At 59.9% G+C, this 62,644-nt stretch overlaps 3 protein-coding genes and 1 long non-coding RNA gene across 5 annotated transcripts; 3 read left to right on the top strand and 1 right to left on the bottom strand.

Annotated features, from left to right (window-relative positions):
* Window positions 1-4,573: 4,573 nt before the first annotated feature.
* LOC122496110 (cytochrome P450 11B1, mitochondrial-like) lies at window positions 4,574-11,040 on the top strand. 2 transcript variants are annotated; one of them, XM_043602253.1, is made up of 9 exons: window positions 4,574-4,812; window positions 5,207-5,362; window positions 6,405-6,604; window positions 6,734-6,937; window positions 7,358-7,512; window positions 8,534-8,700; window positions 9,131-9,209; window positions 9,307-9,504; window positions 9,734-11,040. In XM_043602253.1, the coding sequence occupies exons 1-9, from the start codon at window positions 4,574-4,576 to the stop codon at window positions 9,845-9,847; spliced, it is 1,512 nt and encodes a 503-aa protein (XP_043458188.1). In that variant the 3' UTR covers window positions 9,848-11,040. The 2 variants fall into 2 exon arrangements, with proteins under 2 accessions (XP_043458188.1, XP_043458189.1); XM_043602254.1 differs by lacking the exon at window positions 9,307-9,504.
* Window positions 11,041-13,833: 2,793 nt separating this feature from the next.
* LOC122495876 lies at window positions 13,834-22,920 on the bottom strand. The gene is made up of 3 exons (XR_006300636.1): window positions 22,759-22,920; window positions 22,106-22,213; window positions 13,834-14,303 (listed from the first exon to the last, which is right to left on the bottom strand). It is a non-coding gene; the product is annotated as an uncharacterized LOC122495876 (long non-coding RNA).
* Window positions 22,921-25,000: 2,080 nt separating this feature from the next.
* LY6K (lymphocyte antigen 6 family member K) lies at window positions 25,001-34,445 on the top strand. The gene is made up of 4 exons (XM_043601935.1): window positions 25,001-25,145; window positions 31,987-32,082; window positions 32,831-32,935; window positions 34,089-34,445. The coding sequence occupies exons 2-4, from the start codon at window positions 32,007-32,009 to the stop codon at window positions 34,346-34,348; spliced, it is 441 nt and encodes a 146-aa protein (XP_043457870.1). The 5' UTR covers window positions 25,001-25,145; window positions 31,987-32,006; the 3' UTR covers window positions 34,349-34,445.
* Window positions 34,446-54,467: 20,022 nt separating this feature from the next.
* LOC122495873 (lymphocyte antigen 6E-like) lies at window positions 54,468-59,946 on the top strand. The gene is made up of 3 exons (XM_043601934.1): window positions 54,468-54,582; window positions 56,505-56,603; window positions 58,983-59,946. The coding sequence occupies exons 1-3, from the start codon at window positions 54,531-54,533 to the stop codon at window positions 59,192-59,194; spliced, it is 363 nt and encodes a 120-aa protein (XP_043457869.1). The 5' UTR covers window positions 54,468-54,530; the 3' UTR covers window positions 59,195-59,946.
* The last annotated feature ends 2,698 nt before the right edge of the window (window positions 59,947-62,644 follow it).

Raw genomic sequence — 62,644 nt, 5'->3', positions numbered from 1 at the left:
GAAATAGAAAATTTGAACAGACCAATTACTACCAATGAAATTGAACCAGTAATCAAAGAACTCTCAGCAAACGAAAGTCCAGGACCAGATGGCTTCACAGGCAAATTTTACCAAATATTTATTTATTTATTTATTTATTTATTTAATATTTTTAAAGTTTATTTATTTGTTTTGAGAAACAGAGAGAGAGTGCACGAGCAGGGGAGGGGCAGAGAGAGGGGGAGAGAGAGAATCCCAAGCAGGCTCTGCACTGTCAGTGCAGAGCCCAATGTGGGGCTTGAACCCACGAACCGTGAAATCATGACCTGAGCCCAAGTCGGATGCCACTGAGGTGCCCCTCCACCAAATATTTAAAGCAGAGTTAATATTATTCTTCTCAAACTATTCCAAAAAATAGAAGAGAAAGAAAATCTACCAAACTCATTCTATGAGGGCAGCATTACCCTGATTCCCAAACCAGATAAACACACCACTAAAAAATAAAACTACAGGCCAATAGCTCAGGCGAGCATAGACGTAAAAATCCTTAACAAAATATTAGCAAAGTGAATCCAACAGTACGTTAAAAAAAATCATTCGTCACAATCAAGTGGGATTTATTCCAGGGTGCAAATGTGGTTCGATATTCGCAAATCAATGAATGTGATACATCATATCAACACGAGAAAGAATAAAAACCATATGATCATTTCAGTAGATGCAGGAAAGGCATTTGACAGAAGTACAACATTGATTTATGACAAAAAACCCTCAACAAAGTAGGTTTACAAAAGGGAACATACCTCGACATAATAAAGGTCATATATGAAAAAACCCACAGCTAACATCACACTCAGTGAGGAAAACCTGAGGGCTTTCCCCCTAAGGTCGGGAACAGCCAAGGATGTCCACTCTCACCACTGTTATTCGACATAGTCCTGGAAGTCCTAGCCATGGGATTCAGACAAGAAAAAGAAATAAAGGCTATCAATTGGTAAGGGAGAAGTAAAACTTTCCCTATTTCCAGATAACACAATACTATAAACAGAAAGCCACAGAAAGCCACAGAAAGCTGGAGAAAACAAGACACACTGGCGCTCCAGGGAGGAACGTCTCAGACACAAGTCACTGAAAGGTTTAAAGTCACAGGATGGAAATTTACATCCCAGGCGACTATCGACCAAAAGGAAACAGCTGCACCCAGGATCCTGGGATGGGAGGTGCACTAGTGTCTTCAGTGGCCAGAGGAGGGCCCCTTGGGACCAAGAGCCAGCATGGGTCCCTTTTGCAACCTGCTCAGTAGGCACCTAGAAGGACGGAGGCCCCGGAGCCACAGGTGCAGACGAATGCACTGCATGAGCCCTTGGGCTTTCAGAGGCTTCTCCAGCGACCACCCAGAATAGAGATGCATTGGGCTACGTCAAGGGCACTGCAAGAGACAGCTGCATAGGAGAAGCACCCGCCACAGAAGGTGTCAGGTCTAAACACCTGCCCGCCTTAGAGAGTGTGAGGACAGCTTAGGATGGCAAGATTCAGTGACACCCTTCTTTCTGTCTTCCACTCTGTTCCATCTCAAGCTGGCTGGCATGTTGGGTGGCAGAGGGAGAGAATTAGGAGGAGGGCAACATGCACACACGTGAACACACACCCTCCTACTGCTGGCTGCAGACTCATGCAGACCCAAGTTCGAAGCAGTGAGCTCTGTGTTTTTAAAAGTGTAGGACAGGGAAGCAGAATATGAATGATACAGACTCAGACTCAGGGGCCAGAGTTGATCCTGGGGAGGCAGCAGGAGGCACAAAGGTGTGGAGCTTGGAGAAGCCCTGATCCCTACAAAGCCATTTGTGTTCTCCACGGCATCGGAGAACCCAGGGGCGAAGGGGACACCGCGCGCCGGGCAGCGGCTGGTGTGTGCACACGAGGGCTGTATGTGCTCAGGCGTTTGTTCATTCAAGAAACACAGACTGAATCTTAAGCCATGGCACCCCTGCAGGCCATGAGGCCGGGCTGGGAAGATCAAGCTAGAAGGCCGGCATGCTGCGCGTGGACTCCCTTGACCTCTCAGAGCTGCCCACAAGACCGCGGAGTCCTGACAGGATGCATAAGGTGCAAGACGCTGTGGGATCCATTCTCTGGTTTTCGGATTGCTGGTTTGTTTCCAGCCGGTTATTACACCGGAATGGGAGCTCCGAGCATCAGTCAGCTCGGAGCCCGGGGGCACCTCCCCTCCCTAGGATGGCTGTGGGAGCACTCCCTGTGTTCACAGCTCTAGACCAGGTGGCTGGGGCCCTGCCCCCTACTGTCCTCAGCAGGCAGCAGGCTAGGGCCGCTGTTGCCTTTGACCCTCAGCAACCTGGGGACTGTGTCCCACCCCCACTCCGGCCGAAGCAGCCTCTATGCACTGGTAGCCGGGGACCACCTGCAGAGGACCAGGGGCCTCGAGACCTATTGCCTTTTCCCAGACCCGCTCTTTGGGGGTGGAACGAGCACCGGACCCAACCCAAGTCCTAGAAGACAAGCGGCATCGCACTTCTAGCTGCACATCCCCAGGGAACCCGCCTTCCAGTCCCCCAACACCAGGCCTCATCACTCAGTCCCTGTCTCTCCCAGGCCTTGGGGCCTGGTGGTAAACGGCCGTTATTTGGCGCACTGCGTTGTCTGCACTTCAGCCGTGCTGGAAACCAGGCAGAGTGTGTCGTGCTGTCGTGAGCTTCCGAGACGTGTCTCTTGTCCCTCAGTGCCGTCCTGTCACCTGACCCTCCACGGTCGCGCGTCCTTCCCACGTGGGCCCTGGGACAGCGCTCCCCACTCGCGTTGGGAAGCCCGCTGTGTGCCCGGACACGATGACGCGCTTGTCCTGCGCCACGTCCCGTGGCGGCTCCTGCTCACTACAGCGCGGAAGGACGGGTGCACGCACTCCTTTCCAACCCCGCAAATTCAGCGGTGGGAACGCACCGCCGCAGAGACCCTGCTCCCCGACTGGGCCTTGGCCGGTGGTCCCCACTTCGGCCGGCTCTTCCTATCGCCCACACTCTTGTTGGCAGCGCAATGCAGTGGAAATACGTGCGTGGAAGCCGCTGGGTCCCAGGGCCCCTTAAGAGCCGCGCTTCCAGAAGAGGGGCCGCCTGGACCCGCGGTGGGCAGACGACGGGGGGCGGGGACAGTCCCCGCTGGGGGCGGGGCCCGAGGCGCGGTTGCAGTTGGCTCGCGGGCCTCCAGAGGGCGCCCACGACTCCCGCCGCCCGGGCCGCCGCTGGGGGTGGAGGGTGGGCAGCAGGCGGGGCCGGCTTGGCCTGGGCCGCTGTGGCTTCAGCCTGCTCCTCTGCCGAAGCAAGGCGTGCCCACCGTTCGGGGCTGAGGCACGCGCACGTGGCAGCTTGCTGAAGGGGCCTGGGCAGTCGTGACTCCTCGCCCCGCCGAAGACTCCCCGGGGCAACGACTGGAGCAGGGACAGGATCCCACTGAAGTAACGTTGAAGAACGCAGATCTTGGCCCTTCCCACCGACACCCGCACGCAGCCTCCGTGCTGCCTCCAGAGCCCCAGCTGCGGCTACCCCATCGCCCCCTCCCCTCCCCAAATCACGGTCAGGGCTGGGGGCCCAGAGGAGCCAGGGCCGCGGGGCCCCTGTGACACGTTGGGGGCCCTGGGGGTGGCAGGAACCCAGGGCTTGTGTCCCCTCATCTGAAAATGGGAACGACGATGGCCAGAGCCACCTCGGGGGAACCCCGCCTGACGTGGGTGAGGTGCCCTGGGACCCCAAACCCGGGATCCACCCTCCAGAGGGTGGGAGCCCCCGCCCACAGCCCCCATTGTGGACTTGATCCTCCCGCCACTGGCCTGAGCTCTGGGTCCGCACCCCTGAGCGCAGGCTTCCGGGTGAGAAAGGAGGGCCTGGGCACGGAGCGCCGCCCCTGCGGGGGGCCACACGGGGGGGGGGGGGGGGCAGGCAAGCGGTGCCTCATTTCCCCGCCTGAGGAGTGGCTTGCTCGTGTCCTGGGCATTCGCTGCCCCAGAGCTGAGGCAGCAGAGCCAGCGAGACGGGGTGCCGGCCACATCGGTGCCACCCACGGTTGGGTCGCCGGAGTCCCCTAAGTGCCCTGAAAGCCCTCCCGGCGGGGACCCTTGTCGGCTCACGTGGGCGTTCCCTGCACCCAGCCTGTGATCTGGGAAGAGCGGGCAGAAGGCACGGCGGTTTGTGGGACTCACGGCTGCCCACTGCTTCCTGCTCTGGTCCTCGTAGAAAGGAGAGGAGAACAGCGCAGGCCCCTGCGTCTCTCGATTAGATAAGGGGCCCCATCCATCTTGCTCCCTTCCCCCACCGGGGAGGAGGGAAGTGCTCACGACCCCGCCAGCCCCACTCAGCCCCCGATCCAGACCCTACCCTGCTCTCCACATCCAGCAGCCAGCAGGCCTTGCGAAATCGTGGCACAAGGTGCCCATCCGTCTCTTCTGGAGGCCTCCAGCCCTGACCCCCGCCGCGGGTTTCCTGGCCTGGTCCAGGGACGACTTCTCCCATGACGCCATCAGGCCGCAGGCCCAGGCCTCCAGCGAGATAAAAGAATTGGGCCGACGGGGGGCGGAGGGAGCAGCACGATGGCATTCGGGGCAAAGGCACGAGTGTGGCTGGCAGGGCCCTGGCCGTCCCCGGGCAGGGCACGGGCACCGGGCGCCGGAGCCGCTCCGGCCCCCAAGGCGGTGCTGCCCTTCGAAGCCATACCGCGCTGTCCCGGCAACAAGTGGATGAGATTGCTGCAGATCTGGAAGGAGCGGCGCCTGGAGAACCTTCACCTGGAGATGCACCAGCTCTTCCAGGAGCTGGGGCCCATTTTCAGGTAAAGGCCTCCCCGCCCACCTCAGCCACAGCACCTGTGCGGCTCTCCCTAGCGGCTGCCGAGTCCGGGCCAGGCGCACTGCCGCCTGTGCTCTGCGTCCCCGTCCCCGGGGAGGCGGGGTGGGTGCCGAGCAGCGGGGGTTCTGGGCCTGGCACCTGGAGACTGCGGCTCTTGGGGAGGAGGGAGCACTCCCTGGCCGCGGCTGAGAGGGCAGAGCGCGGACAGCAGAGCAGGAGAGGCTTGGGTCAGACCGCGGCAGGGACTGCCCGCTCCGGGAGAGCCCCAGTCCGGGAGCAGGGACGGGCCCACGGGAGACGGGCCGCCTCGGTCCTGCACAGTGAGGCCTGGGGGAGGGCACGGGTCCCCCAGCAGGGCTCTGAGCTTCGTCCCACAGGTATGACGTGGGAGGGACACAGATGGTGCTCCTGATGCTGCCCGAGGATGTGCAGAGGCTACAGCAAGTGGACGGCCATCAACCGTGGCGGCCGCCCGTGGACCCCTGGCTGGCCTACCGACAGCATCGCGGGCACAAATGTGGCGTGTTCTTGCTGTGAGAGGGAGTCTGGGCGGGCAGGGGCGGGGAGGGGCGGGGCAGGGCTGATGGCAAGCGGGCCTGCCCAAGGCCCGTCCAGGTTGGGGCGGGAGAGCGGCCGCCGGCTCCCGCTGGGTGCCCACCCCTTGGGGATCATATGTGTCCTGGGGCTGAGGAGGGGCGGCGGGGCCACGGCCTCAGAGAGGAGGACGGATGATCGCTGCCATCAGGGAGCCCCCAGGCTGCACAGGCCTCCGCGGACTCCCCGTGCGGGGTGGGCTTCTCCCTTCCTACAGGTCAGGGCGGGAAGCCCAGGGCAGCGGGAGGAGAGTCGGGGCTAGGGGCTCGGGAACGTGTCAGCATGTGCTGTGCTGGGGCCTGAGGACCCACTGGCATTGACTAGAGCCCAGGTGGCTGAGGAGGAGAGAGGCCGGGGCTGGGGAGGGGGGGTTGGGGAGACGGGGGACGGGGGAAGAAGGCACCTTTGCCCGGGAGCTAAGCTGTAGGTGGGTGGGTGTGTGAGCACGTGTGTGTGTGTGTGTGCGCGCGTGTGTGTGTGTGTGCGCACGAGTGTGTGTGTGTGTGCATGTGTGCGTGTGTGTCCTCTTGGGTGGACAGGGGACGTGGGACCGGCCCAGAAGCATCATTCTCAGAGCAGGGGGGGTTGGAGGGAGAAGGTTGCCGGGGGCCCCTCACTCTGGAGCTGGCTGGCCCACCTCTCCCCTGCCTTCAGGGACAGGGAGAGCCCGGACAGCTGCTGACGTGCCAGCCAAGGGGCCTGCAGGTGTGCGTGAGCAAACTCCACGAACCCAGGCGGCACTGCCAGGCAGAAGTTCTGGGCTCAGCCCCACCTTCGACGGGGGCACCCTGGGCCCAGCACACGAGGCCTCCTTGAGGGAAAGGGCTGGTGCTCACGCCCCCAGGCAGGCAGCCTGCCCCCTGGGACCAGCGGGCCGCTCCCTGCCTCGCCCCTTCCCCTTGGAGACGAGGAGGATGGGTCCAGGGCTGGCCCCAGGCTGCTGACTCGGGCTCCCCTGAAGCGCCTCTCTCTGCTCTACAGAAACGGGCCCGAATGGCGCATGAACCGACTGAAGCTGAACCCAGACGTGCTGTCGCCTCAGGCCGTCCAGAAGTACCTGCCCATGGTGGACTGGGTGGCCAGGGATTTCTCGAAGGCCCTGAAGTCGAGAGTGCTGCAGAATGCCCGGGGGAGTCTGACCGTGGACATCCAGCCCAGCATCCTCTACTACACCATAGAAGGTCCGCGGGGTCAGGGTGGGAGGGAAGGGGGGTCAGGGCTCGGGGAAGCCGGGACCGGCCGGGAACGGGGCCGAGGCCCCCGTGACGCTGCCGGCCACCCTGGGCTCAGCAACCGTTCCCTGTCCACAGCCAGCAATCTAGCCCTTTTTGGAGAGCGGCTGGGCCTCCTTGGCCCCAGCCCAAGTCCTGCCAGCCTGAACTTTCTCCGGGCTTTGAAGGTCATGTTAAAGTCTACTACGCAGCTCATGTTCGTGCCCAGGGTCCTATCGCGCTGGACAAGCACCCAGCTGTGGAAGGAGCACTTTGAGTCCTGGGACTACATCTTCCAGTATGGTGAGGGCCAGAGACTGGGCAAGCACTGAATGCCAGGGACACCAGGGTCCCTGGTTTCCTGTCACCACAGGCTGGGGGAGGGCTGAGGCCGCCTCGGGGGCCTTTGTGGCCCCGAGACGCTTGGCGGGGAGTCTGGGCCGGGCCGGTGCTGAGCACTTTGAGTCCTGGGATTACATCTTCCAGTATGGTGAGGGCCAGAGACCGGGCAAGCGCTGAATGCCAGGGACACCAGGGTCCCCGGTTTCCTGTCACCACAGGCTGGGGGAGGGCTGAGGCCGCCTCGGGGGCCTTTGTGGCCCCGAGACGCTTGGCGGGGAGTCTGGGCCGGGCCGGTGCTGAGCACGTGGCACGGGGCAGGCGGGCTGATGGGCAGGGGCATGAGGAGAAGTGCCCCGGCCCCTGTCTCTCCGTGCCCCACAGCCAACAATGCCATCCAGAAAACCTACCAGGAGGTGGCCCTCAGCCGCCCGGAGCACTACAGCGGCATCGTGGGGGAGCTGCTGACGCACGCGGACCTGAGCCTCGAGGCCATCCGGGCCAACTCCATCGAGCTCACCACCGGGAGCGTGGACACGGTCAGGACAGCAACCAGCCCTGCCCTAGGCCATGGAGCCTCCTGACCCCAGGCTGCCTGCCCCCCGTGCCCGTGTCTCCTTCAGGCTCCTGTTCTGAGCTGACGGAAGGCTCTGCCCTGGGGCGGGGGGCCCGGGAACTGACCCTCAAGGGAAGGGGTCTGCAGTTCCCCGAGTGGGATGCCACACTCTAGGCCCAGTGCAGGGTGGACGAGCCCAGAGACGTGAGCAGCACAGACACCATTCAGTCGCCTGGGTCCTGGGAAGAGGGGAAGGGCCGCGATGCAGCTGGAGGGCTGCCTGCACCAGGAACCCTTCCCAGGCACAGAGTCCATTTGGCCCCAGGTCAGAGATGCTTTGGAGGTGACGGGCGGATGACAGAAAGGGGCGCACAGGGCTCCAGCTTGTGCGAGAGAGAACAGATGGCATGCAGCCTGCGGGTGGGGGCAGGCCGCAGGGTGTGGAGTGCAGCCAGAGCCTCCTGGCCCTCCACCCCAGGTTCACGCACCAGCATCTGTGATGTGCTCTGGGCCGGGCACCCGGGGCTCCGAGGAGAGGCACAGGCCTGCGGTGGAGAAACTCCCCAAATTTCCAGCCGACTCAGGGGCCGGGGCGGGCCGTCCGTGTTCCGACCACAAGGTCTGGGCTGACCTGCCTGCGGGTGTCCGGGCGACAATCCTACTGGGTGCCAACGGTTTGGGGCAGTAGAACACCCCCCCCCATACACACCCGTGAGAGGAAGGACCCCAGAGGAGGGTGAGAACCAGGCCTCGAAGGGGCTGGAGAAGGCCTGGATCTTTACTGAGCCTGGGGACACCTTCCCTGAGGGAGTCAGGTGTTAGGTTTTAGATCCTGAGGTCCCAGATCCCTGGGAGGAGTCCTTCTCCGGGCGTCCACGTCACCGCGGATCTGAGGCGACCCCCCCCCCCCCAAGGGAGGACCGTCTTCCGGGGTGGAGAGGCCCCGGGAGCTGAGGTGCGTGGCCTGGGCCAAGGTCTGAGCCCTGCACCCGTGGCTCCTGCAGACGGTCTACCCCCTGTTGATGACTCTCTTTGAGCTGGCTCGAAACCCTGAAGTGCAGCAGGCCCTACGCCAGGAGAGCCTGGGGGCCGAGGCCAGGATCTCGCAGGATCCCCAGAGCGCAACCTCGGAGCTGCCCCTGCTGCGGGCGGCCCTCAAGGAGACCTTGAGGTGGGTGTGGCAGGCCCCGGCTGCCGCCTCTGTCCTGGCCCCACTGTCTGGACGGCAGTGCTCAGGGAGCCTGTGGCCAGGTCCTGGGGCTGAGAAGCGGCTTCGCCCAAGATGCAACCCTGTACCTCGTCCCGTTCTCCCGAAAGGGTTAGGAGCTCTTCTCCCCCTGGGATCCCACTTCAATGCCCCGGGCCCCATCCTCGGCCGTGTCCGCCGTGTCCGGGGGCTGCTCAGGCTCAGGGAACTTTGTCTGACTCAGGAGGTGCAAGGAAGCAGCTCCTCGTGATCTAGGCTTCCCGCTGCCAGAGGCGACCCGGGAGGGTGGCCGGCAGCTCCCCCAGGCCGGCGCATCCTGGGATAGGAAGGTGGCCGAAGGGAAGCGAGGGTCCCAGGGACAGCTGAGGACCCTGTCGGGTGCCCCCATCCACAGGCTGTACCCCGTGGGGATGTCTGTGGACCGAAAGGTGACCTCGGACGTGGTGCTGCAGAACTACCACATCCCGGCAGGGGTGAGTGAGGCCCCACAGCCCCTCCAGCAGACGCCAAGCCCGCGTGACCTTCTCACTCCTGGGGCCACCGACCCCGCCCCTCCCCACCTCTCCGCAGACAGTGGTCAAGGTGCAACTCTACTCCCTGGGTCGAAACCCCTCTGTGTTTGAGAGGCCCGAGTGCTACCATCCCCAGCGCTGGCTGGACAACAGGGGCTCTGGCACCAGATACCCACACCTGGCCTTCGGCTTTGGTCTGCGCCAGTGCCTGGGGCGGCGCCTGGCAGAGGCAGAGATGCTGCTGTTGCTGCACCACGTGAGCGGGCCTGGGTGGCCCCGGGGCGGGACGGGATGCCACCGGGGAGGGCGTGGCCTGCGGGTGGGCGGGGCCTGGGGGTGCCGGGTGGCCTGCTTGGGGACCACCGGCCTCTCCTTCTCCTCCGCTGCGCCTGACCCGAAAGGTAGGGTTCAGAAAGGCGAGGGAAGGTGGACCAGGACATCGGGGTTGACCATTTGGCCAGGTGGAACCCGTGCCTCTGTCCTAGGTGCTGAAAAGCTTCCTGGTGGAGACGCTCAGGCAGGAGGATGTAAAGATGACCTACCAGTTCGTGTTCGTGCCCTCCACCCCCCTCCTCCTCACCTTCCGGGCCATCAACTAGTCACGTCACCGCGCCGTCGGGCCAGCGGTGCTGCCAGCCCCCTTCTGCCTGCCCCCGGCCACCCTTGTTTTCTCCCACGGACCCTGCTTCTGGAGCCACAGCACTGTCCAGCCGGCGCCTCGCACCGAGGGGCAGGGGGATGAATCTGGCCGCGGGTCCTGCCTGTGAGCCCAGTGCCACCTGTGCCTTCTCCAGCGAGGAGCACCATCGGAGGGCCTTGGCCCCCGTAGCCCCCAACACTAGCTCCAGGGGCTTCAGATCCGCCCCCACCCCCACCTGCCTGTCCAATCTCATATCCCCTCTGTACTCAACCCGCCCCCACGCACAACAGACAGGTTGGCGCCCCTGTCCTGCTCACCGCCACTCCAAAGGCCAGACTCTTTGTCTGCATTGGTCTTGCCAGCCTAGACCTTGAAGCTGGGCCGTGAGTCGTCCCCCTCCCTGCTCTGCTCAGTCCACTTGGGCTCCTCCTGGCCCTGCCAGTGCTCTGGGACTGTGACTGAAGCACCCAGCCGAGGGCCTGGGTAAGCAGGTCAGGAGTATTGTTTCTTACAAGAGCCACCGAGGAGCTGAGGTGGACATCTGGGCCCATGAGACTCCTCTGAAAGCAGGGAGGATGGTGATCTCCTCTGGCGGGCTGCAGGGTGACCACAGAGAAGCCACCTCGGCCAGGCACAGCCACTCACTCCCTTTAACGAAGCCGTCTGCGTGCCGTGCCCGGCTGGCCTCCCACGGTGGCCCTCAGGACAGGGGCCACCCCTGACCTCGTGGGAGGAAGGGGTTTTGGACAGCTGTGAGGCGGCTGGGATCTCCTAGATGGCAGGAGCGAGCAGCCTGTCCCACGCTGCCTGCGGCCAGGTGACACCCCCGGCGTGGAAAGGGGCCGGGAGGCAAGGGTGAGTGGTGGGGTGGCTCTGCTCCCCCTCCTTCCCCACCCCCACCTCACTGGGGGAGAACTGGGCACTCAGCTCACAGCAAAGCAATGACGGAGGGGCCACACATGTGCCTGGGCCAGCCCCGGGCGCCCGCCCAGTGGCCCGCTGGCGTGTGTTCCCTGTGCGGACTCCCTGGAGGAGGAAAGACTGTGCGCCCTCCTTGCTGGGCCCGGTGCAGGAGGGCTGCTGCCGGGAGGAGGTCTTCTCCGTGCCCCAGCCAGGCGCAGCTGAAGGGCACGTGGAGGCAGGAAGAGAGGGCCCTGGGGATCCTGGGGACACACGGGCACAAGCTGGAGCCTGGGCTTGCCACGCTGGCCCAGCTCTTCTCCCGCCGAGCTGTGAGGTCTTCCCATGGGCACTCTATGCAGCCATTCCCCTTTCGCAGGCCCCAGGGAGGCAGGTGGGCCTTGGGAAAGCGCAGCTGCTTCAATAGGTGCTCAGCAGGGGGATTGTGGCTCCTGCCACTGCCAAGCCTCCTTCCCTGAGGCCCTGCCCTGTGGGGACACCTGCTGGCTGCTGGCGGGCAGGCCCGGAATCCAAACTGCTGCCCCGGAGGCAGTGTGTGTGAGTCCCTCTGTGCAGCGGGGCACAGGCTCTCCTGATCTTCATGGCAGCCCTGGCAGTTGAGCACCGGGACTGTCCCCGTGTCGCCCGCGGCAAAGCCGAGGCTCAGAGAATTCGTGCAGCCACACGGCCTCGCAGCTCATCCCTGGCAGAGATGCCAGCGGAACCCCCGCCGCCGGGCCCTCCTCTCGAGGCCTTGGTGCCTCCTCCACCTCGAAGGACCTTGGATCGAGAGTGGCGTCACACATCTTGCAAACATCCTGCAGTGAAAGCGTCTCCGGGTCGTTTCCTGCTTCTCTGTGCTCCTCCAGCCGTGCTGTATGAGGGCTTCGTGGGGGTCCCTGTTCGTGTAACCTGCGTGCCATCTCCTGAGGCTTGGCTGTGGGTGTCCGTTGGGCTCTTTCTAAAAATCCTTCCTCTTACCTGGAGACACCGTGCTTAAGAATCATCGTCTTATGCCTTGTCATTCTTTCCATACACAAATAGCCTTGCCTTTAAAATCCGTGACCTCCGAGCGCGGCTGGGTGGCTCAGTCGGTTGTACATCCGACTTCAGCCCAGGTCATGATCTCATGGTTTGTGGGTTCGAGCCCCACACGGGGCTTTGCACTGACAGGGTGCAGCCTGCTTTGGATTCTCTGTCTCCCTCTCTGCCTGCCTCCCTCCCTCTCTCTGTCTCTCTCTCAAAAATAAACGTTAGAAAAATCCTCAAAAATAAAGTAAAATTCAAATGAAATAAAATGAAATAAAATAACAAACAAACCTGACGTCCACTCCCGGGACATCTGGTCTCCCGGCAGGTGGGGCCTGGGCCCAGGCTGTGCTCCACCTGAGCCTTTAGGTGGCCTCTTCCTGTTACCCGAGCACGGTCCCTTGCCCAGGGCCACGTTTGTGTGAATTACTCAGCCTGGGGGGGCCCCCGAAGGCTCCACCGGAGCGAGAAGGATCCTCAGCCAACCTGAGGGCATTCATCCGCGTTCTCGGGCGGGAACATAGTCCTCCTCAGCCCCAGCCTCGTGGAGCTCAGCTTCCTTCTCTTTTCCCGATGCTGCTGGACCGAGTTTCTGCACCACGTTGTCCATTCTCCACAGTCCTGCCTTCCCGTGGGCTTCTGGTCCCATCTTCTGATCCTGCCTGGGCCTCTGCCTCGCATCCTTTCCCTCACGGAACTGGACCCACACCCGTCCCCGGGGTCTGCTGTGCGGGCTGCTCCCTAGTCTGTGATTCTTCTCATTTCGGGAATTAGGAGCCCTCTCTTTTTTTCTCACGCAAGTTTTCTTGTACGAGTTTGTGATTATTTACAGTTGCTGGAAGGGGAGAGACTTTCAGAGCATCAGCCTCATGATTTCGCCAGAGTTTGCACACCCTTGCTGGGGCACAGATGGAGGGTTGGCGTCGGACGCTCTCGTGGCTGCCCCGGGGGAAGGACCGGGCTGACCGTGCGTGTGGCACCGCCTCACCGCTGCTGACCTGAAGTCTCACTTTCTTTGCAAATGTTTTTTCGCTTTCCTGCAGAAATAACTGCCTACTTTGCAAGAGAGGTCCTACGCTTCCTGGCTGTTGGCGGAAGCCCGTTTCTCTTTGGGGTATAAAATGTTCTGTAATTAAATAGTAGTGACACCTCAATATTGTGAATCTAGTAAAAACACTGGAATCTTGGATTTTATATTATGGTAGTTTTATCTAATTGAAGCTCTGGTTTGATTTAAAGGAGAAGTAAGGACGAGGGTAAAGAAGGTGACACTTTTCTGTTCCCCTCACACCTCTTTTCTGAAACCACCACATGTGCAAGAATGACAACCTCAGCACAGAAGTCTCCATGCCATTTCAAGGTGGTCACCAGCAGACTCCCAGCCTCTCCCCCTGCTCAAATGTCAGCACCTGGGAGACCTTCTAGCCCTGGTGGGAGGATAGGCCCAACTTTGAGGGAGGACTGCGGCTCGTGCACAACTTGTCTGATTGGCCCACACTGGGCACCGGGCACAGTCTCTAACGTCAGGCCATGATATCCACGTGCCACCTCTTGCCCAGCTCCCTCTCGGCTTCCATCATCCCCACCTGAGAACTAAAGCACAGAGTCTCAGGTGGCCTCGGGTGCCTGTGGTCCGAGCATAGCTGGGACCTCTCTTTGAGCGAACTCATACACTCTCCCCCATAACTGTTTGCCTTTAATTAAAATACTTAGTCTCTTGGGGTACCTGAGTGGCTCAGTTGGTTGAGCAGTTGGGCGTCTGATTTAGGCTCAGGTCGTGATCTCACGGTTCCTGAGTTTGAGCCCAGCATGGGGCTCTGTCTCCCTCTCTCTGCCCCTCCCTGCTCACATTCCCATGCATGTTCTCTCTCTCTCTCCCTCTCTCTCTGAAAAATAAACTTAAAAAAATACTCCATCTCTGCATGCTAAAGCAACACGATGTTTTGGTCTATTTGCAAGATGATGTCTAAAGAGGAAGAAACAGATCAAATGCTAAAACCACAAACAAATCTCTAGGTAAGCAGTACCCAAGCAATAATGTTCTTTATTTCTCTCTTGAAATAAGCTGGGAAAGGGTAACTGGTCCACCTGGGGCCCTGTGGGTCAGTATCCCTGGCTCACAAGGGAGGAAAGGAGAGTGAACTTGCTCTGAGGAATGAGAGAAGAGACCAGACCCTCCCAGAGGGCTTCTCATGTCAGTGTATGGCTGACCAGGATGGAGGCAATGCTCAGGGAAAATGGTGACTCCCCCATGTGTGCCATTGCTACTACACGCTCCTCAATTATATCCTCATGTACAATATCCTTTTCAAGAGAAATAGGACCTCCTTCATTGCAATTAATACTACCACAACAACGAACAAAATAGAAACTATTAGTTTTAAAAAATTTTGATCTTGGGGCTTCATCAGGCACTTCGCTTGGATACACAAATGTGCAGTTGCTCGTACAGTTCTTGTAAACAAGTAGCTCCCGACTGTTCAAACCTTAAAAAGTAGAGATGAAAGTCATTGATTTCAGGTTTTCTGCTTGCAAACAACAAAGCACAGTTCACCCAGTAACTAGTGTTTTACATCCCCAGATGTGACTACGTGGCCTAGAATTTTCACGGATAAAGAACGCCCAAGAAAGGCCACCAGAGGGTCTGTTTCCTCCATGGACAACTTCTCCTGGAGATGGTTTTCTGTCTACACGGCCATCTCATCTCTGCCTCTGGCTGTCTCTAAATAGTATCAAGGTGCCTTGGCACATGGCTGCACAGATGAAATGTCCTGTTCATTATTTGTCCTAAGAATCTCAGGGCTCTAGAAAGAGAACGGAGGCCAAAGAAATGTTTCCCTCATGTCTCACAGGATCACACAGACCCTGAAGTGGAGTGCCCCGTCCATGTGGCCCTCACCTGATTTTCTGAGACTCAGTGTGGCCCCTCTAGGACGAGCTCCCGCCTGGGACCCTCGGCCAGGTGTTCCCAGCTCCTGGCCCAACATATAAACCTCGATGCACGCTTAATGCCAACCTGCGCCCCAGCACAGACAGGGTGCTCCACCGCAAGCAGAGTCCCACAACTACTGTGATTACCTTGACTGGTGGGCTCACCCAACAGCCTTGGCCAACCACCAAGGCTGAGTCCTTAAGATGCACAAGCATGTGTAACTTGGCCATGTGAGCAAGGCGCCATCTGAGGCCTCCTTAGAGAGTCCTTGAGTTAAATTCTTCGGCGCTCACTCACCACTTCTGCTCCCTTGTGACCCCAGTCTTTACCCAATACTTTCTCCCTGGAACTTGCCACCGTTGACGTTTCCACTCATGGCTCTGAGGTCAAAGGAAGGAACTCCCAGCTAAGCTCCCGTCACTTGCTTGTCTCTATTTGCCACATGAAGGGTTTCTGGAAGTCCAACGTTCTACGGAAGAGTGCACACTCATAAGCCAGCTGACAGCTGACTGGATTTCAGGAAGTGCTCATAACTATGGAACCGGCACGAGCTCCAGAAACAGAACTGGATAAAAACTACCGAATTCCCGCCTCTGTTCCTCCATCAGGCACTAAAAGCAGCCAAGGCTAAAGATAAGAAATGTCTGGATTTCCAAGCCTATGTGTTAGTTTTGTCTGTTTTTGCACTTGGTGAATATGAACTCCTGTACTGTCTGTTTTGGGGTCTGGCTTCTTTTCTCTGCTTTGTGTTTGGGAAACCCATCCCTGATGTGGCCCAGCGCTGTATATGGTTTACACTCCCCTTTGTACACTTTTCCACTGATGAACATTCCATCGTTGACTGCTGATGGGCGTTAGCATTGTTTCTGGCTGTTACCTCCCCCAAAGAGCGCTGCAGTGAATATTCTCATCCTCGTCTTGAGGTGAGCATGTGTGAGTTCTTGACATGGTGGTAAATGCTGAGTCCTTAAGATGCATACATATGGCTTTAGCAGATGCTGCTGAAGAGGTTTCCAGAGCGGGTGAACCTATTTATACTCCAAAGGATCGTGTCCACCTCAACATCTTGCCACCACACAAGTAGCTGTTTGTGAATGTTTAATCATTCCTTTTGGTGTTACCATACCATAGTTCTGAGGTTCATTTCCACCAGAAACGTTCACGTTGGATGACTTTTCTTATATTTAGTAGCCACTTGGATATCATTTTCTGGTAAACAGCCTCCAAGCCTTTGGCTCCAATTTCTATTGGATGATCTGCTTGTTCAAGTAGTGATTCGTAGAAGAAGTTCACTCCATATACGGAATATAAGCCCTTGGGCAGACAGTGTTTTAAAGGGCCTTCTCTTCATCTGTGGCATCTTTACACTTACCAGTATCCTCTCGGGGGCAGAAGTTATGAATTTTTATGTAATCCCAGTTACCGATTTTCCTCATCAGTGATCAGCACTATATTGTTCAGGTGTCTTAAATTCTTAATTATCTCAGGGATACATTCTTCTACATTTCCCTTCCAAAAAAAATAAAGCCCACGTTTTGTTCTTTTACTATTTACATGGAGATCTAGAAAGCATCTGAAAGTGCTTCTGTTGTGTAAATCATGTGTATAAGATTTCCTGCATCCACTACTGGTGAGTGCCGACGAGTGTCTTTCCCTACAACCTTCTGGGTCAACGTTGTCAGAAAGCATGTGGCTTTTTCTGAGACCTCTTTTCTCCACTGTCGGTCTATTTTTCAATCCCAACACCAACACTAGACCATGTGCATTGACGAGACGAAAGAATATTGTGTAAGAGTGCAGGTTCTCTGTTCCTCTCTTCTTCCACGAGATTGCCTTGGACATTCCTAGCCCCCAAAGTTCCATAAACATTTGAATATTTTGAATCAACTTGCCCCCACCCCCACCCCAACACACACACACACACACACACACACACACACACTAACCTGGTGAGACTCTGACTGGGATTTCATGGAATCTGAGGATGAACTTGAGGAGAACAGCTGTCCTACCTCTACTGGGTTGCTCCATCCAGAAGCCTGGCTCACCCGTTGGTTTAAGTCCTTCCATTTCACCTGTTGCACAGCTTCGATATGGAAGTCTTGCAGAAATCTGCTTGCGTTTGTTTCCAGGTATGTGGTGGTTTTCAAATGCTATGTGTGTTTTTGCACATTTCATTTTCCACATATTCATTGTTGTTGTATAAATACACCATGGGTTTTTTAATTTGATTTTTGAGTACTGACCTTGTATTTCGGGCCATTGCCCAAGGTACTGCTTATGTCCAAACTTCATCATCTTTGGTGAATAGTAGCTGCTTGCTTCCTATTTCCCAGCCACTGTGTGTTTCATTTCTTCCAGTGACCTAGTAATTCCTGTGCCATCCATAATTCTGCCTCATGGAGGTGGAGGTCGTGACAAGACGCATCTGACCCCACTTTCACCTCAAGGGAAAAGTGTTCCAGTATTTTCCTTGGGACAGAAAATGTCCTCTTGTCTTCCATTTCCTCAATTTTTTTGTTTAATTCGGAAAGGTTGTTGGATTTCATCAGTTTTCAGCATCTGTGGCTGTGATGTTTCCCATTTTCTTTGCTAAGATGGTGAACTGGTGGGTTTCAATTGTAAGCCACACTGCAGTGTGTGTATGTGTCTGTGTGTGTGTGTCTGTGTGTTCTAAACACCTACACCCAGGCCCCTCTTGTCTCTCATCATTTGCCATCCTATGGCACATTTTCCCACACTTTATTCAGATTTCATTCTTTTCCCCTTAATGTTCTTTTCCTATTCCAGGATGCCATGCAGGATACAACATTCCGTTGGGTGTGGTATAGCTTATCCACAGTAGGATTCTATTGGTTCAGATCTGGCTAGTACCGCTGCAGCTCTAGTCACAGGAGAGGTTCATCTGTGGTTTCCATCCTTCCAATGTCCTTCCTAGGCTTTGTGTTAGTGTCAGACTGTCATCATGAATGTGTTGGGGAGCAATCCTCTTTATTGTCTGGAAGAGTTTGTGTATGGTAGGGTGATTTCTCCTACGAAGCTAGTGGGCTTTGCCAGAGACACTATCTCTAGTTGGTTTTCAGAAAGGATTTCCAGGTTTTCCATTTCTAGGTTTTCCAGAAAGGATTCAGGGCACTTCAGCTTTACAATCTCATTGTGGGTCAGAGCCAATTCAACTGTGTTTTTCAAGGTGTGATTCATTTCATCACGATTCTCCAATGTGTCACAGGAAGGCTATCATAGAGGCTTCTTGTTTTCTTTACAAGGGAAAGAAAAAAGTGGCCTCTGATGGATGCCCCCCCTTTGCATTTATGATAACAAAAGTGTGAATTTTACGTTTCTGCCTTTGAGCTCCCCTGCCCCATTTTACCCATACTATGAATCCTTTCAAAAACCAACTGTTGGCTTTGTGGGGATTCTTTCTGGGTTTTCATATTCCCATTACAAGGATTTCTGCTGTCTTCCTGACATTCCCTACCTCATTTCTCTGGGTGGATCTCCTATTCTTCTGTCTTCCTGAGTGGAAGCTTGGGGCCTTGGCACACGTTCTCTCTTCTACGAGAGGCCGAGAGTGTCTATTTGCGCTCTCGACTCGGCTTTCGCTGCACTCCACTCATTTTCCCCACGTCCTAGCTTTAGAATCATGGAATCCTTCTTCTTTACTAACTTCCATGTGGCTTCTCTTTGGGTCTTTGGTTATTCAGAACTGCTCTGTGTGATTATAAGGAGTGGAGGTTTTCCCAGTTCTCTTTGGAGTCACGATTTCTAGCTTAAGTCCACCGTAACAGAGAAGGAACTCTGCAGAAATGCCTTCCTTTGACACGTGTAGATGCTTGCATTAGGTCCTGGCATGAACTCAGTATCACAAACGTCATTAGCGACCTTGTAAAAAAATGTGTATTGGGTCATGGGTAGCTCTGCTGTCACACATCATGAGTATTCCTCCTTCGTAACCAGCGTCCTTCAGACCTTCTGTAGCAGAGGGTGGCAAACAAGAGCCCGCGGGGCAGCCCCAGTCCACCAGCTGCGTCTATGGGTAAAGATCTGTTGGGACATAGGAACGATCACTCTGTTTACCAACACTCCGTGGCTTCTCCTACCCCCTCACAGGCAGTGCGGGGCACTTGCCACGAGTCTAGGTGGCTTACTAAGCTTAGTGAGGTTTCTTCTGCTCCTTTAAAGAAAGACTTGGTCTACCCCAGCTGTATAACTCTGGTAAATTTGGGGTCCTTGCTCTAGCTACCTGGCAGCCATTGGCAGAGGTATGTTAATGACTGTGCCCCTACCTACATTTCCTAAGCTCTGGGGCCATTTTTCGGTGGGGCCCTTCCTACTGCATTATCGGGCGTGTGTGCACTTCGATGCTGGTGTCTTCCCGGTTGTCTCACCCTTTCATCTCCAACCAGTGCTGTTCTGCTCTTCACACAAGCAACGCCCTTGAGTTCACGTTAGCTTTGCCACAGTGCGTGCTTAAGAGCTTGGGGTCGGTATTTACGTTGTATACCATGTTCTGTATTTTATTCTCAGAGTTTTTATATTCTCATTTGAAAGCATGCCTCTATGAAGCAAAACATATGCATTTAGTTTGTTCTGAAAGTCATGGGTTCCTACTTGTATCCATTTTAATATTAGTGTCATTAGCAATCCGTTAGATCTTAAATTGCTTTTCTGATGTTCCGTGTCTTACTTCTGATATTTGTACCTTCAAAACGTTTTCAGGAAATACGAAAGCCCCCGTGCACTTGGACTCAGTCACTTCCAACGGTACCTCATGGCCAGACAGCAGTGCAGCAGCGTGACTAGGGCACCGGCTCTCAAAGCGGTGACGGGGAACACCAGGCTTACACCACAGTCATCCCTCATATGGACACACCCACCCTTTTCCCACACAAATGCCCGGCCATTGATTCCCACAAAACGATTCCAGGGTCCGCTTCTAGAAGTTGGTCATTTCTAGGATGTCTATAAGAGGAAACATGGACAGTTACCTCTGGAGCTGGCCCTTTCTCATTCCCCGTGTTTCCCAGGACACTCATTCAGGATAACGGAGCAGTAGCTGCCCTGCTTTACTGCCGAGTAATGCCCAAGGTGGACTCACCACGGTGTCTTTACCGTTTAGGTGCTCCAGGATGTCTGGGTTGCTTCGGGGATCGAGGTGCTACAAACCACTCTGGGACAAACATCCACGCATGGTTTCGCACAGGTGAAGTTTCAACTCTTCTGGGAAAAGCCCCAGAAATGCAATTCGGGGATCGACGGTAGCTGCATGTTGTGTTTTCAAGAAACCGGACCGCATTCCCCATAATTTGTGGTCCCATTTTTCACTGTCACTGGCCACATACGAAAATCTGGTTTCTTTACCATCCCGGCCAGCCTTTGGTGTGGCCACTGTTTTTGACTTTGGTCACTCTGATTAGAGACACCTAATTGTGTTTTCAATTTTAATTTCCCTAATGACCAAAGATGTGGACCATCTCTTAGAGGCTTATCTGCTTATCGGTGCCGGCAGTCTAAAACCAGGTCTATCTGACGCTGAGGCGGGGCGGGGCCGGGGGGACGAGAACAGTTGGGAGGAAAATATGGACGCCATGCTTCTCTGCCCCCGCCCCCCGTCTCGGCCCACACACAGGAGACTCTCGTGAAGATGTCTGAGGTGTTCACCCACACACCTGTCGCCTGTGCAGGCCAGCGGCCACGCAAGTGCTACCGTCTCAGGAACAGTTCGTGGACAACGGGGCTGATGGGGTGGACGTGAAGCAGGATGAAGTGTGGAGATGCTGGATGGGGTCCCCTGGCGTCCATCACCACAGAACCATCACGACCTTCGAGACCAACCGTCTGCTTCACCTCAGCCCTGCAGACCTCATGCGGGCTCTCCCTGGGCCAAGTATAGCCCAGAGCCACACAGGGCGAGAGGCTGGGAAACAGAGCCCAAGGCCCCCTTCAGAAGCAGCCTTCCCAGAGCGGCAACTCCCCAACCACCGGGGTCTCCCAGAGGGGCAGCAGCGGAGCTCTGAAGGTGGCTCTGTTCCTCCTGTGGTGCAAGTGCCTGAGGAGCTTTGACTGCCAAGGCACCCACCTCAAGGACGGCTCTCTGGGGGAAACACCACCAGCCGCTGGACTAGATACAGAGCCCACATCACCGCACCGCTACCGCCCGAGGCTCCTTCGTTCCAGGGCTCTTGGTGGGGCTCCAGAACTGATCACGGGTCTCTGATTTCTCTTCTTCTCGCGTTTAGAGTCCTGCCCTCGTGTTGTAAACTCACCAATGAACATGGGCCCGGGAAACCCCAGATGTCCCCCTTGAGCCCAGAAAAGGCACACTCCCAGCCCGTGCATCTCTCGTCCCACCACGACTTGGCCGTGTGCCTTGGAAGCTCCAGGACTCGTGAGCCACAGCCCTGTGGGTTCCCAGTTCCTGACGGCCACGCCGAGGGCGTCCTCAGTCGTCACAAGAACCACGAGGGCCAGTCCCACCATATCGTTGCACGTCGATAGGCCGAGACCTGCACACAACAGGTGCCCACTGCAGGAACCCGGGACAGATTCCAGCTCCTTCCTGAGTTCCAAAGCCCCAGATGCCCACAGGGTAGGCCAGCTGGTACCACCGAGAGGAGGCAGAAAGAAGACCGTGTTGCAGGGGGCTTGGAACACAGAATGGCACGTTAAGGTGCAAAGAGACACTGGGGAAGGCCAGGGGCCAGAGGACAGGCCGCCGCCAGGGCCCCACACGGGGCCACTGCCTCCCTGCCAGGCCCTGCACTGGCTGCAGCCTCCCAGGCTCATCGAATGGTCACTGGCCTCTGGCCGACCCTGTGCTTCAGCTTAGGGCCCTGGCGAGCGGGACGCCTTTCTCAGGGCACCTGAGCCTCTGAGTAAGAGCCAAGAGCACCCTGAAAAATCACGCTTTGCCCTGAGCCCACACTTGGCCTTGCCCACCGTGTGCAGTAGTCCTTGCCCTGAGAAGTCCGCAGGATGCCCGCTTTTCGGGCCTACTTAGCTGGAAGCCCTCCCCCCACCAGCCTGAATCAAATGGGCAACGAGGGACCGCCCGGGCCACTCGGGGGCACCAGCACCGCCACCAAGGATGGACACGGAGCAGAGGCCTAGGGTCTGGCAACCCCCCATGGTGCACGTGGACCCTGACAGCCCCACCTTGCGGGGTGCCTGGCTCTCCAGGATGGTGCACACCGGCCTCTCCTGGGGCTGAGCCTAGAGGCTGGGGTGCCTCTAGGCAAAGAGCAGGCCAAGGGCCACGGGGCTGGGTCCAAGACAGAGCAGATCAGACAGCTCCCTGAAAGTGCTCAGGTGGGGTGCCTAATTCACAACGCGCAAGGAAGACAAACAGGTACTTACGAACAGAGATGATCATACAGCGCCTGAAGTCTGTTGGACACAACGTAATTTGTGGACACTTAAAATTGTTGATGGTCCAACAATCGTAGCATTTCAGATTATAGGTCCCTGAGGAAACAGTAAGCAGCATCTGGCTCCAGCGCCCCGGGCACCGTCCACCGTTATACTTGGCTGTGCCCTCCCCCTGCCTTGAAGGACTTCTGGAGGCCTCCACCGCCCGGCCCTCGACGGGCTCCGCTCTGGCCAGGGTAGCTTCCGGGCAGAGTGGGTACACGCGGGAGTTGTTCCTGTTCCCAGAGACAGACGCCGGCGAGCACCGCCAGGGAGCCAGCTGAGGGGACCCTCTGCCCCGCAGATGACGGTCCCTGTGCCCAAGAGAGCCTGGCAGTCAGAAAAGGCCAGCGCCCTCCCAGACTTCCCTGGACTCTCCAACGCTGTCCTGCCCAGGTGAGGGAGGGCCGAGCTAGAAACGCCCTCCCGACCCTCACCTAGCTCGGGGACCCTTCCAAACCCACCCTGTGCCCACCAACTGCACTGACATCGGGGGTCCCGGCTGCCTAAGGTGACGGAATCCCACCCAGACCCTTTCTCTGACCCTGGATAACAGTAAAGTCTTATCGCCGGGAAGACAGGGAGAGGAATCGATACTTAACAAGCTTTAGCCAGGGTGACCTGAGGCAACCAGATGACAAGGAGAAAGGCCCAGAGGAGCATCATCTCCTGCAGGAACTTGAACCTATAGGTGAGGAGACCAGGGCACACGTCAGCAGCCTGCACGTCACAGAGGCCACCTCACAGGATGCGTGTCTGCAGGACCCACGTGAGCAGGGTGTGGGGATCCCGGAGGGAGGCTTTGGGGTCCACCAGCCCCTCCCAGCTCCTATCCCCACCCCAACGTCCCCTGCACCTCCCCTCGCTCCTCTCCCCTCCTGCACTTCCCCTCACCTCCCCTCCTGGCTCCTCTCCCCACCCGCACCTCCCCTGCACTTCCCCTATACCTCCCCTCACAGTTCCTCTCCCCACCCACACCTCCCCTGCACCTCCCCTCCTGGCTCCTCTCTCCACCCACACCTCCCCTGCACCTCCCCTCCTGGCTCCTCTCCCCACCCACACCTCCCCTGCACCTCCCCTCCTGGCTCCTCTCCCCACCCACACCTCCCCTGCACCTCCCCTACACCTCCCCTCACAGTTCCTCTCCCCACCCACACCTCCCCTGCATCTCCCCTCCTGGCTCCTCTCCCCACCCACACGTCCCCTGCACCTCCCCTCTTGGCTCCTCTCCCCACCCGCACCTCCCCTGCACCTCCCCTCCTGGCTCCTCTCCCCACCCACACCTCCCCTGCACCTCCCCTCTTGGCTCCTCTCCCCACCCACACCTCCCCTGCACCTCCCCTCCTGGCTCCTCTCCCCACCCGCACCTCCCCTGCATCTCCCCTCCTGGCTCCTCTCCCCACCCACTCCTCCCTTGCACCTCCCCTCCTGGCTCCTCTCCCCACCCACTCCTCCCTTGCACCTCCCCTCCTGGCTCCTCTCCCCACCCGCACCTCCCCTGCACCTCCCCTCCTGGCTCCTCTCCCCACCCGCTCCTCCCCTGCACCTCCCTTCCAGGCTCCTCTCCCCACCCGCTCCTCCCCTGCACCTCCCCTCCTGGCTCCTCTCCCCACCCACTCCTCCCTTGCACCTCCCCTCCTGGCTCCTCTCCCCACCCGCTCCTCCCCTGCACCTCCCTTCCAGGCTCCTCTCCCCACACGCTCCTCCCCTGCACCTCCCCTCCTGGCTCCTCTCCCCACCCGCACCTCCCTGCCCAGCAGGTCCCAGGCTCCCCCACCGGGCTCTACAGGCAGCAGGCAGGCCTTTCCACACACCCCTCAGGCCTCCTCTTGCACGACGTCACCTGGGCCTGCCTCCGCTGGGAGCTCAGCCGAGGTCCCTATGCCCCCCCCCAACAATGCTTGTCCTGACATACTCACTGACCCCGACCTCAAGAGCAGCTGGGGAAAAGTGCCGGGACACCATCCACGCAGATGTTTCCCGCTCCTACAGGTGATGGACAAATGCGGGGCGGCACGCGGTGACCACCCTGCTCCCTTGGAGGCCGGCAGCCTGACTTGCGCGGTGGCCACAGTGTGCGCCAGAACGTTCCGCTGCCCCCCACCCCGCACCCCACCACTCCCGCGGAATCGGGTGGCCCTGAAGCGCAGGCGGGGGAGGGCCCGGGGGTCCCCACACCTGAGCCCTGACCCTGGCCCATACTCCAGGATCCCCCCCGGCACCTGGCAGTGCCCGCTTCCGCCCAGCGTTCCCGCGGGGACCCATCTGCACCCCCAAGTCTGCGAGCCCGGGATCCTGACGGAAAACTGCTTCCCACCCCCCCACCCCCCCCCCCCACACACCTGGGCGGGAGCACCTGCCGGAACAGGACGCCTGTCTGGGGAGCACCTGCCTGGGGGAGGGGGTTCACCTCTCTGGGGGAGTCCCTGCCTGAGGGGGGACGCCTGTCTGGGGGAGCGCCTGACTGGGGCTTGGGGTGGCGCCCGTGTGGGCGGGGCCGCCTCACCCGCCGTGTCCCCACCCCGCGAGGACCCGGGCAGCCCAGCCGCCCCCCGCTGAGGGCCCGGGACAGGCGCCCACGGTGCCCCCCGCCCCCCACCGCCCTTTCGAACGCCGCCCCGCAGGCCCCCTGCGCCCTCCGTCCCCACGCGTCCCCACGCGTCCCCACGCGTCCCCACGGCGACCGCAGAGAACCTTCTGGAACCCTGGACGGCGAGGCCTCCAAGCGGCGGGCACAGCAGGGTGAGCGCGAAGACTCTCCGGGCCGCAGCCCACAGCCCGGGCGCGTCCGCAAGGGAGGGGTCTCCGTCGCTGCGCGCGCGACTCCCGGCAGGCCCCGCGCCCACGCATGCGCACGCGCACACTCGGGTTCCACAAGGTTCCACGAGCCTTGAAGGCCCCCCTCTCAGAGAGTCCGGCGGCGCCAGAGGTTCCGGAAGGTTCGGGGCTCACCTCACAGGCGGGCAGCGTGGAAATTAATCGGCAGAAGGTTGGACGCCTGGGGGGGGGGGGGGCCTGGAAGGTTCCAGAAGGCCTGGCTAGTCTCAGTAGGGTGAAGGGGGGGGGGGCGACATAGGGTCCAGGAGGTTCGGGGCGTGGCCCAGGGCTGGCGTGGGGGGTGCTTGCAAAGGCGCTGCCCCTGCCGCTGGCGCTGCCCGGGGGTCCCTGGGCCCCCGGAGTCCCCGCCCCGCCCGCCCCGCCTGGACCTCTTCTCCGCGCAGTTTCTGCGCTTTCCTCCTCCAGGCCCTTTGTGCGGGGCCCAGTTTGACGTCGTGTGTTCAGTTTCCAGAAGGAAAAGCGGGTCCTTGACTGCGACCCTCAGCCTCCTGGAACCTTCTCTGACCTCCGCCCGCAGAGCGTGCGCTTCCTTGCCGGCGCCGGGGCCGGTCCCGTCGGGCTTCGCTTGGTCCCTCGTCCCTCGCGTGGCTGTCCCTCGCGTGGCTTTTCCGCGGGGACCGGTGGGGGCGGGGACCCGGTCGGAAGAGCCTTCTTACTCCGCAAGGCCACCGTTTCCTGCCTGTCCTTCTGGGCCTCCCTGCTGGTGCCGCTGTGCTCTGGAAAGGTCTCTGGCTGGGTCCGGCCGGTTCCAGGGACGGAAATCTCCCCGCCTCCCCGCCAGACCCTGCAGCTGGAGCGGGCCCTGCCAGGTGCCTGGGGGGCCAGCCTGGAGGAGAGGGCCGGGGTCTGCGTTCAGGGCCGCCGAGGGGGCGGGGTGGCGGAGGGGCACGTTTGCCCATCACCTGTAGGAGCAGGAAACGTCCCAGCACTTTTCCCAAGCTGCTCTTGAGGTCGGGGTCAGCGAGTACATCAGGACAAGCATTGTCCTGCGGGGGTGGGGGGATGGGGGGGGGGAGGGGGTTCGACGAGGGGAACTCCGCTGAGCTCCAGGTGGATGACTTCCTGCAAGAGGAGGGCTGAGGGGTGTGTGCAAAGGCCTGCCTGCTGCTGGCAGTGCCCTGTGGGGGAGCCTGGTAGCTGCTGTGCGGGGGAGGTGCGGGTGGGGAGAGGAGCCAGGAGGGGAGGTGCAGGGGAGGTGCGGGTGGGGAGAGGAGCCAGGAGGGGAGGTGCAGGGGAGGTGCGGGTGGGGAGAGGAGCCAGGAGGGGAGGTGCAGGGGAGGAGCCAGGAGGGGAGGTGCAGGGGAGGTGCGGGTGGGGAGAGGAGCCAGGAGGGGAGATGGAGGGGAGGTGTGGGTGGGGAGAGGAGCCAGGAGGGGAGGTGCAGGGGAGGAGCCAGGAGGGGAGGTGCAGGGGAGGTGCGGGTGGGGAGAGAGCCAGGAGGGGAGGTGCAGGGGAGGTGCGGGTGGGGAGAGGAGCCAGGAGGGGAGGTGCAGGGGAGGTGCGGGTGGGGAGAGGAGCCAGGAGGGGAGGTACAGGGGAGGTGCGGGTGGGTGAGGAGCCAGGAGGGGAGGTGCAGGGGAGGTGCAGGTGGGGAGAGGAGCCAGGAGGGGAAATGCAGGGGAGGTGCGGGTGGGGAGAGGAGCCAGGAGGGGAGGTGCAGGGGAGGTGTGGGTGGGGAGAGGAGCCAGGAGGGGAGGTGCAGGGGAGGAGCCAGGAGGGGAGGTGCAGGGGAGGTGCGGGTGGGGAGAGAGCCAGGAGGGGAGGTGCAGGGGAGGTGCGGGTGGGGAGAGGAGCCAGGAGGGGAGGTGCAGGGGAGGTGCGGGTGGGGAGAGGAGCCAGGAGGAGAGGTGCAGGGGAGGTGCGGGTGGGTGAGGAGCCAGGAGGGGAGGTGCAGGGGAGGTGCAGGTGGGGAGAGGAGCCAGGAGGGGAAATGCAGGGGAGGTGCGGGTGGGGAGAGGAGCCAGGAGGGGAGATGCAGGGGAGGAGCGGGTGGGGAGAGGAGCCAGGAGGGGAGGTGCAAGGGAGGAGTGGGTGGGGAGAGAGCCAGGAGGGGAGGTACAAGGGAGGAGTGGGTGGGGAGAGAGCCTGGAGGGGAGGTGCAGGGGAGGTGCGGGTGGGTGAGGAGCCAGGAGGGGAGGTGCAGGGGAGGTGCAGGTGGGGAGAGGAGCCAGGAGGGGAAATGCAGGGGAGGTGCGGGTGGGGAGAGGAGCCAGGAGGGGAAATGCAGGGGAGGTGCGGGTGGGGAGAGGAGCCAGGAGGGGAGGTGCAGGGGAGGTGCGGGTGGGGAGAGGAGCCAGGACGGGAGGTGCAGGGGAGGTGCGGGTGGGGAGAGGAGCCAGGAGGGGAGGTGCAGGGGAGGTGCGGGTGGGGAGAGGAGCCAGGAGGGGAGGTGCAGGGGAGGTGCGGGTGGGGAGAGGAGCCAGGAAGGGAGGTGCAGGGGAGGTGCGGGTGGGGAGAGGAGCCAGGAGGGGAGGTGCAGGGGAGGTGCGGGTGGGGAGAGGAGCCAGGAGGGGAGGTGCAGGGGAGGTGCGGGTGGGGAGAGGAGCCAGGAGGGGAGGTGCAGGGGAGGTGCGGGTGGGTGAGGAGCCAGGAGGGGAGGTGCAGGGGAGGTGCAGGTGGGGAGAGGAGCCAGGAGGGGAAATGCAGGGGAGGTGCGGGTGGGGAGAGGAGCCAGGAGGGGAGATGCAGGGGAGGAGCGGGTGGGGAGAGGAGCCAGGAGGGGAGGTGCAGGGGAGGTGTGGGTGGGGAGAGGAGCCAGGAGGGGAGGTGCAGGGGAGGAGCCAGGAGGGGAGGTGCAGGGGAGGTGCGGGTGGGGAGAGAGCCAGGAGGGGAGGTGCAGGGGAGGTGCGGGTGGGGAGAGGAGCCAGGAGGGGAGGTGCAGGGGAGGTGCGGGTGGGGAGAGGAGCCAGGAGGAGAGGTGCAGGGGAGGTGCGGGTGGGTGAGGAGCCAGGAGGGGAGGTGCAGGGGAGGTGTGGGTGGGGAGAGGAGCCAGGAGGGGAAATGCAGGGGAGGTGCGGGTGGGGAGAGGAGCCAGGAGGGGAGATGCAGGGGAGGAGCGGGTGGGGAGAGGAGCCAGGAGGGGAGGTGCAAGGGAGGAGTGGGTGGGGAGAGAGCCAGGAGGGGAGGTACAAGGGAGGAGTGGGTGGGGAGAGAGCCTGGAGGGGAGGTGCAGGGGAGGTGCGGGTGGGTGAGGAGCCAGGAGGGGAGGTGCAGGGGAGGTGCAGGTGGGGAGAGGAGCCAGGAGGGGAAATGCAGGGGAGGTGCGGGTGGGGAGAGGAGCCAGGAGGGGAAATGCAGGGGAGGTGCGGGTGGGGAGAGGAGCCAGGAGGGGAGGTGCAGGGGAGGTGCGGGTGGGGAGAGGAGCCAGGACGGGAGGTGCAGGGGAGGTGCGGGTGGGGAGAGGAGCCAGGAGGGGAGGTGCAGGGGAGGTGCGGGTGGGGAGAGGAGCCAGGAGGGGAGGTGCAGGGGAGGTGCGGGTGGGGAGAGGAGCCAGGAGGGGAGGTGCAGGGGAGGTGCGGGTGGGGAGAGGAGCCAGGAGGGGAGGTGCAGGGGAGGTGCGGGTGGGGAGAGGAGCCAGGAGGGGAGGTGCAGGGGAGGTGCGGGTGGGGAGAGGAGCCAGGAGGGGAGGTGCAGGGGAGGTGCGGGTGGGGAGAGGAGCCAGGAGGGGAGGTGCAGGGGAGGTGCGGGTGGGGAGAGGAGCCAGGAGGGGAGGTGCAGGGGAGGTGCGGGTGGGGAGAGGAGCCAGGAGGGGAGGTGCAGGGGAGGAGCCAGGAGGGGAGGTGCAGGGGAGGTGCGGGTGGGGAGAGGTGCCTGGAGGGGCGGTGCAGGTGGGGAGGGGGGCGGTGGGGCCTGTGCAGGGGGCTGCTGGATGCTGACCCTCGGGGAGCTGCCTTGCACTCTGCTGATGTGCACCGAGCCTCTGTGCTCAGTGCATGTGGCGGAAATCGCAGGTAAATGTGTCAAGAGAGCTTCCTCGCAGTTTGTTTTTTTTTTAGCGTGTGTTTTAGTTTTTATTTACTGCGATGTTTGAAAGGTGATGGGATTTCCTCTCCAAACATATTGCTATATTTTATCGTGGACTCAACACCGGAAGAGAGATGAAGTGAGCAGTGGACACACTGTGTGGTGGGTGTCGCGGGCGTTAAGAAACTACAGTCTGCTGTGCTTCGAAGGGGAGCTCCTCTAGCTACCGGGTTCTAGGTTGGCAGACGTCGTCTTCCGCCACCTGAAATGCTTTTTACGGGCTTTTGCTTGGGTGGTTCGATGTGAAGTGCACGGAAGGCCCTCTTCTTGTTTCTTGGCACGTCACGTGTGTTGTTTCTTCCTCCGGGTTCCGGACAGCTTTCTCTGTGATTTTCTGTGCTTTGAACACGCCTCGGTAGACGTGGTTTTGTGTGTGTGTATTTGTTTGTTTCGGGGGTTGTGCCCGTCCTGTTCTCTAAGCTTCCCGAGTCTCCACAGCGATGTCTGTCGGGACCGCTGGAAAGCCCTTAGCCAGTATGGTTTCAGGGATGCTTCCGTGCCATCCCTCCTCCTCCTTTTGGTCTTTCGGGGAGCTGGGTGTTACCGAAAAGAAGCTCGTGCCACGGTTCTTGGACGTTCTGTTCTGTTTGCTTGTTGTGTTTGTCTTGGCGTTTCAGGCAAGGAGAGTTCTACCGACCCGTCTTCAAGCTCGCGGAGTCTTTCTGCGGCTGTGTCGAGGGCAGTGGTGACCCACCCGACACATTCCTCATTTTCATCAAAAAAGACGTGGTTTTTGAGTTTGAGCCCCGCGTCGGGCTCTGTGCTGACGCCTCAGAGCCTGGAGCCTGTTTCGGATTCTGCGTCTCCCTCTCTCTCTGCCCCTCCCCCGTTCATGCTCTGTCTCTCTCTGTCTCAAAAATAAATAAATGTTAAAAAAAAAATTTTTTTTAAAAGACGTGGTTTTGCTTCCTAGCATTCCCATGTGACTCTCAGAGTTTTCCTTCCTAAGCTCACGTTGCGTATCTGTTCTCACGTGTGGTCTGCCTTCTCCACCGGCGCTCTTAGTGTCCTGGTCCTGTCATTTCACATCCCCTCTCTGACGAAGGTGACTTGTCCGTCACCTGTGTCACATCCTCGTGCTGGCTTTTCCTCTGCGGACGGTTTATCTTGGCTCCGGGCATGCCTTGTGTGTCCGGCTGCCAGTTGGTCGTGTATTGTGGGTTGAGAGGAAGCGCGGTAAGTAGGCCCTGAGCGCGAGCACTCACGTTACGGGGCCCCGGGGCCTGGACTCTGTGCCCAGTTTGCCGTAGCTGTCGTCGCCTTAGGTCGTACACTCTCGGTGTCCTTGTTTTCGTCTCCCGCTTTAGCTTTGAATCTTTCTCACGCGTTGCTCCTTGGAGGGAGGGCGTGTTGTGTGGCACTGTCGGCTGTTACCCACTCAGAGAAAGAAAGGGCTCGGAGACGAAGTGCCGGGGGCTGGATGGAGACCCTTGTGCGCTCGGGAGACCGCCCCCCCCCCCCCCAGCCCGGGGACGGCTCTTCCTGCTCTGGCACTCAGCCTCTAGCCCTCTGTCAAAATCACAGTGAAGGGCTCCCACCGGCTCGTGGTTCCCGCAGCTTCTGCTCCAGGTGAGCATATTTAGGGTTGCCTCGCGGGGCACCCCTGGCTCGCCAGGCTTGGGAGCGCCAGTTCTGTGACCTCAGTGCTCTGACGGGCGCAAGACGTGTTGTTGATTTTCGGTGTGGCCAGTGTTTGCTTTGGGGAATGATGGTTCTTTATCTATAGGACTGGATACTTCTGCTCTCCTCTGTCTGATCTGATGAGGCAGAAATGATGCAACTAAAACTGGGCCATGAAGGGAGAGGACAGGAGCACGGGCTCACTGCGTCGGAAGCGGTCCGTTGTGAAGCAGGGTGATGGGTGGGAAGGATAGGGTGCCGTTGAAAAGTGACAACCCGGGGAGCAAATCTTACACGACAAAACTTGGAGAAAGAAAGTTGTTTCAAGAGATGTAAGTATAGGGGCGCCAGGGTGGCTCAGTGGGTTAAGCATCCGACTTCGGCTCGGGTCGTGATCTCACGGTTTGTGAGTTCGGGCCCCACGTCAGACTCTGTGCTGTCAGCCCGGAGCCTGGAGCCTGCTTCGCAATCTGCGTCTCCCTCTCTCTCTGCTCTTCCCCGCTCGTGCCCTGTCTCGCTCTCTCTCCATCAAAGATAAATAAACGTTAAAGAAAAGAGAGAGATGTAAGGATGAAGGTAAAACTCAAACAAACATACAAAGTGGGGCTACCGGGGCACCTGGGTTGCGCAGTCGGTTGAGCGTCCAACTTCAGCCAGGTCACGATCTCGCGGTCCGTGAGTTCGAGCCCCGCGTCGGGCTCTGGGCTGATGGCTCAGAGCCTGGAGCCTGTTTCCGATTCTGTGTCTCCCTCTCTCTCTGCCCCTCCCCCGTTCATGCTCTGTCTCTCTCTCTGTCCCAAAAATAAAAAAAAATAAAAATAAAAAAAACGTTGAAAAAAAAATTAAAAAAAAACGGGGCTACCGAGAGAAACCTTAAAAAGAAGCGCGGACGCGTCACGTAAAGAAACGACCAACTGCGTGTATAACGATCGACATACCTAATAATCGTCGCGCAGAGAGCGTCTCGGAGGGCGTTGAAGCCGAACACACCAGTCCCTTCAGTGAGCGTCCATGGCTGCAGTTACTTCTCATCTGCTGGGAAGGCCTAGAGGGCCACCCCTGGCCTGTTTTGCTGTCAAGGGTGGGGTGGGGCCCGCGCAGGGTGGGTTCAGGAGACCGTCCTGGAGGGCTGGGGTGGGAGCAAAGGGTGACGGTGCCAGAACGGGATCTGGTGGGCGTGTATGCTTGGGCCTCAAACTGGGCCACAGGACTAGGCAATGGCCAGTAGGCGTCCACACTCTTCAAGGGAGCGCCCCGCCTTCCCTGGGCCCACGGGGTGGCCTCCCAGGCGGCCAGGTCTGACCCCGGAGCCACAGAGCTGACCGCGTGGCCTCACTCCCCGTGTCCAGGGCCAGGCACCACGGAAACGATGATTCTCTTTGCTTTGCTCCTGGTCACGGGCCTGCCGCGGGTGGAGACAAACGTCACCGTGTCTGGAAAACAAGGTAAGTCTGGGCCCCTCAACCCCCTGGGCTGGGAGAAGGAAGCGGGCCAGAATGCCTCTGCAGACACGGCGTGGCCACCCATGTCTGGACCCCGCGGGGGCCCCAGGGCGGTGGCAGGCACGGGGGTCAGGGAGCGAGAGAGCGTCAGGAGGGCAGCCTGTGGATTTGGACACCCGATGGGGGAGCCTCTTGATTTGGGGCTCCCCTGTCGAGGGCCGGCAGGAGTGGCCGGAATCCTGGCTTACTCCCCAGCACCGTGCTGTCCCCTCGGTGTCCCTGCCTTCCTGGGAGACATCAGGCTGGGCGCCACGCGTGGCCCGGCCCTCACAGGACCATCCAGGGCTGTGTCAGAGAACTGGAGCAGCCGCAGAAGGGTGACCGGCTTGTCCCCAGGGAGCGGGGAGCGAGTCCTGCCCTAATGCAGACCAGGCAGCGGGCCACACCCAGGGGAGGGGATGCAGGGCCTGGGGCCGGGGAGGGAGGAGTGGGGAAGGTGAGTGGGAAGGGCCCTGGAAGGCAGATTGCAAATCTTTTGAGCCATTGAACTTGAGGTGCCGTGTGTGTGTGTGTGTGTGGGTGCGTGTGTGTGTGTGAGAGGTAGGGTGAGGGCAGCCCAGGGGAGAATACAAGGACTCGGGACCCGTGGCTTTGTGCTCCCTGGAGGAGGGAGAGATGGGGGAAGGGGCGGTGCTCCTCCGATAGGCCTGGAGAGCGGTGGTATTTCACTCTGGTTTTCTTCCCGTTTCAGCTGCAACCCTGAAGTGTCACGTCTGCGAGATAGAGAATAGTTTCGGTTGCACAAATCCATCAAACTGTCCTAGGGATTTTCACTTTTGTACCTCCGTTGCCGTGAGTGAGTATCTCCGTGCATCCCGGGTTCACAGGAAAGTCGGTCAATCCTTTCAGCAGTTGGGGTCTGTCTGGGTTTTCTCAACAGAGTAACTAAGGTAATCACGTTCGTTCAAGAGAAACGGAGGAAAGTCCCGAGACGTCAGAACACAGGCAGGTGACAGGCCAGCTTGTGTGAGAGCGGTGCCGACGGAGGGCGGGGCGCCAGGACTGGGCGCGATGGAATATCGGGGTGCGGGAAGAAAAGACTAGGCTTATCTGTGTTCGTTTTAAATGAACGACGAAAGCCTTCATTTCAACCGCCCCACGGAGAAGTGCTGTTACAAGAGGTGTACGTAATGAGGGGCGGGGCTTACGCTACGTTCTGGAAGGAGTGTTGTGTGCTTTAAGAAGGGTGGAGACCACCTCTCTGTCTGGCGTCTGTCACCCGGGAGCTCCAGGCCGCATGAAGCCCCCGAAGGGGAGTGCGGAGGCCCAGCAGCGCCCAGCGCTGGGAGGCAGAGTGTCAGCCCCTACCGGCGGGTCCGCGTTCCCGGAAACACGCGGGGTGCCGAGGGGGTGCTTGGGACTCGCGCCAGCCCCGCGTGAACGTCATCACCTCGTAGGGAAAAGCGATTGTCACCGTGAACCACAGATGAGGCGAAGCCAGCAGCGTGACCCCGCGGCCGGGGCGGAGCCGGGCCGTGTACAGCAGGCTCACGGTGACAGCGCCGGCCCAAGGAGAGGCCGGCGCTGAGCCCCAGGCAGCGGCCAGGATGGGCAAGAGCCCCTTGCTCCCCTGCCTGTCCCGTGGTTACAAAGTCCAGAGCGACCTGGTGGTGAGCGGTGAGGCCCGGGAGCCTGTACATCCCCGGACGGAGAGCCCCAGACCCGGGCTCCCCCTGCACGTGGACAGGCCAGCCGGGGAGGGGCGGGCAGCATCTCGTGGTCACACTGCACGCAAGCCACCCCCGCCCCCAGAGGCAGCCGTGAACACAAAGGCCGGACCCCGTCCTGGGCGGTGGCTCCCGACCGCCCTGTAGACGAGGGGCCGCTTCAACCGTGGCCTCTGAGCGGGGGCACCGGAAGGTCGGGATGGGACGGGCACAGGCCCGAAGCGCTTTGGTGTCGCTGCTCTCAGTTCACGTGGTGCCTTTCTCTTCTTCACTTCCTGTCAGGAATCTATCCGCGTTTCTTCTATGTTTCGAAGCAGTGCTCCAGGAATTGTCCAGTAAGTGCTCCGTTTGCTCCGGGACTCAAGTCCTTTGTCCTCGTCGAGCCTATGCCCTTCCTGTACGCGCACTGCTGTTCGGAGTTCTTGTGCAATACGCAGGAGCCGAACATCCGCGAGCCGGAATTCAGAGAAGGCGGACGAGCAAGCCGCTTGAGGAGCAGCGGGGCCTGGCTGGCCGCCTTCCTGACTCTGTCCTCTGTGTGAGGGGCCTCGGGCGGTGCCTTGGGAGCGCGGCACCGATGACCCGGACTCTCCGCGGGTGCTGGGAACCGCAGCATTAAACCTGTTTTCCGCTGGTTAACGCGTGGTCTGCCTCTCGAGGGGCCGGAGAACAGGTGGGGGGGACCAAATCCTGTCGGCCCAGCCCGATGCTCCCTTTCGAGCAAGTCCGGCCCTGGCGGGGGGGAGGCCTCGAGTACTAGTGTTCGTCTCTTAACGCAAGCCTTGTAACTGTTCGTGGCCGACGCTCTCTCCTTCTGTCCGTCTCCGAGGGTTTCAGCACTGCTGGGGGGCCTGAGGGTCACCCGGCAAGGGAAGCGCTCGGAGGCTCCCGGCCTTTGCAGGATCAGGGTCGGTGGGAAGACAGGATGCATTGGGCGGGAGATGCCAGCAGGGAAGGGCTCCTGGGCAGGGCACGGGGTGCGGGGATGTGGTCCCGGGGACGGCCCTCCTGTGACGGGGGCGGCACCATGGCTGCTCTGCCTCAGCTCCTCCCACATCAGGGATCCTGTGGATGAACTCGGACTTCGCCCAGCGACTGGCACAGGTGCCTGGGCTCACAGGTTCGCCCACGTGCCTTCGACCAACACGTGAGCCTCGGCCAGGGAGAGGGAGCAGGGTCCTCCTTTCATTTCTCAGCCGAGCTGCAGCCGCCAAAGAGGCGTGAGGGTCACACTCCCCGTCTGCAGAAGACAAGGGCTTTCTTCTCCTGACCCTGTTGACTCCCTGTGGGGGCTGCACTGAGCACCTCCCCCCTGCACCTTCCTCTCCTCGCCCCCTCCCCACCTGCTCTAACAGGGCTGACCCAGGGACACGGCTGGGCGCGGCACCCTGGGAACCTTCCAGAAAGAGTCTCCGTGGCCCTAGAAGGAGGCAGCATGGTGCAGGCCGTGGATGGTTTCTGGGCCATCCCTGAGGCACGGACGAGGCCCGTCTCTGTCGTGTCTGAACCCTCCACGGCAGAGGCCTAAATGCATCCTGGGGGCCGGTGCAGAGGGCGGCCCCCCGAGGGTTGACCCGCAACTCCAGGAGTGGAGAGGATTTCAAACAGCGTCTGTCACCTCCTACCGTGTGCACGTCCCTTTCCCCGGCACAGGCTGTGTGCTCGCATCCTGCCGATCACACTCGTCCTCAGGAACAGCGTCGCCCAGCTGCCCCGAACTCACAGCCTGGGACTGGAGCTGGGGGGCCCCTGTTCTGTAAGGGCAGGCAGAAGTGGGCGCCTCCCCACAAAGAGCAAGAGAGGCGGGATGTCACCCCCACGCAGGACCTGGCCTGGCCACCTGACGGTGGAGTGTCTTCAGAGACAGGCCAGGGACATGCCTTGTAAGACAGCAGGGAGCCCAGAAGTGGGCGTCTGGAGAAGCCCTACCGCTGGAACTGGCGGGGGTTTGGTGAGCTGATGGTGCAGGTGGGTGAGGCATGAAGCTCTTGGAGGAGGGGGAGGAGAGGGAAGTGGGGGAGGAGGTGGGGAGGAGGGGGGGAGGAGGAGGAGGAGGGGGGAGGGGGGGAGGGGGGGAAGAGGAGTAGGGGGAGGAGGGGTAGGGGAGGAGGGGAGGGGAGGAGTGGAGAGGAAGAGGAGAGGACAGGGGGAGGAGGGAGGGGGAGGGGGGGCGGTGAGTTGGGGATATATTGTCACCAGTGTGGTAGATTCTCATCTGGGAAAGTGCGGAAGGGAGGCGATGCACAGGTTGCTCAGAAAAAGAGGTCGAGGGTCAACACAGGTGCCAGGGTCAGAAGGTAAACACGAGGGCGAGGGCGTCGGAGCCCCGGATGGGAGGCCTGAAGAGGCGGGAACACGCGGGGTGGTGGCTGAGACCCGGAAGCGCCTACTGGTGGGTTTCCCCGGGAGCCCTCCCCCTAGAGGGGGGTGGGCCGCGCGCGGGTGGCCGGGTGACACGTGGGTGGGAGCTAATCCGCCAGGGCTCGGGCCCAAGCTAAGTGCGGGTGGTCTCGGGAGAGCGGCTGAGTAATGCCCCGTGGACACCCGCCGGATAAAGGAGGAGGGCGAAGCAAAGTGACCGGCCCAGGGCCAGGCGGTGGCGACCGCGTGCAGGCGCAGAGCCGTGTATTGGCCGTGATCGGAGGCGGAGCACGAGGGGAAGGGGCCACGGGCACGGGGAAGAGGTGACAGCTCACATCACGGGGAGGGGACGGGTGGTCACCAAATGGCTCTGCTGCGGGGGCCGCCGGGCCCGAGAATGCGTGTGGTGTAAGCGACACGGAGCCCCCAAGCACGGTGGCTGCATCGAGGGGGACGGGTGTCGTTTCTTGTTCACGGGAAGGGCGTGCAGAGGTCCGCGGCCCAGACTGTGTGGTCACAGGGAGGCGCGCTCTGCGGAGAGCCCCTGGGCCCGCAGGTCCCCCTGCTGAGTGCGGCTGCGCCTGGGGGCCGGTGCGTCAATGCCCCCGCTGTCCCGCTGGCAAATGTATACGCGCCCAGATGCGCCTGCGTGGAAAATCCAGCACCTGTGCGTAGGCTCTGCAAACACACACGAAGGCGACGTCCAGGGTCCCCGTGGAGTCTAGGCAGTGCTCTTCCAAGGGGAACGAGTCTCTGAAGCTCCACAAGCTGCCAGTCCCCGTCCTCCGGTGGCCGGACGCCACGGGTCACACAGAGGCTCACGGGAGGAGCTGGGGAGTGTGGACTCCAGATCTTGCGCTGCGGACACGGCCGGGGCCGCCTCCCCTGATGCCCACGGAGCTGCTGGCACATCCCTGACCCCACAGGGCCTCTGAGGCCTCTGCTCTTTGAACAAGCATGTCCGTCTGTCTCAAAGTCATTCTGTCCCAAGCACTTAGATAGCGCCTACCAGCTCATTCCCTTTACGGAATGGATACGACCACGAGACAAAAATGGTCCAGGAAAGCTGGAGGCCAACAAATGGTGAACAAAAAATACCACTAGCTGCTAAACCTAAGTGAATGAATTAAGGATAGGTTCCGCGCAAGTAGTTTTCCCCAGAAATGTAAGAACGGCTCAATCTTACGCAAAGATGTCTATCGCTATAATTCGAGAATGAACGGTAATAGCCATATGGTCATCACCGCTCCCTTAGTATTTTTAACATAAAATATGAAATTTCAAAAATTTAATAACAGTAACCTACCCCAAACCTAATACAAATATCATACTTAATCGTGGCACATTGGACGTGTTTCCATGTACACTCAAATCCACGGTAAGCACATACACTACACTCTCATGATCACAATCAGACGTTGAAGTAGAGGGCTTAGCCATGTACTAAAAGGAGAAAAACAAGCAGTATAGAAATGTTTTTACCTGGCACTATGCCTCCGTATTTAGGTTAAATTTCTCCCACTATAAAAAAAAATTAATGTTTTTTTAGTTTGAGAGAGAGAGAGAGAGTCAGAGCATGACTGGGGGAGGGGCAGAGAGAGAGGGAGACACAGAATTCGAAGCAGGCTCCAGGATCCGAGCTGCCAGCACAGAGCTGGAGGCGGGGCTCGAACCCACAGGTCCTGAGACCATGAGCTGAAGTTGTACGTTTAACCGACGGTGCCACCCAGATGCCCCTGTCCCTCCCATTGTAAGACACTTTAAAATGTTGACTCAGAAATATTTTAAGTGCTTTTCAAGCGTATGCCCTGCCAATCTGAACATTTCAGTGGCAAAATTAAGGAAGAAAGAGGAGAGGAAAAAGAATCTGGATCATGAAAATATATAATCAACAAGTCCTGAAGCCGGCAGCTGCCTTCAGATTACGCGCTTCTCTCGAGTCACCCTAGAGCCACATGTCAGGGAGGAGACGAGGCACTGGGTCTCTGGAAGATAGGACTCAAATGAGGAGCTTCAGAAGAGAGATACCCCCAAAGGAACTATAGAACTAGGAAAGCAGATCCACTCTGCACAAGAAATCGTGTGTGTGTCAGTATTGGGTCTGCATGGAGAAAAACATATAAAGAAGTTTCTCCTCAGAATTAGAGACTCTCTTACGACTTTGGGGTTTATATTTCCACTACTGGTTTATTCCAGCAAAGTCCAATACAAGAAAGAAACGTTTAGCAGTAATAGATTGTTTTTACCCTGTAGAGAGCTTGAAAATCAAAGGAAGATGCTCCCCGAAGGCATATACCCTCTGAGAATTAATCAAGGCAACCTCGCTAATATGCAGTTATGCCCCACTACTGCAGGTGAAGAAGTTTCAGTTACGGTCCCGACAGAAACATCCTCGATGGGAGGGAATCATCAGTTCCCGGCCGGCAGGGAAAGGTGGCCACTCCAGCTCCTACAAGAAACCCACCATCCCTGCAACTCAGCCCATGAGCATCCTCCGTCATGCTGAATCCCTGCTGTTCTCCAGTGGACCCTCCTTCAGAACAACCCACCCACTTCCTCCTTCTTCACCATAAAATAACATTCCTTCCCCTTCGTTTATGGGACTCGCCTGTGGTTTTGCTGTATCTTGAGTTGCAATACTCTGAATATGCCATTTTTAAACTTTTATTTTGAAGGTCAACAGCCCTCAACTCAGGAGCCATAGAATCTCTTAGGTGGGGGTGCCTGGGTGGCTCCATTGGCTGAGCATCTGACTTTGGCTCAGGTCATGATGTTGCATTTCATGAGTTCAAGCCCCTCATTGGCTCAATGCTGTCAGTCCAGAGCCTGCTGTGGATCCTCTGTCCCCATCTCTCTCTGCCCCTCCCCTGCTCACACACACACACACACACACTCTCTCTCTCTCTCTCTCTCAAAAATAATAAAACATGAAAGAAAAAAAAAAAGAATCTCCTAGGTATTACCTCATCATTATCTGCTAAAATATCAAAAGTTACCAAAAACATACACAAACAAGAAACAATAGGTAGAAGTAACCCACCAAACACTGGGTATAATCTAGACTATAACACAAATTTGCTTAAAGATACAAAAGAGCATTTAAAAAAAAAGCTATAAAAGCATTAAAAAACATGAGGAAAGAACAAGATACAGGGAAAAAACGTCAGTGGGCCTCACACACACACGAGAAAGAGAAGGAAGGAGGAAAGAAAGAAACTAAAGAGAACTTCTAGAAATGAGAAATCTAACCACAGAATACAAAACCTTGAGGGATCAACAACAGCTCACATATAATGAAGACAGAATCGACAGTGGAAATCAGCTAACAAATGATCACAATGCAGTCCAGAGATGAAGAGATCAAAGATACAAAGAAAAGCCTAGAAGATGTGGGAAAGAGGAGACTGTCTAATACAGAAGGAGGCAGATCTCAAGAGAGGGTCATAGAGAACGGGACACCCGCAACATTCAAAGAGAGAGGAACAGGTGCGTTTTCAACAGTGATGTAACAGAGACATACTGCAATCGATCCCAACTGCTCTGCACTGAGACACATTCAGGGTAAAATGTCAGGATTTCAAAGCCAAGGCGAAGTATTAAAAGCTGCCAGGGAGAAAAGATAGGCCCAAAACAGAAGAGCAATTCCACTTATGGAGACCCCAACTTCAGTATGGAAGACGGAAGATGAGGCATTATTACCTTGAAGGAAAGAAAATAACTAGAAATTAGTGTGGAATTGAATAGTTAAAGATATTTTCTGGTTTTTAAAAAATTTTTAACATTTATTCCTTTTTGAGAGAGAGAGACAGAGCATGAGCGAGGGAGGGGCAGTGAGTGAGGGAGACACAGAATCCGAAGCAGGCTCCAGGCTCTGAGCCATCAGCACAGAGCCCGACTCGGGGCTTGAACTCACTGACTTTGAGATCATGACCGAGCCGAAGGTGGACGCTTAATCGACTGAGCCATCCAGGCACCCCAAAGATATTTTATGATAAAACAACGACAACAACAACAATCCTGAAATGGTTCACCACTGATCAATCATTACTAAAGGAACTCCCAAGAAACATTCTTTTTTAAAAAATTTTTTAATGTTTTTTTTTTTAATTTATTTTTGAGACAGAGAGAGACAGAGCATGAGCAGGGGAGGGGCAGAGAGAGAGAGAGAGAGGGAGACACAGAATCTGAAGCAGGCTCCAGGCTCTGATCTGTCAGCACAGAGCCTGACATGGGGCTCGAACTCACAGACTGTGAGATCATGACCTGAGCTGGAAGTCAGACGCTCAACCGACTGAGTCACCCAGGCGCCCCAGCAAGAAACATTCTTTAAGGGGCAGGGTGGTGGTGGTGTGATAATAATACCTGACACAAAGGTAGAATCATCAACAAAGAATGATATTAACATGTGGTGCTATGGACTGACGTTCGTGCCTGGAAAATTCATACATCGACGTCCTCATGTCAAATGTGACTCTACTTGGATTAAGGAAGTAATTAAGGCTACATGTGGTGGGGCCCTGAGCCAAAAGCATTAGCATCCTTAGAAGAGAAGACAGCAGACCGCTGTCTCCCTGCCACCAGAACTCGAATTTGCTGGCACCGTGACTTCAGACTCCAGCCTCCAGATCTGTGAGAAATAAATCTCTGTTGTTCGAGCCACTCCGTCTTCATTCTGTTGCAGCAACAAGAGAGGACTAAAACACGTGGATAAATCAGAGCAACCTTTGATGAGACGGCACGGCAATAATTCCTTTTTTGGAAGGTTAAAGAAAATAAGACAGAGACAACTGGATACAAATGGCATAAACGGCGCGAGGGAAGTGATAAAAGCTGACGTGTTTAATTTGGTTTTTGCATAATTTACCAACAGCTCAGAGGTCTCGATAGAATTTAGACGAAGTTCATACAATTTTTACAAAAGACCCCCGCCGCCAACGTTTAAGTATATAAAAGATCCTATTAAAACAAGCTGCCAGACTGGCCTTCAGGCCGCCAACCCCTACAGGAGGGAAACAGGATTAGGCGGGGGGAGCTTCCACTCCTAGCGCTGGAGTTACAGTGAAGTTGGGGTGAATACAAATTAAAAGCTCCAGGGAGTGGGTGGCCCTATGGAGCTCCTACAAAGATTCCCGGGGAAGGGCCGAATCTGGGGCCGGGCCAGGCCCACACCCCGTGAGGGGTGTCTCTGGCTGGGGTCTGGGGGGGGGGGGGTGGCGATTACACTAGTCGCGACGCCGGAAGAACGGCAAAACAGGACGGCAGTGGCGAAGAGGCCTCCACCAAGCGAAACAGCGCCCCCAACCCGGAAGCCACCGAACCGGAAGTCACGAAGAGCAAGCCGGAAGTGCACCGGAAGGAGCCTGCCGCGTCCTGCGCCCCTAGCGGCGGAGCCTCGCATGGCGGCACCTGGGAGGGGAAGCCGGGTGTCCGGGGCCGGGGAGCGGGGGGGCGCGTTTGGGAGCTCGTGGGGCTGAGCTGTTTTTAGTATTTGGCACACGGTGCAAACAGTAAACAAAGGAAGGCTGGTAGAACTTCTAGTATCCGAGGTAATGCCAACCCAAGAAGCATTGCTATAATGGAGAGCTTTTCCCAACTCCGCCAGAACTCTAAATTTGTAGGCATCTGTTCACGTGGCCTCAACATCTCTGAAGCGAACAGTAACAGAAAGAAAAGATGCGGTGGTAGATTTCAGGGCTCCTCCCCGTGTATGATAAAACAAGCCAGCACATTAATAGAGAGACCCTCTGAACATCAGGATTAACAATCTCAGTGGAATGCCATAGACAGCCCTGCATCCAACAGCTGAAAAGTTTGGTTTTCAAGTGGACATGAAATGTTTACCAAGTTTTTGTCCCCTATGTTGGGTGTTCAGCAATTCTCAACAATTTCAGTGGATTGAAACCATCTTGAGTGGGTTTTCCACCATAGTGAAATTGAGTAAAGAAAACTAATAACGAAAATCAAAATATCCCCAAGTCTTTGGAAATGAAGCAGTAAATTTCTAAATATCCTAAGATGAAAGAAAGAAAGAAAGAAAGAAAGAAAGAAAGAAAGAAAGAAAGAAATCACGATGGAAGTTAGAACATATTTATATTAAATTCAATGTGTACATTATGTGAAAGTGGAAAAGGGGAAACTTTATTTAGAATACGGGGGCGGGGGGGGGGGAGGTCAGCTTGGAGTGCTCGCTCACCACCTCCCCCTCCTCATCCACTGCAGATTCTCCAGCAGAGGAACCCACACCTTGCAGGCGGATATAGCTTCACTCTGCCAGGGGAGACAGAAAGTTCCCTCACGAACAGCCCAGCCAATGAGCAGCCACTAGACATCCAGTTTAGTCCAATGGACTTCTGTTTTGGGGAGCCCCCCATCCCCAGCTCCCCCTTTCCTCCATAAAAGAGCCTTCCAATGCTTTTGACCTAGCTTGCTTGTCCTGGGTTGCAATTTTTTGCTATTCTCAAATAAGCCCTCCTTTTTTTTTAATTAAAAAAAGTTTTTAATGTTAATTTATTTTTGAGAGAGAGAGAGTGCACAAGTAAGGGAGGGACAGAGACAGAGGGAGACACAGAACCCGAGGCAGGCTCCAGGCTCCGAGCTGTCAGCACACGGCCCCACATGGTCCATATCGGGAATGAGAACGATGGTATGTCCACTGATCCTACAAACATTAGAAAGATTTGGGAAAGATACCACCCAGGGCCCCGGCCAAGTGCTCGCAGCTTGACACTATGGCACAACCCGTGGCAGGAACAATGGATAAATTGGACTTCCCCACAATTAAAATGTTTTCCTTTGCTAAAGACGCTGTGAAGACGATGGGAAGATGAGGTACAGACGCAGAGGCCGTCTCTGCAGGCCACAGAATCCTACAAAGAAGTATCGTCTACAGTCTAGAGAACTCTCAACACTCTGCATTCGAAAGACGAAAATGCAATTAGAAAATGGACCAGAACACACGAACAGACACTTCACCAACACGCACTCAGAGATGCTCAACATCTGGGGCATCTGGGAGCGCCCGGGTGGCTCAGTTGGTTGAGCGTCGACTTTGGCTCAGGTCATGATCTCACGGCTCGAAGGCTTGTGGGTTCAAGCCCCGCATCGGGCACTGTGCCGACAGCTTGGAGCCTGGAGCCTGCTTCGGATTCTGTGTCTCCCTCTTTCTCTGCTCCTCCCCCGCTCATACTGTGTGTGTGTGTCTCTCTCTCTCTCTCTCAAAAATGAATAAACATTAAAAAAAAAAAAAGATGCTCAGCATCACCGTCCGTAGTGGAAATGCGAATTGAGTGTTAGTCACAATGAGATGTCACCTGTCAGAAAGGCCACAATAAAAAAATAGAGACCACACCACATGCCGGTGAGGACGCAGAGAAACTGGGCTGCCCACGCGGCTGGCGAGGATGTCGAACGGTCAGTCACAAAGGAACACGGTCCAGCAGCTTCTTCTAAAGCCGAACACGCAAGCTCCGCATGGCCCAGCCGTCGCTCGAGGGCGCTTCTCCCGGTGATGAAGACATGTGCCCGTGCAAACACCCCCGCAGCCTCGTACAAAACAGTCAGGGCTGGAAACAACCTAGATGCCCTTGGGCGGGCGAGCGCGGACACCGGCTATGCTCCGTCCACGCCATGGAACACTTCTCAGCAATCAAAGGGACCAACTAGTGACACGGGCAACAGCTTGAACGAAACCCGAGGGAATCAGGCCGAGTGAGAAGAAGTCAAGCCTCCCTTCATACGACAGCATTCCATGTGTATAATATTCCCCCAAACGGCACAGGCTTTGTCACACCATCCAGAAAAACCCAGAGCTTTTTGTGGGGAACCCTTACGGCGGACCCCTGAGGGGGGGAAGGCAGCGGCTTCTCTGTGGCAGGTGTTGATGATGATGAATGAATGAGCGAAGGCAAGAATGATATGTGGTGAGCTCTCATTCCTCACTCACGCCCCCTTTTTTTTTTTTAATTTTATTTTGAATGTTTATTTTTATTTTTGAGAGAGAGAGAGGGGGGGAGACAGAGTGGGAGTGGGAGAGGGGCAGAGAGAGAGGGAGACGCGGGATCCGAAGCAGGCTCAGAGCCCGACGCGGGGCTCGAACCCACGGATCGCGAGATCGTGACCCGAGTCGAAGTCGGCCGCTTCACCGACGGAACCCCGACTCACATCCCATCCCGCAGGTAAGGAAATGAAAGCACGGGCAAATGAGTATTTCAAACTTGCCCCAAGGGTAAAAGCCAAGTCAGACACCTCCCTTCTCTTTGGGACACTTTATAGAAAAAGGACACGGTTAGGTCAGCTCCGGCGCCCTCCTCCTGGGAAGCTCCTGGTCTCGTCAGGTGCTCGGGAGGTGCGTGCGGTGCTTCGGAAGGAGCAGAGAAAGCAGGCGGGACCGGCTAGAACGTTCTGTGGCAGGTCAGTGCTGGCTCCTGTCTCCGTCAGAGCCTCACGGCTGGCTCTGGGTTCTTCTCTATGGCAAACGGAGGGAGACGGGGATGTGGTCATCCCCACGGGGCCACTTAGACAAGTGGAACTTACGAGACACGTCTGGTTTTCAGGCAGACGAACCACTTTCCCTGAGAAATCCAGATAATCTAAATAACGTTGGTTTGCGTGGAGTTGGGGAAACGGGACGAGGAAAACTTTTGTGATCCAAAGACACACTGCTCAGACTTTGCTGGGCACTGCCCTCCACGCCGGGCTGGTTAAGATGCCACCAGTCCCTTGCCCTAGGTGGTCGCGGAGTGCTTAAGAGGCTGCGAGTGTGGTAGGGGAGCCGAATTTTATTTTACTATCTTTTTAAATGTTTTTTATTTATTTTTGAGACAGAGAGAGACAGAGCATGAGCAGCAGGGGGGCAGGGAGAGAGAGGGAGACACAGAATCCGAAGCAGGCTCCAGGCTCTGAGCGGTCAGCACAGAGCCCGACGCGGGGCTCGAACTCACGGACCGTGAGATCATGACCTGAGCTGAAGTCGGATGTTTAACCGACTGAGCCACCCAGGCGCCCCAGAGAAGCTGAATTTTAAATGTTCTCTAATTTACAGCCTCGGCGGCCGTGATGTGCTTGGGGGGCTTCTGGTCGGGGGCCCCAGCGTGCAAACAGCCCTGGGCTCCCTGCTGTGGCCCCAGCGCCACCTGCCCGGCCTGCCCTTTCCCCTGACCGCTCTGGGTCTGGGCCCAGCCCACCGCACAGCCCCTCTCCCTCCCTTTGCTCCCGCCTCACTTTCCCACTTGATGCTTTCTCTCCGCATCCTTTCTTCCCTTCTCCCCACTCTGCCTGCTGTTCCTAGCCGGTGGCGACGGCAGACACGCGCCGTGGCGGGGCTGCCGTGCGCCCCTTCCCCACTCGCTGTGCACCCCTTCGGCGGACGGAAATCGGCAGGAGACAAAGTCGCGTCTGGGTTTATCGTGTGGTCGATTGCTTGGACTTCAGAAAATGAGAGAGACCGTGGCCCACGCGGAAGCGATCGTAGCCGTTAGTTAGCCTGGTGAGTGGCCCAAGACCGGGGGTTTGACAACCGCGATCGGGAGCCCCCAGGTGGCATCTCTGCGGCGGCAAGTGCCTCTTGCTCTCCAACACGGACACAACTCTCAGTCAGCCGCCCAGGCAGAATGGGCGCCTCGCTTCGGCTGCGAGCAAACGCGTCTGCTGGCCGCATGGGACGCCCCACAGAGAGTCCGGTGTATTTCCTTATCCTCTGTGACTGGTGCGCCACGTATCTTTCATGAGCGTATAACCGGTAGTAAACTTAGGCCCAGATACAGCCGCACGGTTTTGCGGGTGAGCTGCTTGCTGAACCTTCCCCGCGCACCCCCGAGGGGCTCCCTCCCTGCCCCCGCGTCTCTCTTTGTCTTGTCTCTGCCTCTCCCTTCTTCCCCCTTTCTCTCTCTCATCTCCCCTCCGTAAGAATCCCTCTCCCTACCCTTGGATCAGTCCTTCCAATTAATGGCATCTGAGATCACAATCTTTGTCACATTTCGACCCTCCTCGGAGGTCACGATGCCTGTGTAGACGCACCTTTCCTGGACCGTCTGGGCTCCGAGGGGTCTAGGAGGATGGCCGGGCTTTGCAGGTAACAGAGCACTCTACCCCTGTCTGACTCTCAGGGCCAGCCTGGAGGAGGGCCCCCAAGCCCAACTCGGGAGACCGAGGCTCTAAGCCTCGGTGCCACGCACGCCCCACCCCCTCCACCGCCCCAGCTACAACGCGGAGCCAGACTCTGGCCCAGCGCCTGTGGTTCTCGGCCCAGGCCTGCCTCCCCACGGCCGCTGCCAGAGACAGGGCTCCCTTGGTGGGGAGACATCCCGTTCAGCTACCACTTGGGAATGTGTTCCTGGACTCAGTAGCCCAGGGAACATCAAACCACAGACGCAGACAGAAGTCTGGTCTACTGTGCGGATGCCTGCAGCCTGCCCAAGGGTTCCCGCGACAACTGAGGTCCTCATTATCATTGCCACGGCTGCTGGTTGATCGACCACAGGCCGGCTACTGAGGGTGCCAGGTTTGAGCTCCCCTAGAAGCAGCCCCTGAGCTGAGGATCGGACAGCAAGTGACTCATTCAGGCCACGAAGGGCCATCTCTAGGGGACATGAGAGAGAGAAGGCATCGTCCAGCCAGTCACCCCTGCAGGCCACGGGCTTCATCCCAGGGGAATCGCCTGGTGTTTGCGTAGATCCCTCACCCCGGAACCGTCCCACCCGGGTGAAGGAGCGAGGTGGACGGACTCCTCAACCCCAGCTGTCATTGCTGGGGCCCTTGGGGACTGAAGGGGGCACCAATTTGCTGGCGTTGCTAAGATCCAGGGTTGGAGGCCAAGAGTGAGCCCCAGGCCAGGAAGTCCAGTGTCAGCCCTGGGAACCGCGCACGAGGCAGAGGGTACAGGTGAGCACAGATGGTGCCCGTTGGCATCATCTCATTAGATGCGCATCAGTGCCTTTCAAGGTTGGCCACATGGAGGTCCCTGTGGTGAAGACGAGGGAAGCGAGGCAGGAAGCTTGCCCGAGGCCTCGCTGCCGGGAGGACCCAGCCAGGTGTGGGAGCCTCGCCGGCACTCGATGCCCCCGGGGCCCACCTTCCTGTGAAAACCACTGGCCCTCCCACTCCCAGCCGAGGCCGCGTGGGCCAAGGCCAGGCACGGTGCCCAAGACACGGGAGACAGGAGAGGTGTTTGTGGACTGAACAAATGACTGCATGACCGGTGTGGGGGAGGGGGGGACCCTCCCATCTCCAGCTGGACAAGTCCTCTCTCACCTGGCTCCTGTTTGCAGACCGAGGGTCCAGGTGGCTGAGGCACCAAGCCCCTGTCTGCCCACCGGCCGGGCTTCTGGAGCACGGCCAACAAGGTGGTGCCACCAACAGGGCGTCCCAGCCTCCAGGCCAGCCAGCTGGCCTCTCCGGGTCCCAGACACGATCCTGCCACAGCGACACAGGGCCTTCCAGGTGGCAGGTGCCAAGCTGGGCCCGGCAGATGCTCCCTTCCTGTAGAGGGGCCTCGGTGGACGCACAAACAGGGTAGCGTGGAGAATGAGGTAGAGGGGGAACCTGGGCTCGTCTGCACAGGGCTTTGGGAATGGAGGGTCGCTGAGCAGTGCTGGGGATGTGACGTTCCCCTTCAAAGCCACCTCGCCTGGTGCCCACCCCGCTGGGGGAAAGGTGGCCGTGGCCGCCCCGCCTGGACCCTGACCTACCTGGCAAAAGGGTGTGAGCTCGAGGTCTGGACCCGGCGAGGAAGGCCCAGGCTCCCCAGTCAGCGTGGCCTCGGCAGTCCCCTGCTGTCTCCCGGTGAGGAGAGTGGCCCCGAAGTCACCCTGCTCCACGGCCGTCTGGCAGCCTCGCTCTCTGGAGCCCTAGAAGCTTCCTGGGTCCCTTCTCCTGTTGCACGGGGCCCTCCCGGCCCTTCTGCGGTCTGTCCCCTTTCACCCCCGTCTTCCCAATGGCTTGAAGCAACCCCACGCCTTGGAGCCCCGACCTTACCACCCTCCTCTTCACCGGCACATCGTCTCCTGATTCCGGGCTGTACCGGACGCGTCACATACTTTATCCCCTTCCATTTTCACCCCAGGGGAGGACACCATTACCACCAGCTTACGACAGGATGTCAAGCTGCAGAAGGAGAGGCCACCCAGCCAAGACCAGGCCAGCCGGTCCGCAGACCCCAGAGCCCGGCCTCCCCGACACAGCGTAGCAGCCTCTGTGGGGAAGGGGCCGCAGCCCCCTGGGCTCCCCGGCGCGTCCTCCCTCCGGCCCTCCCGTGGCGCTCTCAGCCAGGCCTGTGTGAAGCCCCGGCGCGCCCAGGCCCCGCCAGCTGGGAAGGAGAGCCAGCCCCGTGACAGGCCGAGGCCCTGCCCAGCGACACCCCATGACGGCCGAGAAGCTGGGCCAGGCCGGGGGCCCGTGAGCACGTGTGCACATGCGTGTGAGTGGGGTGGGTCAGGGCACACGTGCACGTGTGCATGTGAGCCCGCGTGCGTGCGCGGCAGGGCAGCGCGGGGCAGGCAGGGGCGTGGGCTGCTTCTCGGTGCGTGAGTTCACAGCCGGCTGAGGCCCGAAAGGGTGGTGGGAGGGAGTCGGAGCGGCCAAGGCTGCCCTCGTGCAGCCGGGAGGGCGGAGGATGCTGTGAGATACCGGCGAGGCCCCGGCTTCCCGCTCGTCGCCCTTGGCTGGAGCATCGTCCACTCTGCTCTGTGGGGCTTGAAGGAGGCCTGGGGTGCGGCCTCAGTGGTGGGAGGGTGCTGGCCAAGTCAGGGCTCAGGTCCATGCCGCAGGCCTCTGCCCGGCTTCCCGCTGCCACTCCGCGTGGCCAGTAGGAGGCGCTAGATGGAGCTGGATGCCGGAGGGCAGGAGCTGTACCTGCTGCTGACCGTCTGCAGACAGCAAGGTGGAGTCACTCGGGTCCAGCGGGGGCCTGTGTCAAGCAGCGACACGGGCAGTGAAGGACACCGCCGCTACGAGATCTCGGCCAGACCAGCATCAGCGGACACCCCGGAACTGACGACAAGCAGAAGCAGAAGAGGTCCGCTGGGGCCCCGGGACCAACTAAACCCCCTTAAAAGAGGCAGACTTTTGCAGCAAACCGTCAGACTCTTCAGACACGACCCCTCTATGTGTGACCACCTCAAAAGGGCAGCTGCGGCCGAGGCCTCTGCCCGACCGGTCTCCGAACAGCCCCGAGACCCTTCAGGGCTTGAACGTGATGAGCAGTGAGTGCCGAGAGCTGGCTCGGACGGGACCGAGGCTTCCTCTCCACTGTGCGCCCGCAGACTGACTTGGCGTTTGACCCCCTTCCGTTGCCTGGTCTGTCGTGTGGCCTGTCTCGTGTTCTGCTCCGGGTGCCGTGGAAGAAGCCAAGTTAATCACGTGGCGAAATGTCCCTGAGTTTGGAACCCAGAACCTGCTCTATGAGGGCGTCAGCCTTGTTGGGTGACTGAATAAAGCCGTCATTGTGGAAAGACACAACCCGTGTGTGCACCTTCACAGCGTGCTCGTGACACGATCCCTGGGCACCAGGATGATGGAACATAGAATTCCACGGCCAGGCTCTGCCCAGAGAGTGCCGTGACTTCTGAATCAAGTTGCTGGGACAGAACTCAAGAGCACCCTGAGAGGGAGAGGCACACGCTCCCTGAGACGGCCTCCTGGTCCGCCTCGGCCCCTGCCCCGGCCAGCGAGCGCCCGTGCACCCTTCCTGGCTCACTGCCAGTGCCTTTCTTCTGGGAAGCCGGCTGTGGGGCCCCATCTGCAGGGGAGGGCAGGCCGGGCCATCAGGTGTGTCCCGCAGAGCGCCAGCAGGGGGCACATCCTTGTTTATCCAGTTTGCCATCTTGTGGCTCCTGGGAAGTACCAGCTGCCCGGGCTGGCATCGGGCATCCCTGCATCCTGGCTCCTTGCTGTCCAGACGGGCCAGAACTGGAGCAGCAGACACCCCACCCCCGGGCACCCAGAGGGAATTTCCACCCCCCAGCCACCACCCCCCCCCCGCCCCCGTCCCAGTCCGACCTCTCAGAGAGGCCATCTGGGGCATGTCCCGACGAGCAGCCCATTGTGCTTGTGCGTGCACTCGCAGAGCACCCCAAACCCTGAGGCTGGGGTCCCTCAGGGTGGATACAGAGAAGCTGGTATTCTCCCTGCTGTAGGAAACTGGAAGGCAGCGGGGCCAGGGCCAGGGAGGGCAGAGGCCAGAATGACTCAAAACACCAAACTTTCTGCTCAGAGCACTCAGTCTCACCAGCCAGCCCCCTCCAGCTGCTGTTAAAGGCCTTTGTGGGGTCCCCTCCGCCCCAGACAGACCGGCCTTTCTCTGCTTCTTCCCACGCCCCGGTTGCAGGTCCCAAGACCAGAGAAGCTTCTCCTCCCTGTGGCCAGGGCTAGGGCTCAGCCCGTGAAGGGGGTCAAGGCTCAGAGTGTGGCCAGGTTCTGGGCTCAGTATGTGACCAGCGTCAGGGAGCGAGAATGCCTCACCCCTTCACGGAGAGCAAGAACTCCCGTTCCCTTCAGGATCCTTTTAGCTGCATTGGGAATCAAATCTACCTGAGACAGATGAATCGGAGAAAATCGAATTTCATAGGGAGAATCCACAAAGACATGGAAATTCCAAAGGCGGATGTCACTCTGACCTGAGGAGAAGGGGGTCTGGGATTTCAGAAGGAAAGAATGCGTTTCACAGGGTGATGTTTGGTAATTAGATGTTTGCCTTACCATCCAGATGGGTCGCTCAGATAAAACGTGTCTGCTAATAACCCTTATTTTGGGAAAGACGCCCAATTTACATTCTTCTATGTAGTTAAGGGAGGGGCAAAAGTGCTCGCGAGCCCTCAGGGTCTCAAGTTCCTTTAGCTCAAAATAATCCAGGGGTCAGAGTGATACGAATGGCTGGGGAGGAGGGGGTGGGGACTGTCCTGAACCCCTTCGTCAGGGTCAGGGCTCAGGGCGTGAACATGATGAGGGCTTAGGGTGTGACCAGGGTCAGAGCACAGGAGTCCCCTTTGGCTAATGGAGGCACACGAGCCCCCCTTTCCCGGCCCCTGCCCAACAGGGAGGGGCCTCCGTTCGAATTCTGGGTCCTCTTCCCTTCCTTCCCAGCAAGGGAGGGAAGAGGGTAAGAGGCAGGGTAGAAAGAAGGGGCCAAGGGCGGGGTAGGAGAGAGGGAGGGGGCGGCAGGGGCAGGACTCTGCCTCTGGTTCGTGGGGAGGTCTGGGGGTTCCTAACGGGGGCCAAGGTCTCTCCCTGGAAGGTGGGATGAAGTTCTTCTGTCCTGGCAAGTCCACGGCCTCACCTGCTGCCCCAGTTCCCTCACCTGCCTACACACCTGTGGGACAGGAAGCCCCACGTCTCTCTCTCAGCCACTCTGAGGAGTGGAGTTCTACGCCAGGCGAGGGAAGCCATGCGTCCCTGCCGTCGGGGGTGGGAGTCTGGACCTTAATTGGAGAACACCCAGCTTGTAAAGTTTCAGGAGCCCAATTAGTTCAATGAGGGGGTAGGTCCACCCCCCCCACACCTCGCTCCGTCCTTGAAGGATGGCTCCCCAGATAGGCAGGCCCTTCCCAGGGCTCCCACCCCTTGAGCTGCAGAACCTCTGCCCCAAAGACTTTTTGAGATGCACGAGGTTCTGCGTTCCCCAGGTGGCCCTATGAGAGGGGAAAGTGCTCACAGATCCCCAGGAATACGGACCCCAGTTTGAGCCACGCTGTGCCCGCTGGGGAGGGTGCAGCCCACTTTGCTTGCGTGGAGAGTTTGGGGCCCTGGCGCCCTGGCTCAGCCGGCTCCTCTGCATTGGCTTTTCCTCTAGTTTCAAGGGTCCCCTCCCTTCAGGCCTACTTCAAAATGCAGCTCTCACCTGGTACCTCTCCAGGTAGCGGCCACTGGCATTGATAGAACCAGGCCGGGCACGGGGTGCCCACCACCTGAGCTGGCTGATCTCTCTTAGTGTGGGTCCACCAGCCCACACTCGGCCCCGCATTTCTGTACCCCTGCACCAAGGGCCCGAGCCTGACACTCAGTGGGAATCAGAGCCGTGGAACCAACGATCGTCTGTGACCTGGGGCCGGGGGATCCCAGAGTCCCAGGCTCCCTCCCCACCCACAGCTGTCCAGCTGCGCACTCAGACAAGCACAGAGGCCCAGGCAGGGTTACCTGGGGCCTGGGGGTGCCACAAAGGTGACAAGCAGGTCTGAGTTCAGTGAGAGGAGGGGCTGGCCGTGGTCGGCGTCACCCAAAGAGCGCTGGCAGCTGGCACTTGTAGGGAGGGGATCCCCCTCCCTGGAACCCAGACTGGGCCCTGCTAGAAAACTAAAGGATGCTATTGGCCGTTGGGTGCTCACCTGGCGTCTCCCCGCCGACCTCTGAGCTGGATCTAGGGCCAGCCACCCGCCTTACGCTCTGATATCCTGGCACCAGTCTGGGCTCTATCGCACCCTTCCCAGTCCTGTAACCCTCACAGCAGAGGAGAGAACTTTCTCAGGCCTGAGGTCCGGATGAGGTGAAATCTGGCAAGGAGCTCGGTCCTCGGAGTCCGGTGTCTATCTCATGACCGCTTCACGCAGGGCAGGGGTTCAGACCAAGGAAGCCAGGTGCTGCTGGGCAAAGCCCAGCTAACCGTCACGGGCCATGGCCACAGAAAGTGACCCAGCTCTGATGGCAGATGAAGGTGGAGGAGAACGGTAGATGCCGTGCAGCGTATTAGAGGGTATGGGAGGCGTGGATGGGGTAGAGTAGACGGGGCGAGATGCACGGAGCCAACCCCGGGATTGCGCGGGCCTTACCCCTCCCTTCTCAGCACACTGATGTGCCCTCGCTCCGGACGCAGCGACTGCAGCTCGTGCGTTTGCTGCGCCCTCGCGACACTCTCAGCAGCTTCCTGATAAGGGTGAGCCCACCCCGGTCTTTTGGGGACCGTGGCAGATGGGACCCCACACACCATACCTCTAAAATTGAGAAAGTTCTACACAAAGTTGAAAAACAGCCAATGTGAAATATCAGTGTTCCAGGCTCCTTGACGCTTTGCTAGGCGGCGACGGCGTGGAGAGAGCTTGTCCCAGCGCGGATCTGACCCCTGCTGCACCGCCAGGGCCCCACGTCCATGCACGTGGCTCCCGGCCTGTGCACCTGGCTCTAGGGGTGAGCAGCTGGCCCAGCCTCCGTGGGTGACGGAGCAGAGGCCCTGCGGGGGACCTGGGGAAGGACACGGGCTCCAGGCAGGCGCCGCCAGGGCACAGGCAGGAATAGTGGGTCTAAGAATGTTCCGGACAAAGATAACGATTCTGCCGCGGAAGGAAAGGAGGGAAGGGTGTTCCGGGCATCAGGCCGGGCCCGGGTGAGGGCATGGAGGCATGTGGCTTCACTCTGGAGGCCGAGGGGAGGGCGGGGAGGCTGGAGGACACAGGGGAGGCCAGGCGAGGCAGGCTTATGTGGACAATGTGTGCCTGCAGAGCTCTTGGCGGACTGTGACACGGTCGGAACTGCATCTGGAAGGGAGGCTCTGGTCGCTGGGGAGGGGACTCCAGCTGCCAGAAGAGAGAGGCTGGTGGCCCTCGGAAGGGACGCAGTGGAAACACCAGGAGGTGTGAGCTCCAACCTTCAGCCTCTGGAACCCTAGCCAGACCCCAAAACAGCACCTGGGGGCAGCCCACTGTGCCCAGGCTGGTCCCTGCATCCTCCCAGGGCACCCTTGTCATTCAGGGTCCCCCAAGCCTGGCCTGGAGGCCAATGGGCAGTGGCTCAGTGCCATCTGAGATGCTGGGCCCCTCTGGCCCTGCCCACCCCTGCTCGGTCATCCCTGCAGCCCAGCGGTACCAGCCTCTCCGGGAGCTTGTCAGGGATGCAGGGTCCAGGGCCTCAGACTCAGCATCTTGCCAGGGTCCCTGTGATGTGTGCGCACACAAAAATTGAGACGCGCTGGTCCAAAGCCAGGCTTCAGCCTGCAGTGTCTCAGTGTCCCCACTCAAATGGGCTTGGCGCCTCCCTGATTGGCCTGGCCTGGCCAGGGGAGAGACACAAGAGAAATGGCTGTGCTTACCCGGAAGACCCAGGCAGGGCTGTGTCCCCCAGGCCCCAAGCGTGGACTGTCACCCATAGACCATCGAGACCTTCCCTTCTCCCCAGCCGGGCCTGGGACCTCACGATACCTCGAGGGACCGGGAGGCCAAAGGCTCAGGACGGGGAGGCAGGCAGAGAGAGGGCACAGGTGACCTGAGAGCCCCTGGAGCCCTGGGGGTGGGGCAGAGGGGAGCCCAGGCAGCGTGAGTCAGGCTGGCCCTGCCGTCCCAAGTTCAGCTCCAGCTAAATTACTAGGTCTGACCCGGCGAAGAAGCCAGTCATATAAAGGCACCTGGTGCCGGCCGCTCCCCAGTCCCAGCCGGTGGATGCCCCACGATGAGGCCACTCCTGGTGTTTCTGCTTCTGGCCGCTCTGTGCACTGACCTGGGTAAGAACCACTGACCCGGGTGGGAGGGCTGGGGACAGACAGCTGCTGGGCGTGGCTTCCCCCTGAGGAGTGTGTGTGTGTGTTGGGGGGGAGACCTGGAGACCTTTGTGTCCCTTTGGGCATAGTTTCTAGTATATCTGCCTCTCGTGGGTGAAAGAGCCGGTGACAGGCCTGAGTCTGCAGAGCTCTGGGCCGACAGGGGGACCAGCTACCAGCCAGGAGGCCAGTGTCCTGTTTTCCTGGACAAAGGGGATTCTTGGGAGGCAGGACTCTCGGTGCTGGAATCAGGGAAATGAGTTGGTCACTCCCAGCCCCTCTTGCTGGCTGTGTGACCTTGAACGAGAGCACCTGTTGCTTTGGGGCCACCGGAAATGGGGCCCCGGGGAGGGGGTGATCCAGCCTGTGATTAACAGCTGAATAATTACCACCCAGGGATAATAGCCCCCTCCACATGCCCTGAGTGGAGGTGGGAGAGCTGGGGCCTCCGGCCTGTCTGGGGAGCCGCCTGGGGGGAAGGCAGAGACAGAGGCGCCTCGGAGACCAGGCCCATCCCGAGGAGGCCAGAAACACAGATGGAGGGGACACTTGGGCAAAGGTTCGAGGCTGGCTCTGGGGACGGGGCAGGGGACAAGGTGTTTGTCAGAAGAGAGGCTGGCACAACGGTGAGGGGCGGCTGCCCGGAGGCCCCAGTGAGGCCTCCCCAGTGTGGAGATCCCCCCACACAGGGACTCTCCGACCCCTGAGGGGGAAACAGAGGCTATGTGAGTTTCTAGTTCAGAGGAAGCTGGGAGTGTCCCCCCCACCCGACGAGACTCAGTTGCAGACAGGAGCATAGGAACAGCCAGGGGTCACCCCCAGAGATGCCTCTTTTTCCTGGGGGTGTTCCAGAGTCCTATCCTGGGAAGAAAGCCTCTGAGCCTGGGGTCTGTCTGAGCTTGACCTCATCACCCGTGGTTCAGCCACAAGTGTCCCCACTTCCCCAGGGGAAGGGGTCCCTGATGTCTGCTGAGCCGTGTGTGGAAGAGGCTGTCACTCCCCTCCACAGGTGCCGGCTTTGATGTGGGAGCGGGCACACCACGGCCCCCAGGCCTGGCATAGACGTGCCCTTTCTCGCAGCACGAGCCCCTCCACCCTGGTTCTCCCACCTGCCCAATGGCCCCTTCGCAGTTCCGGGGGCACCCCCTCCAGGAAGCCCTCCCAGATGGCCCCCTCCCTCTATGAAGACACCTGGGCCAGGTGTCCCACAAAGTGTCACTCTATCTCACTCACCCCACTCCATCCCAACCTCAGCTGGCCGCCCCCACCCCCCGGGCAGCCTGCAGGCTCCTCCAGGCCAGGAGCCTTGTCCTGCATCCTTGTGGTCAGGGCCTGGGGCCGGTCACAGTGCACGGGGCGGGGGTCACCAGGGCCTTTTGCTGTGGACTGTCCACTGATCAGTCTGGGGTAGGGGCCGCTGGCAGGCCCCGGGCAGGGAGGGCAGGGCTGTTCCCTCCTGTTCACTAAGCAGCCCTTGGTGCCCACGGTGCGCAAAACCCTCCCAGCCCCCGCTGTCCTCGGGTCCAGGCCGCGGTGCAGGCCGGGAGCCCCAGCACAGGAGGGTGGGGCAGGGGCCAAGAGCCTGTGACTTGTCATCCGGGCAGCCTCAGGCTGTGCTCGGTCCCATCTCATAGGGAGGACTCTGTCGCTCAGAGAGGGGCAGCGGCAGTGAGAAGCAGAGCCCAGATCCCCCCCGAAGTTAACCCTCCTCCGTCCCAGGGCCCCCTCGCTCCTGCTGACCGGCCTGCCGAGTCTCTAGCCCCGTCCCGGGGGACCGGGAGCACCTCCAGAGGGAAGGGGGGTGGCGGAGGCTCAGAGAGGGCCAGACATGGCCCCCAGGCTCTCCCCAGCCCACGCTGACAGGGGTCCCTGCTTCCTCCCCCCAGCCCGGGCCCTTCACTGTCACGTGTGCTGTGGCCACAAGGACTGCGAGTCTCTGGTGGAGTGCGCCCCAACTGACAAGTACTGTGTGATCACGCAGGCCAGTGAGTACCCCGCACGCACCCCCACAGCCCGGCCAGGGGCCCCCCTGCGGTGCCGGAGGTGGTAGGGACCCGCCCACTCTGCCGGGCCCCGCCTCCGTGTTGGTGGGAGGTGGGCTAGGAGCAGCCCAGCGACACCCCGACCCCGACCCGACACTGACACCGCAGAGCAAGGCCAGATGTGGCCTTCCCGCTTGAGTCAGAGGGAGTCCGCGTGAGAGATGCAGGAGGAAGCAGGCCCCACAGGGATTCGGCAAGAATGGGCCTGGAGGGAGGCCGGCGCCTGGAGGACAGGGCGGGGTACAGGGCTGCAGGGCAGCCCGGCCCATGGCATCATGACAGGACCCACGGCCTCGGCCCCGAGGCCCGTCACCATCACCCTGCCTTTCCCGGCCGCACCTGTAGCCTGCCTCCAACAGACGACCCCCCCGCCCCTGTGCCTGGACCCCCAGGACAGGCTCCCTCCTTCCTCTGACCTCCCAAGTCCCTCTGTGGGTCTGGTTCTTCCCTGAGCCGTCAAGGGCTGGGCTGGGGCCCCGAGCTCTCGAGTGGTGCTTGATGGTGACCCTGGCAGGCGGGGTCAGGGTGTGAGGGGGGGCCACAGAAGGTCACATGGTGGGAGTTTGAGCACGGCAGGGAGGTGAGGGGCCCGGTCGCTGTGGTGGCCCCGAGGGGTGGGAAGCCTGACCGGGTCACTAGACAGGGCAGTGGGGAAGTTGGCCTGCAGGGGCAGCAGGCACAGGGTGGGACCCTGAAGTGAGGGGTGGGGGGGGGTTGGAAGATGCTGCAGAGACACTGGGTCCCTGAGCGGCCCCGAGAGAGGGGGGAGGCATGTGTGCTGAGGTTTGGCCGCAGGTGGCCGCGCGGGGTCCAGGAGGCAGGAGCGACTGCTTCTGGGAGGGGGTGAGGAGCCCCCTCCCCCCACCGGTCCCTGTCCCCATTGGTGTCCTGTCTGTGGAGGTCCCGGCAGCACGTCAGATGCCCTGGATGAGCCAGGCAGCCTCGCTGGGGCCCCAGCTCCCTGTGAGCCTCGATGATTACAAAGGCCCTCCCACATGGGACACAGAGCCCCCTTATTACGGGGAGACATGGTGTCTGGCTGGACCCCACCCCTCCTTGGTGCAGGGACGCTGTGAAGAGGCAGCACAAACCCCTCGATGCCTCCCGGACCTGCTCCCGTCAGGCGGAGAAGGACCCTGCCCAAGGACCAGGTCACTTTCTCAGGGCCTAGGGGACGGGGACGCTCCCCCACTTCTGGCCAAGTCCTGGGCGTGTGGGGCACAGGCAGGTGTGTTCTGTTTCAGTCACCTGGCCGATGGCCCCTGAGCACCCACTGTGCTCTGCGGCTCTGGCTGTGGCACAAGGCAGGGGTGGGTGGGAGGGCTGGGGAGGAGCTGGTCCCGGTGGTCCCCCCCATGCCGGGACCCCCCCCCCCCATGGGTGCCTTTTACTGCTGAAGCATCAGTTCTTACACCCAGACAGGACCCAACACCCTGAGGGCCCCCGTTCCCTCCCCGGGGTGGGGGCTTCCTTTAGACCCCCATGCCCCCCCCTTACCCCACCTCCTGTTTGCTCCTCACTGCCCATCTGCTGAGTCTGTCTGTCCACCCGTGTGTCCTGCCAGGCGGTGTTGCCCGAGCGGTCATGGCCCTGGATGACAATGGGGGGGGTGCTCCTCAGAGGGAGCCGTGAGCAGAGGCCCCCCGAGGGGGGAGGGTGCTGATGCGTGAGGGGGAACAGGAGGGATCCTGGAGCAGGAACTGGGGGACGGGACCCGCGGCTGCCGAGAGGCCGGTCGGCGGTCACGCCCGTGTGCTCCCAGCATCACCCGCAGGTGGAGGTGTCTCCTGGCCCCCTGCTGGCAATCCTGGGGGAGGGGCGGGGGCTCAGCCAGGGAGGAGGCGGCCACACTGGGTCAATGTCCCAGGCAGCACCTGCCCCCATCCTTCCCGTCTCCTCTGCAATAGCTCAGGACAGGGTTCGTGGACACTGCCCTGTTCTGTAATAGCTGAGCACGGTCGTGACCACTCATCACGTGTGACCGGAGAATTTGCTCCTGGGGCGTCTGGTGTCCCCCCCCCCCCCCGGTGGGCCCACGTGCGGGCGGGGGGACTGTGCACAGAGGTGGGTCCTGAGCGGGTGGGGACCGGCCCCCGACATCCTCCTCGTCCCGCTGCAGCCTGCCTGTCCCTCTGCTCTGCCCGGGCTGGCTACGGTCACCCGGCCACCCCACCCCTGCTCTAACCACCTCCCACTAGAACGGAGCCCCCGGGAGCCCTGGAAGCGGACGGGGCCTGCGGTGCCGGCAGCCCCGGGCCGCGGCGGGCCGGGCGGGGGACGCACAGAGCCCTCTACCCACGGCCCTCGCCCCTCTCTCCACAGCAAACCCTGGTGGCATCCTGGTCATGAAGTCCTGCTCCCCGGTGTGCCCCAACAGCACAATGTCCTCGGACGGCCGCACCCTCTCTGTCTCCTGCTGCCAAGGCAGCCAGTGCAACCGTAACGCGGCCGCGGGCCTGGCGGGCAGCCACGGGGCTCTGTGGCTCAGTGCCTCCGTCAGCCTGCTGTGGGCGCTGCTCCGGGCGGCCCGCTGAGCCCACGCTCCACGGGCGGGCCCGGCTCTCACCCGGCCCCTCGCAGGCCGTCGCCAGCCTGCCCCGCTCCCCGCACTCGGCCACCCACGCAGGCAGGAAGAGTCCCTGTCTCTCCTGTGCTCCTCCCTGCTTCCCCCGGGGCCGCCCGGCCCCCTCCTCGGGCTCCCACCCCGGGGCGGGAAGCCCCCCTACCTCAGGGAACCCGCCTCTGAGGGACCCTCGGCCCTCTCCCGGGGTCCCGGCCACCCGGTCCTCCCCGACACCCTCCACCCCATTGCGGGGCTTCCCACGGGGGCTCCTCCCACTCTGGCCTCGAGTGCCCGGGTCCACCATGCACGGGGCAGGCGGGTCAGAGGTCTGGGCGTCCCCTGCACCAGCCACGCCTGTGCTCCCCTGCGCACCGACCTGCCACTCTTTCCACGGCTCGCTCACACCTCAGGGGCGAATTCACTCTGCACAAGCACCCACCCCCGGGCCTCCTGGGAGCCAGGCACCCCGAGAGAGCCCACAGGGCCACCCCAGGTCAGCTCATGGGATGAGGGCCTCCAGGAGGCCGCCTCGCCCCCACCCCCAGTCCCTGCCAGCGAAGGCAGGCCTGTTCATGGTCCCCTGGCTGCCGCTGTGGGGGCAGAATCCGTGTGGGGCCTGTGTGCTCACTGGGCACGGGGGCTGGCCCGCCCCCCACCAGAGGCGCCCACGGCAAGGCCTCCTCCTAGGAGCTCGTGGAGGAGAATAAAGCTGTACATCCTGTCCCCGTTGTCTGAGATGTTGAAATTTTGGGGGGGTCCCCCGTACCTCGGGGCCAGGCAGGGGCACTTTACGGAGGGCAGTGGCATTCTCCAGGCATAAACTCAGGGAGCAGGAGGCACTCTCTTCAGAATCCAAAAAGCCAGCACCCCTTCCCAGCCCTCAGCCTGGGGGCTCCCGTGGGGTTCCCCAGCATCTGTGGTCGGCCCTGCGGTGTGCCCCACAACTCCTACCGCCCTGCACCCCCAGTCAGGGCCCAGCCGGGCACCCGGGGCTCTTCTTGGGGGGCAAGGGGCCAGAGGCTCCAGCTCTCCTCCCTCACCTCTGCCCGGGGCCTCTCCCCAGGACCGCATGCAGGTCCCCGGCCCACAGCCCTCTCGGGGCCTCCCTGCTCCTAGCCCTGGGGCCCTGCCCTGGCCCACCTGCCTCCTCCCCTCGCAGGCCCTGGTAATTTCCCTCCCCCAACATCGCTGTCCCTCACATCCCTTCCGGGGGCCCCGGAGGCCAACGTCCTGCCTGCCTGGCGGAGCGCAGCTCCCACAGCCCAAGTGCCAAGGTGACGGGACGCCATGACGCCCGGGACCTTCCCCAGTGGGGCCTGGGCCTCGATTCTGGGAACCAAGGGACAGAGTGCAGCCAGGACAGCCGGTCTCCCACTGCCTTTCTCTCAGCCCCCACCTCCGCAACTCGGCCGGACACTAGTGTCCCCGGAGTTCCCAGAGTACCCAAAAGGGACAAAGGTCCTCCCGTTCCCAGCAGCCACCTCTCTGGCCTCACCGGGCCACCACCCCCCACCCAGTGCCTGCAAGCCCAGCCTGCTGTCTGTCCCCCGTGCCTGTGACGCTGCCTGGCCACCATTCTACCCGGGGGTGCTCCTGAAGCGTGTGGGGAAGCGGGGCAGGGGCAGGGACTTGTGTTCTCGCAGGCTTTCTGTGGTTCTGTCCACACCCTGGAGGACAAGGGGGGCTGAGGGGGCCCTGCCTCGAAACACGGATGTCAGGATTCCCTTGGGGCCCCTCTGAGTCACTAGTACAGTTCCCTTCGTGGCCAGGACTGCTGGGCTCCGGGGACCCAGGAGCAGGTTGGCACAAAGTCCACGTGAAGTGGCCTTCTCGGGAACAAACTTGGGGCTCAGGGTTGGGCCACCCCACCCAGCCTTTGAAGTTTGGGGTTTCTTTCTCAAAGAGAGTGGAAATTCCCTCTCTTGACTCCAGTCCGACCAGCTTCCCCGCTAGGGCAGGCCCTACCTGTACAAGTCCCAAGGGAAAGCCACATTGGGTGCCACGTGATGACCGGGGGTCTCCTGCGAGACTTCGACATTCACAAGTCGAGGTGCGGCCAAGAGACATTTCCAATGAGGACATTAATTGCCCTTGCTACAGATGAGGACGCTGAGGCACAAACTGCTTTTTGGATTTAATCCCTGGCTGGCAGCGCGGTCTGCCCCAAAGCCTGAATTCTCTCTGCCTCCTCCCCGCCCCCACGGCTTCCCCACAGTCATTAAGTCAGGGGACTCTCAGAGACCGCGCCCGCCCACCGCATACCAGGATCGGGTGGGCCCTGGGGCACCACAGACCTGTAGGGCTGTGGGGAGGAGGGTGGGGTGCTGGAGGGCTCACCGGACTCTCAGAGGGCTGCGATCCCAGCCCTGGGAAGGCAGTGAGGACAACAGGTGCAAAGGCCCAGAGGTAAGAAAGGGCCGGAGGGGCTGCACGGAGACCCAGGCAGTGGGGGAACACTAAAGGTGGGTCGGCTGAGCAGGGTTTGTGGGAAGCTGGGCTTGATCCTCAGGGAGGAGCATTCTGGGGCTGTGTGGGCGTGGGGCCACAGCCAGGCCACAGGCTTTGACCTGTTCCCCCTGGCAGGAAGGCAGGGAGGCCGCTGGAGCTCAGAGAGCTTGGCTGATACTCGGAGCACAGCATAGCTGTGGCCTTTCTCCCGGTCCTGCATCCCCCAGGGTCACAGTCGGAAGCTGGGCCTCTGCCCTGCGCTCAGCCCTGGGGGGGTCCTGGGTCTCCCTGTGTCACCTTCCTTCCACCCGGCCTCTCCTCCTCCCCAAGTAGCAGCACTTGTCCAATCTTACGTAATGTTCCCAGGTAAAGATGACACAGGCCTCTGATCCCCCGAGTTCTTGTAGGCTGAGCACCCAGCTCCCTGCCAGGCCCAGCTGGGGCCCCACTCCCTGCCCTGAGGAGCCTGTCCCCACACCCAGAGCAGTTGCAACAGCATGCAACCCCCCTGCACCAGGGCCGGGTGCCAGAGCTGAGCCCCCGAGGCCACCAGGCTGAGCAGGGAGTGGCTGAGCTGGGCTGCTCCAGATTCAAAGCTCAGCAGCTGCCTGAGGCCCAGAGGAGCAGGGACTGGGTGTCCTCGGCACCTAGGCCGCGTGAGGACAATGCACCCCTCGCTCCCAGGCCACCTGCTGATGCAGATGTGGTGCTGCCAGCTCCTGTTATCTTGTCCCCGACAAGAGTCCGGAACCTCGTCTATAAAGTGCAGAGTTGGAAAGAGGCTGTCCGCCTCTGAAATCTGGGTCTCACTGGAAGATTGAAGCCCTCCCCTACACGCACTGGGGAGGACAGTAGTCCCCATCCGAGAACTTCATCCGCTGTTGCCAAAAATCTGTTTTTTAAAGGTTTATGTATTTATTTTGAGAGAGAGAGAGAGAGAGAGAGAGAGAGAGACTGAGAGCATGGGGGAGGG

The sequence above is a fragment of the Prionailurus bengalensis genome, chromosome F2, assembly GCF_016509475.1.
Source record: "Prionailurus bengalensis isolate Pbe53 chromosome F2, Fcat_Pben_1.1_paternal_pri, whole genome shotgun sequence".
Lineage (NCBI taxonomy): Eukaryota > Metazoa > Chordata > Mammalia > Carnivora > Felidae > Prionailurus > Prionailurus bengalensis.
This window is presented reverse-complemented; position numbering and strand designations above follow the sequence as displayed.

Coding starts and splice junctions, on each gene's coding strand:
- LOC122496110 (XM_043602253.1), top strand. CDS start 4,574: ATGGCATTCGGGGCAAAGGCACGAGTGTGGCTGGCAGGGCCCTGGCCG. Junction 5,363..6,404: donor AAATGTGGCGTGTTCTTGCT/GTGAGAGGGAGT, acceptor TCTGCTCTACAG/AAACGGGCCCGAATGGCGCA. Junction 8,701..9,130: donor GCCCTCAAGGAGACCTTGAG/GTGGGTGTGGCA, acceptor CCCCATCCACAG/GCTGTACCCCGTGGGGATGT.
- LY6K (XM_043601935.1), top strand. CDS start 32,007: ATGATTCTCTTTGCTTTGCTCCTGGTCACGGGCCTGCCGCGGGTGGAG. Junction 32,083..32,830: donor CACCGTGTCTGGAAAACAAG/GTAAGTCTGGGC, acceptor TTCCCGTTTCAG/CTGCAACCCTGAAGTGTCAC. Junction 32,936..34,088: donor TTGTACCTCCGTTGCCGTGA/GTGAGTATCTCC, acceptor ACTTCCTGTCAG/GAATCTATCCGCGTTTCTTC.
- LOC122495873 (XM_043601934.1), top strand. CDS start 54,531: ATGAGGCCACTCCTGGTGTTTCTGCTTCTGGCCGCTCTGTGCACTGAC. Junction 54,583..56,504: donor CGCTCTGTGCACTGACCTGG/GTAAGAACCACT, acceptor TCCTCCCCCCAG/CCCGGGCCCTTCACTGTCAC. Junction 56,604..58,982: donor CTGTGTGATCACGCAGGCCA/GTGAGTACCCCG, acceptor CTCTCTCCACAG/CAAACCCTGGTGGCATCCTG.